The 52375-nt window shown below is 42.2% G+C and overlaps 1 protein-coding gene across 1 annotated transcript; it reads right to left on the bottom strand.

Moving 5' to 3' along the window:
- Positions 1 to 4482: 4482 nt before the first annotated feature.
- On the bottom strand, positions 4483 to 26797 carry LOC108918834 (rab11 family-interacting protein 5-like). The gene is made up of 5 exons (XM_018726419.2): positions 25933 to 26797; positions 12593 to 13101; positions 9862 to 10459; positions 5081 to 5234; positions 4483 to 4769 (listed from the first exon to the last, which is right to left on the bottom strand). The coding sequence occupies exons 1-5, from the start codon at positions 26313 to 26315 to the stop codon at positions 4512 to 4514; spliced, it is 1902 nt and encodes a 633-aa protein (XP_018581935.2). The 5' UTR covers positions 26316 to 26797; the 3' UTR covers positions 4483 to 4511.
- Between the last annotated feature and the right edge of the window lie 25578 nt (positions 26798 to 52375).

The raw sequence follows: 52375 nt of genomic DNA on the forward strand, positions 1-52375 counted from the left end.
TATATATACTGTATATACTGTATATATTCATAGCCAGGGGGCGCAGTGGCGCAGTGGGTTAGACCGGGTCCTGCTCTCCAGTGGGTCTGGGGTTCGAGTCCCGCTTGGGGTGCCTTGCAGCGGACTGGGGTGCCTTGCAGCGGACTGGCGTCCCGTCCAGGGTGTGTCCCCTCCCCCTACGCCCTGTGTTACCGGGTAGGCTCCGGTTCCTCGCGACCCTGTATGGGACAAGCGGTTCTGAAAATGTGTGTGTATATATTCATATATATGCAAAGTGAAATATACACATGAAATCAACTGCAGTGCCGAATGATGTGCTCTTTTCATACTGATACAGTAAGGTATAAATGTTGTTTTCATTTTCCACCTTGACCTAAGTGCAGCCAAAGTGCATATTAGTATTAAATATTGTTGTTTTATTAGGCAGATATGTTTTAACAGCGTAAAAAAAATCCCTTGTTTTTATGACGTTAAATGTGGAACAGCACTCACTGATGTCCCCACACCCTGGACTTCCGTGTGGTATATTTATATGTTGTATTTGCTCTCCAGTTAAATTCAGCAGAATAGCCCTCTTCTGCTTCGTAAAGGTCATTGGGAAGGATCGCGGGCATGGAAGCATGCAAGGATCGACGCTTATAAATTTACAGGTCTTTCCATACACTGATGAGTGCCTCTGACCATTAGGGTTAAAAGAGTTACTCCTACTTAACAGTGACCGGGTCAGAGGTCAAAAACCTTAATTCAATATGGCAAGATTCATATGTAGAAAATTCACCCAAAACAACTTAATTAGTTCAGCTAATGTAGACTGTTGGCTGGTAGAGAGTAATAATACACCTGCCATGGCAGTTGCCTTAATTCAGTGAATGGTGTGGCCTCCTAATCTAGTAGGGCATTCCTTTATGGGGAATATAGCGTATGCTTCATAGCCATCCATGCTGCATTTAGCAATCTTCATCACTCTGTGGTGTAGCTACTGCTCTCAGAGTCCTTCAAGTGAGTGCAGTATGTTCACTCCTGCTCTCCTGCTCTCCATTTCTCACTTCTCCACTAATGGCTTGGGCAACGGAAGGGAAAAAAAATGTTCAACTTCTATGGCAGACTTCTTTCCTGTTGTGGAGAGGTAAAGATGAACCGAGGTAACGTGACCTTAGTTTTCAGTAAACCATGTCCAAAAACAACACTTGTGCAAGTAGCAGGACTACTGTCTATATGGACCAAACCTCCTTTCTCAGTTGCTCCCTTATCATGGTCTTCAACTGCCACGATCACTGCTGATCCTACATTACATATTCAGCATAGTGATTATAATAGGAAAACTATACAATATTTGACCTGATAGATATGATTTTTTTAAATGCCCTGAACAATCCAAAAATACGTTTTACTTTGTACTGTATAGATGTTAAATAATTTCAATTCATTTATTTAGCAGACGCTTTTCTCCAAAGCAACTTTCAACGACCTCTATGACCTCTATGTAGTGTTACCAGCTAATACCTTAATCACCAAGGTGACTTACACTGCTATATACACCACTTTACAATGGGTCACTCATCCATACATCAGGGCCCATGTCTTCTCAGCAAAATCCAAGCACTGTGAGACAGCAGCGCTACTCACTGGCTTGAAATGACGTAGTAAACTTTAAACATATGAGGGAGATGATGAAGGTTTAACAATGGCAGGATGAATAACAGCGTGAAGCTGACTGACTGTGCTAATATCACATTTTCTATCAAAATGTTTTATATAGTGAAAAACTTTATTCTGCACTTAGCTGCAGTGTGAAAAATTAAAGAAGGAATGTTACATAGAAGATTGGCAGTGCTGCTGGAGTTGGGGAAAGTTAGCCGAAAAGATCTGGCTGACCAAAGACAGACGGACAAGGGAGGGAATGCAGTGCGGAGAGGGGAGTGCGAAAAGAAAAGGTTGATTTTATAGTATTTTAACGTCTCACATCTCAGAAACTCGGTCATTTAGTTATACTGTTATATCAGTTACATTACATTCATCATTTGAATGCGTGTAAATATTGATGGCAGCAGCAGTGGCAGGGGGCAACAGGAGGCGGCGGTGGGCAGCGGGGGGCAGCGGGGGGCAGCGGGGGGCGGCCTGCTCTGTGGTGGGTCTGAGGGTTCGAGTCCTGCTTGGGGTGCCTTGTGATGGACTGGCGTCCCATCCTGGGTGTGTCTCCTCCCCCTCTGGCCTTGCGCCCTGTGTTGCCGGGTTAGACTCCAGTTCGCCCTGGGACAAGCAGTCGTTGACATTGTGTGTGTGTGTGTGTGTGTGTGTGTGTGTGTGTGTGTGTGTGTGTGCGAGCCTCTGAACTGCCAGGGAACCCAGTGTTTAATGCGAGCGCTCTAAAAATGTGTTATTGAAATTAGTTTCACAGATTTAATAATGAGAACTCATAGTCTGCAGCAGTCAGACTTTGATGCCTAAAATGGGGAAACATTACAAAGTATCAGCAACTGGCGCATCTATTAGGACCAAACTCCTTTGTCATTGGTTGAACTCTGAGGTTAACAGAGACCCCTAGTGGCCATAATCCATCACATCTACTCAGCATCACTCAATAAATGGTTTGATTCTGGAGAAAAAAAAAAAAAAACAGTCCAGTTACATCCATTGAGTAACAGAAAAACCCTGAAAATAACTAACCACTTTTTCAAAAGTATTTAAACATATTTTTACTCAACTCATTACTCTGCAGTGAAAACTGAGCTCCTCTCATGAACAATTGCGCAAAATTCAACAATGCTTAAACACTAAAGACACGCAGCTTTAAAATATAAAAGCCAGTGACCAAGACTATTTGAAAATCTAGTTAGCCAGATTTTGGAACGAGCCTTTATTTGCAAACTGACATAATGTTACAGTATAGCGTCAACAAAAGACATACAATTACAAAAAAGTGAGTAAACAATGTCACAAAGTAACAGGGTAACATAAATAAACCTTTTGCACCCAGAACTCTGTTCACTGGATGCATTACAAATGTAACAATTATAAAAATAAATAATAACAGTCCAACTGCAAATACAAAACTCCTAAAACTTTTAGCTGAACATCTGACCATTTGAAGACATCAGAAAATTTGATTATGCTGAGTGCTGGAATAATCAAGACTGTTCACGGAATATGCAGTGGCCCTGTTAATTTTGTTCAGCCTGTGTGTTTATCACCCATAAAGCATGTATTAATAAATGCTCCTAATAGAGAAATATGATGCAACAGGCATGACTACATGTTACATAACACTGCCTGCACGGTTTATATATTTTGAATTTCCTGAACACTGAGCGAATCACTGGTCAGAGTTCATAATACGCTAACAATGTGATCTGAAGGCAAGGGTATGGGAGGTTAATAAGTAAAAAAGAGAAAAAAACCAAACCCTAAAATAAGCACTGGCCACTTTTGAAAGGGTGTGCAATGGCTTGCGAGACCAGCAATGCAACAACCTGTCTCTCTTTTGAATTAAAAGCAAAAAAAAAAACGTCTTGGAATTTGGCAATCCGCAAACATACCCAACCTATGGTATAACAAAGAGGTTCAACGTGGCTTTCATAACGAGTGCTCTCGTTCAAAAAGAAAGACAATCGAAGTCGCCTTTTCGTGGTGGGCGGGAGCCGGCGCCGAACATACGTGCTCGAAATATAACAAACGATATCAGCAAAAGGCAGCGAGTGGCATTTCTATATGGCATATATGATGTCGATATGGATTCCTTCTGTCGCACGTATCCGAAAGCACTGTATGCAGTTAGAGAGCTTTTGCAGAAGCACAACTGCTATAACATGTAGTGTAGATGAAGAGCTAGACGAGGAATCGAGTGCAACAAATTCGAGGTGCTCGCACTATAATCTATGCCGATAGTGCACAATTATACCGCGTAAGGCATTAGCTTGTATTTGGAGGACCTTCGGTGACATATCTAATCACGAGACTCTTTCTTATCAACTTGCCACCGGAGAAGGAAGAAAATGCTGACGACGTCAATACCCGAAAGGTCTTAATACTAAAACCGCCCCTGAACACCAGTCGGTGAGAAACACTTTCCAAAAAAGCGCTTCCCAGACCATACTCTCGCCTCTCATACGGAGTTACTTAAATATTGCTCGCTCATTTGGCTTGTAGCTTGAGAGTAGCAGGTGCACGCAGACAGCGGCAGGTACACGAGTCCAGCGCTGTAGGTGAATGGGAGTTGCCCACAGAAAGTGAGTTTGATCTACAATTGCTCCATGTGTGTCCACGCAAACCTGACCGCTGGACCAAGATGTGCTTCAAGCCTGCTACATTAACACCAGCGGCTTCGCGGCCGTCGGTTCTTTAAAATTACGTTTTTTTTTTTTTTTTCAGTGCTGCATCTACATCGTCAGAGAAGTGTAACAGTGAGAAATTCCAGGAGGGGTTACGGACCCGTGTTCGGGAGGAGGGGCGGAGCGCACCTGCGGAGCCCCGCCCCATCCCGCCCCACCCCGCCCCACCCCGGTCAGCAAAAATCACTTGAGCTTGGACCGCACGTGCAGGAGGTTGGGGGTGTGCTCCATGATGCGCACCAGCAGGGTGTCTATGTAGTCCTCCAGGTCACGCACCAGCAGCTTTGTGTTCTTGAGCTCTGCCTCGCGGCTCTCCAGCAGCGCGCCCTGCCTTACGAATTCACAGCCCTGTCTCCGCAGCTCGGCCTCCCGCTGCAGCAGCAGAGAAACGAGCTCATTGTGCGTCAGGTGTTCATAGGTGGCGGCTCCCTCGCACAGGGCCTACCAAAGACAAGTGGGAAGAAGATGCAGTTGGACAGACAGAATGGAGCAGAAACATCTTTCTAAAAGACACTGGCTGGGGTATTACATATTGCGTTTGTCTATATTAAATATATATAATAAATTAGAAATTATACATTATAAATGCAGGTATCCCCTGTTATGTAGACCTAACTCGTTCCTGAAACCAGTACGTATGCCAAAAGCCCGTAAACCGGGAGTCTGTACCTATACGAGAGGGGTATGCCTATATTGTAAAATATTAGAAACGATGAATTTTTGGAGGACTTGATGTTATTTCTGTAGCCCACCTTGTTTCGCTCAGCCTCCGGCTCACTTTGCTGAATCCCCCGCCCAGGGTGGATGGTGGACTTCAGCTTCTCTAGGCCACTGACCAGGACGGAACGGCCCTCCTTCTTCTCCTCTGGAGCAGCTGCAGTAGTCAGCGGCTTAACCGGATGGGGACTGAAAGGAGCAATGTGAGGTGGCATGTTTACACACGCTTGAGCAAGGGGTCATCAGACAACATCTAGTTTTTATTTGTTACTTTTCTGGTTCCTATACACAAACATTTTATTGTATATATTTTATTGTATTGTATTATATTTTTTGTATTGTATTTTGTATTTCATTTTATTGTTTGTTTTATCATATATACAATTGCATTGCAGAGATTAATTAATTAACCATTAATTTCTGTTACTTGTGCGGTGCAAAAGGCATTAATTTCCCAGTGTAAGATTCTGCTTGAAAACAAGACAGACGAGATGAATATGCTGGATCAACATGCTGGGCTCTGACCTCAAACTACTCCTAAGTGAATTCGGTAGAGCACATTGGGACAGTATTTTAATCTTTGGAGTGTATAATCCTCATGCCAATGCTTTCAGTGCCACTGTTGCGATAGGTGACTGCCAAAAAAGCCATTAAATTAAACATGCAAGGAAAACGAGAAACTTTCGCAGCTTCTCCAATTAATACCAACGACATCTAAAACGTGCAGTCAAATGCTTCCTGGTACTGGACCAACCAAACAGACCTTGGCCTCAACAATGGGAGCTGTTGAGTTCATAACACTGCAGTTAATATAGTTCAGTATTAAATGTTTCACATTTATTTATTTAGCAGACAGTTTTCTCCAATGAACTCTATGTAGTGTTATCACTCCACACACCTTATTGGCCAAGGTGACTTACACCGCTAGATACACTACTTACACTGGGTCACTCATCCATACATCAGTGGAACACAAACACACTCTCTCTGTCACTCACACACTGTGGGAGAACCGGAACAGCAGGTCTTTGGACTGTGGGAGGAAACCAGAGCACCCGGAAGAAACCCACACAGATACAGGGAGAACATGTGAACTCCACACAGACTGAGTGGGGATCGAACCCACATCCTCCTGCACCACCCAGGTGCTGGGAGACAGCAGCACTAGTTGCTTTGCCCCCCCTAATTTTTGAATGAATGAACACAAGTCCAGTAAGCCTGCATCATGTCACATTCCCACAATAAATTCATGAAAGTCATGAGTGGTCATACATATTTTTTTACAATAGCTGATAGATATTCGTTGGTACAATAAATTAGAACTGTTTATGCAACACATCATACAAAATACATACACATACAAACACACACACACACACACACACACATTTTCTGAACCGCTTGTCCCATATGGGGTCATGGGGAACCGGAGCCTACCCGGCAACGCAGGGCGTAGGGCCGGAAGGGGAGGGGACACACCCAGGACGGGACGCCAGTCCGTCGCAAGGCACCCCAAGCGGGACTCGAACCCTAGACCTACTGGAGAGCAGGACCTGGTCCAACCCACCGCACCACCGCACCCCCCGCTACAAAATACAGAATTTTAAAAATATCAAATGTAAGCATTTGTTAGATTCACTGAAACAATGAATCTACTGAACATAAAGATGTTTCATTTAGCCTCCAAAAGTTTGCAGGTAATGACTGAACAGGAATTTAGTGCATTTTAGTGATGTATTATGAGAAAAGACTTCAGACGTCTCACTTCAGTGAGATAAAACTAATTAGCTAGCAAAATTTCAACTGACTTTACTTCTACTATGGCACCCAAAAACAAGATTTCCTTGAGAATAAAGTTATGATGTTATTTCGTCAGGTCAAGACACACCCTTCAACCCTACTCACTCCCCAGAATTTTCTCATTGTTGTATTAGACAACTGAATGGACAGGTCAGCATTAACTTCCATGACACTTGACCTTGCAAGGCTCTTGTTGAGGGCAATGTACTCTAAATTTGCTGATGTCTCTGTCTTCCTCAAAGGCAACTCTACACAGCTCTTCTGTATTTCAGGAAGAGTGGCCATATGGCTTTGAGAATTTTAGTGGCATCATCTTTCTGAAGAGTTGAAACATCAGCAGCACCTCAACAAACCTCAGGTATAAAGTGGTCTTCAGAACAGAAACTGAATTACACACAGGAAGATCTTATTCGTCACCTATTCAGGGCAAGACATCCTGCCAGTAGAGTCATTTTCTTTCCTCATTTATTCACTGTAGCCCAAGTTCTAGACTTCCAAACCATCTTTCATTACATTTACATTTATTCATTTAGCTGATGCTTTTCTCTAAAGCAACTTACAGTGTTGAGGTTACAATTATTTACCCATTTATACAGCTGGATAATTTTACTGGGGTAATTTTAGGGTAAGTACCTTGCTCAACAGTACTACAGCTGGAGGGGAGGCTCAAACCTGTGACCTTTTGGTCCAAAGGCAGTAGCTCTAACCACTATGCTAAAAGCTACCCCTTTCATATTCTGCATACTGTCAAAAACATAAGAGCTGAGTATCAGCTGTCAAAGTCTCTTCTTTCTGCTGTCTTTATGTACCTGGACCTTAAGGCTTTTCACTGAGAGAACTGAAAAACATGTCTGGATCCACACATTCTAAATGAGCGATGACAAATTAAAGGGTAGCGTGATCCAGTCACTGTTGTTTTTTCTTTGAGCAACGTAAACGTGGGGAAGGAGCTCTGTTTGACCCATTCCACTAGTTTCCCTTTTATGTTGACCAGTTTTGTATGTCTGCTGTCATATGGTACTGGGTGCTGATTTGGGATAAGAAGACCACAAAATATAGACAAGGAAGCGATGGAGGGCAAAGTGAATTGCCTTGCAAGCCAAGATATTCCATTACTGTGAACTGCATGCTGTAGAGAGTTCCAGAATACAGAATGTCTATGTAACTTGGTTATTTTGCAGAGACCAGGGAGAGAGGCTACAAGGTCTTGACTAGCTTTTGTATCCTTTTTCAAAACTGTGAATATAGCTGATGGACAACAGCTTCTGAAATTCTACAGAACAGTAATAAAACCTTTCCTTAAGCTTCACTGTGACTCAGTGAAAACATGAAGAACCTTGAACTGTCAGAAAAAAAATCTCACTTCTAACAAATAGTACAAGGGTGAGGTGATAAACAAGAAAGAATTCCTGAACGAGTCTGCTGCTATAGAAGACATTTCCAGGCTGTGCAAAACAGGAAAGCACAGAGCTTAGGGAAGAAATGATTGCAACAAATACAAAAAACAATAGTGAGATTATGTTGCAGAAAGTTGTCTTCATTCATTGGACGCAGGTTACCGTAAACAGTTGAAGTGCCTGCGATCAATAAGATGTCAACAGGAAGGTGTGCATTTAGCTATAGAGCACCTAAATGTTGGAAAAGTCTGGCAGTTATTGTCAGGAGTGCCTTGTCTGTCCCAGCCTTTAAATCCAGGCTTAAGACTTACATGTTCACTCTGGTCAATAAATGACTGATGTGATTTCTGTTTGTTGTGTTATTTTTAGCATAAAACTCTCTAATCTCATTATGTCATCACTTACTAACTCTTTCTTTCTTGTTGAGCATTGTTTCCCCGTAATGAGACCTAAGAAGGCCAGCTGTGAAACCAAAATTTCAAGTTCATGGAAGCCAATGACTACATACGATGGTGGATGAGACAATCCCTATGTTAACCAGGACGTCAGCTTATTGGGGCCTAGTGATGACTTTATAAATAGGTGTTTTAAGTCTTCTTTTAATTTAGAATGCCCAGGAAGGGTGGACAGCCACTGGCACTCGGATCCCGACAATGGGTAAATGATGGCAGGTAGATTAATATTCTAAGTCGCTTTGGAGAAAAGTGTCAGCTGAACGAATAGATGTAGTAACTTAAAACAGCCCTCTTCATCCAATACATCATTGGTTTACCTGACACTCCCACTAGAAGGTTCCAATTATTTACCCATTTATACAGCTGGGTAATTTTACTAGAGCAATTTAGGTTAAGTACATTGCTCAAGGGTACTACAGCCAGAAGTGGGGATCAAACCTATGACCTTTGGATCCAAAGGCAGCAGCCCTAACCATTACACTTGCACAAACTGCTGCAGGTTTTCTGAAAAGGATCTTTAAAGTTAACCATTGATGCAGCAAGACTTCTTTATTTTTTATTGGAGCTATTCAGTGTAAGTACCTTGCCCATTGTTACTGCAGTGGGAGGCAGGATTCCAACTCAAGTCTTTTGAATACAAGGTGACAGCTCTAATCACCATCTGATCTGCTCCCCCTAATTTGTTTAGGTACACTGCAGCTGAGTTAGGAGAACTCAAAGTCTTGGCAGAGTCTTCTCGTCTGTCTGATATACTGTACATTCCCAGCATACCACAAACCCTGGTAAAGAACCCTGGTGTGATAAACAGCAGTATTAATGAACACGGATCTATCGACCGTGACACCGAAACACTTGAATTTTTTCAGCTGATAATCAAGCGCATGGGTTTGTGCTGCTCTTAATTCAGCCCCCCTGCTAACCCCATTCCTTTGCTAACTGCTTCAACCAGGTATATGATCTGATCCTGCTATAATCAGGCACCCTTTCTGCCATAACAAAATCTGTACTTTCCATGTCTATCCTCAAACAGGATTCACCAGTACTAAAAACCTAAAGAACTTACTTTGAATCAAATTAAAAACATACTAGTTCTGTGTCCTGTGGAAGCACTGATGTGCCATTACTGATGACTCATGGACTGAAAGCAGAAAGGGCAGCACTCACCTTGGCTTGTTTTGGGAATCCTTGGAGCCAAACCAGCCCCTCTGTTTATCCTCAGGGCGCGCGGCTACTCCCTGCTCCTCCTTTGCGTGGTCCAAGGCACTGCCTCCATGTGAAAACATGTTCTTATGCTTCTTCTGCTCTGCCGCTGTCTTTGCGAGCACAGAGACCACTGGCACGGCCACCTGTACAGGTCTGCTCCCAGTATGCCCTTTGCTGGCCTGCTCCAGGGCAGCAGCGATGGCTGCCTTCTCATCCTTCCCTGCTTTGTCAAAGGACCAGCGGCGACCTTCGCCGGCAGCATCCTTGTGGCCGTCCTCACTGCGGCGAGTGAGGTTCTGCAGGGAGCGGGAAAGCGGCGAGCACTTCTGCAGCAGGCCTAGCGTAGCGGGCAGAGTGACGGAACTGCCACGGACCGGGGCCTCAGCCTCATACACGTGGCTACCGTTGATGCACATTGAGGACTGTGAGAGCGCCCCGCTCGGGCCCTTGAGGCTCTCGACAGCATGCGGCTGAGCCACGACAGAGGTTACCTGGCTAGCCTCATCACTGAAGGCCCGCTTGTGGGTCTTGAGCATCGGTGAAGGGTTGGTGGTGTGCTCTGGTGCGAAATAAGTGGGAGAATCATTAGGCGTTTGAAGGCCCTTTCAACCAAGAGCCCTTCTCTTGGTCTACAAGGACATGCATCACTTTGCTTGGTGTAATGACAGGTTGAGTTTGTGCCCATATTTCTCCATTAGGTGCCTCCACAGACACATGTGGAGAGAGTTTAAGGGGATATAAAGGATTTACAATGCTGGGTCTGAAACTTTAACACGCAAGCATTAAATTGAAAATGCAGAGTCTACAAAAAGTGCCACCAAAGCGTAATCTTGGGAGCAGCTGTATGAAGCTCCTCTTTGAGAATCGGTGCATAGAATACGAACTTGAAGGTAAGCCAACAGTGTGCGGTGGTCCAACTTGAAAGAACCCTGGACTGGTGTCACGTATTTCCATTTTCAGCTCTACGTTTGGTTACGCCCTGCAGCTGCAATGCAGATGAAGCCTTGCTTTCCTGCAGTTTGTAAGGAGCTGCAAGACTACAGCCCACATACCCAGACCTCGACTGAGATTATTTTGTCCGACTGTACGTGTGTGTACATTGTAATCTGTATTATGTCATGGTCCATATTTGAATGTCGGTACTTGGTAACATCCCTGGAACTGATGCCTACGTGGGACAACGACAGAATCAAAATATGAATATTTGTAATTATTTATGAATTCAGACTGTCATCTTGCACATACAGTTTTCTATTTGAGGACAACAATGAATTCTGTACATAAAACTGAATTCAGAAAGGAAGACTTACTTTTCTAAGAAATACATACTTTTAAATTATTTTTCCTAAAAGTCATCCTTTTATACTGACTTTATTGTTCCAATATCTTACTGAAGATGAGGAAAGGTCTGGCATGATTTATCTTAATTTCAGTCTTTACATTTTACCTTTCAGCAAAATCTGAAATTTTGATAACGGTGTGTAGACTTTTGATACCCACTACATGTTATAGGCATTATAACCTGCCTTAGAAAATTCCTGTCTACATTTCTGTGTGTATGTGTGAATGTACACACACACACACACATATATACAACACATAATATATTCACACATTATATACAGGCATCCCTCGATTTAGGCTGTCTTTATCCAAAATTTTTATATAAAGCCTTTTGGTTTTTGATGCCCAATTTTCAATTTTTAAACAAAGGGGGTGGAAACAAAAATGTATCCAGGTTTACTTGTGAGGGTATGTATGTGCATTCTGGCAGCAGCGCGCAGTTTTAGAAAGTTGTTCACAAATGCTACATGCTCAGCGGATCACTCATCTCTTGGAGAACTAATAAATTTAAAAGAAAAGTAGGAATTACCGTCGAATTGCACTTGGTTTTCTGAGCATGGTCTGGAAGCAGTATTTTGCTTTGGAGAAAAGTGTCTGCTAAATGAATAAATGGAAATGTATGTGTTGCATATCATTCTGAAATCACGGGCTGACAGATACAGAAGTGTTTTAGTCATATTTGGGAAAATTGGTTTGGGGTTTCAAATGATGGGGGGCACGGTGGCACAGCGGGCTGCACCAGGTCCTGCCCTCTGGTGGGTCTTGGGTTTGAGTCCCGCTTGGGGTGCCTTGCAATGGACTGGCGTCCTGTCCTGGGTGTGTCCCCTCCAGCCCCATGCCGTGCCTTGCCAGGTAGGCTCCGGCTCCCCGCAACCCCATATGGGACAGTGTGTGTGTGTGTGTGTGTGTGTGTGTGTGTGTGTGTGTGTGTGTGGATTTCAAATGGGCTGGGGATGCGTTATTATTCTCCCCATTTAAAATAATGGGAAACAGGCTTTCAGTATCTGAAATTTCAATATCCACATCTTTTTCAGTTATGGATTTATTTAGTAAATTAAGAGATGCATGTAGGGGCCGCAGCGGGTTTGGCCAGGTCCTGCCCTCTGGTGGGTCTAGGGTTCGAGTCCTGCTTGGGGTGCCTTGTGATGAACCAGTGTCCCGTCCTGGGTGTGTCCCCTCCCCCTCCAGCTGTGCGCCCCGTGTTGCCAGGTTAGGCTTCGGTTCACTGCGATCCGGCTGAGGACAAGTGGTTTCTGACTGTGTGTGTGTGTGTGTGAGAGATACATGTGTGTTCATATATATATATATATTTCTTGACACAAATCTTCAGTACATAACCAGGTCTTACCAGGGCTGTTGTCCGCAGTGAGGTTGCTACTGTTGCTGGGGGAATTGGACAGGTCGGAGACAACCACGCTGATGCCTGCCGTGGGACTCAGGCTGCCTCCTCGTGAGGATGACTCACTGCTCTCTGAGCCAAGCGATGTGCTGGACCGAGTGTCAGAGGACTTGCGAAGCTTGCCCCTGAGGAAGAAGTTCCTCATTTTGTTCCGCCTGCCCTCACCACCCTCATCATCCTCATAGTCTTCCTCCCCACCTCCGTCACTGGGCAGGCGCCCCCGTATTTGTGACAGGGCCCCATACCCCACTGGCAGGATGGCGGAGGTCGATTCACCATCCGCTCGCTTCTTGCCCTTCATGCGGTCCTTGAGCCTGTCCAACGTGGAGCGCGGCTTGTCCTTGATGGAGAGGTCGTACATACTGGCGGTCAGGTTGTTACGGGTGAACTGGATCGCTACCTGGATTTCCCCTCGCTCCTTTTCCTTTTTGCCAGATTTAGAGTGTAGCTTGTACCACCTGGAGCAACAGAAAAGGGGGCATCACAGATTCAATGATCAGTTGCTACAGGTAATTACATGGTTAAATATAAAGTGCACAGAGTGATGAAGGCGCACACACACACACACTAGCTGAAGCCACTTGTTCCATGCAGGGTTATAGCAAGCTGGGGTCTATCCGAGCAACTGAGGGCATAAGGCTGGAGGGGGAGGGGACACACCCTGGATGGGATGCCAGTCCGTCACAAGGCACCCCAAGCGGGACTCGAACCCCCGACCCGCCAGAGAGCAGGACCCGGCCAAACCCGAGAACTACCACACCCCCGCAGCGATGAAGATATTTTTCCAAAACGTATCCGCATCTCAATTTCACATTCATCTCTGCATTTCAACTTGTAATAAATACAGTTACAGCTGCGAGTGCTGTGCTAGATATACTTTATTTCATTTGTTTCAGAGAAGACAGCATCTATTGCAAGTAGTTTTTTGGCACTTGCAGCGAGCATTGCCTTGTATCTTCTAACTAAATACAATGCCATGAAGGCTTAGTTGACCACAATAATCTATTATGGTAAGCACTAATTTGAAAACAAAACTGTAGTGATATTCAACAGTGAACCTTATTTTCAAGTAATCTGTGCTTTTAAGCAAAACCTAAATAGAATAAAATGAGCAATGCCATCCACTGTCCATTCTAATTCAGTTAGCGCACCAAAAGTGTACAGGTAAACTAACTTCCTCTTAGCCCAGTTCCCGTAAAGTTCCCTACATTACGTTACATTTATTCATTTAGCAGATGCTTTTCTCCAAAGCGACGTACATCTCCCTAAACCCTACTACGCTGGATCATGTTGCTGCTGTACATTAGCTCATCTGTACTTGAGAGCAATCAGCCTACCGCTGTTGCTGCTTTACTTGCACTTTTCTAGTTTCTAGAATCTCAGTTCATAGTAAATGACACTCAGTCTATTTCTTAATTATTTAAATTTAAGTTCACTGTTCTAAGCTACGAGGGGGTGCGGTGGCGAAACGGGTTTGGCCGGGTCCTGCTCTCCGGCGGGTCTGGGATTCAAGTCCCGCTTAGGGTGCCTTGAGATGGACTGATGTCCTGTCCAGGGTGTGTCCCCTCCACCTCCAGCCTTGCGCCCTGCGTTGTCGGGTTAGGCTCCGGTTTGCTGTGACCCCGCTTGGGACAAGTGGTTTCAGACAGTGTGTGTGTGTGTGTGTGTGTGTGTGTGTGTGTGTGTGTGTGTGTGTGTGTGTTCCAAGATAGAACACTCCAGAAGACTGGAGACAGACAGGACAGTTGTCCAGAGTATTCTTGTTAAAGTGGTGCAAATAAGCAGGTAAGGATGTGAATCCTAAAAAGTCATCAGAAGTGTTCTTCTCCTGTATCCACACGCAAGGTTCCAAAGCAGAAATGTTTATTAAGTATTGAACTGCTGAACTGCAACAGCACTAAGAAATGATGGAAGGTCCTTAGACCCCAAGGTCAGCTTCTCCCCTTCTCTTCCCTCTCCTCAGTTGCCAGTTGCCTTTCTTGTGCACCGTTTTGCAAACCATTATCTTTGTCTTACAAGTGTACAAGTGTTCAGTGCTCTGCATCACTCTGTCGAAAGAGCGCTTTATAAAAAAATAGATGGAATCGGGTGTTTAGAGGGTTGACAAAGAACGTAGTTAGTCAAGACAGCTGAACCCGATCGGTCTCTACCGCTTCATACTGAACGCAGACACGCATTTCAGGGAAGTTTACCACGCTTCGTGATGCAGGGTACCAAGCCATCAATAGCAAATGTAAATGAGCCAACTTACAAACTTCCTTCACCGAAATCAAACATCTGAAAAGCAGTCAGTGGAATCAGTATTCAACGGTGCTCTTACGTCGGATACGTCGAAACGCAGCAGTCGTAAGAACACGACAACGCCGCAGAATCGGTTTGACTCGGCTTGGCATCTTTTCCATATCCCCAGCAGCAGCTGCGAGTCCGTGGGCTCTGCCATCCCTTCTTCTGCAGTGCGCGCGGCAGCAGAGCAGCTCAGCGTGTGCGCACACAAGGTCGACGGCGCTCGCTTCCTGTGAGCGCTGCCGACAGATGCAGGAAGCCCCAGCGAGGCCGACGTGACGCTGACAGACACGGGTCCGACAGCCCGCTCGCCTCCGACGGTGTCGGGAGGAAACAGCCCGCATTCACACGCATGCCACACCACGGTGCAAAAACTCACTCCCATCCAGCAGGCCGGCTGCTTGTTCAGTAAAAAGGGCGTCAACACTTCTCATAAAAAGTATTTACGACAAGGTACGAGTTCGGTGCTACAGTACACGCTAGAAGGACCTCTTAGTAACAACTCTGAGAAATACGAAAAGATACAGAGAAGTGTATATACCATCAGGACCCAAAACAACCCCATTTGATTTGAAAGGATGCTTTATTCCGATGACAGAAGCTTCCTGCACAATAGAACTAAATCGAACGGCAAATGGATTTCTACGTTTGTTTAAAAGGGACACTTGCCATAACTCAAGCATGGTGCAGCAGCAAGAATCTGCACCACAAAACTCACGGCTTTTAATGGTCTTCTCTATGTAGTTTCCGGATGATCGGGGGAAAAACGTTGCTGGACAAATTATGTGCGAACGCATCTCTCCCCTCGTAACCCGAAGGACAAACTCGGAACTTCACTGCACCAGAATTTAAATCTGAGGCTAAAACGCAGCAATAGTTATAACTGTATCGGTGATTAATAAACCTCTTTATTCAGTGTAAGACTATATAGCTCATTGCTCCATAACACACAAAAAGCAAAGGCCTAAAGAAGAACCCCCCCACCCCCACACAGTCTGAAACCACTTGTCCCAAGGCGGGGGTTGCAGTGAACTGGAGCCTGACCCAGCAACACAGAGCACAAGGCTGGAGGGGGAGGGGACACACCCAGGACGGGACGTCAGTCCATCACAAGGCACCCCAAGCGGGACTCGAGCCCCAGACCCACCAGAGAGCAGGACTCGGCCAAACACGCTGCGCTACCGCGCCCCCCAAGGAAAACAACACAGAATTTGAAATATTTCTAATACTGTACGACCTTAGAAAAATTATTTACAGGCCCTGAACTGGTGTAAGAAGGCAGTTCACATTTTGTTGCCAGTCATACCATTTACACACATTCACTGAGAGAATATGACTAAGATAACCAAGGCAGCAATGATCATTGGCCTTCTAAGTTCTCGTAAGGACTGGTTTGACCCCATTTAATAACACCATACAGCAGGGCAGTTAGCAGTTATGACTCAAACCAAAAAACTTAAGAGCTCCTACCAAAAGTTTTGTCAAATACAGACAGTCCAAAAGATTAAATGACACTAAATGCCCTAAAGAGTCTTGACAATGATTTTATCAGTCAAACTACAACAGTGTCTGGGTAGTACCGAATAATTAATTACATGTGAAGCTCAACACTGTACAGGGTGGGAAGGCACCGTAACTAACTTTACTTAACTGGCCATCCCATAAAGGTCGAAAGAAAGAACAAGTTCCCCGTTACAACAAAGCAAACAAGAAAGGAAGTGATACCATCCCCAGAGTCAAGAAGAGACAGTATGACTGTAATACCGCATTCAGTCAGAGGAAGGCAAATGCATGCACATCATCTTTGGTTGCATTTTCACTTTTTGGAGTGATTTTAAAAAGAAAACTCCCATGTCATGTGGAAACCTGTAACTGACCACACTGAAACGTCTACATTTTCTTGTTTTCAGCTCAGAGCAGTAATCATTCAAGCCCTCTGGTTTTGTGGAGGTGAAAATCCACACAGAGTATCATAGACTGAATGTCACCCGCATTTCTACGCCCAATAACCCAGTCCCGGTGGAAATTAATTCAGCTCCCTGCCACACTGACATTGAAAAGAAGTTTGTGGAGGGGACTGATTTTTATTTGATAATTTAAAATTAATTCAATTTAATTTAATGAAGAAAGTTCATAAAGTGGGGGGCGCAGTGGCGCAGTGTGTTAGATTGGGTCCTTCTCTCTGGTGGGTCTGGGGTTCAAGTCCCATTGGGAGTGCCTTGCGACAGACTGGGGTCCCGTCCTGGGTGTGTCCCCTCCCACTCCAGCCTTACGCCCTGTGCTGCCGGGTTAGGCTCCGGCTCCCCGTGACCCCGTATGGGACAAGCGGTTCAGATGATGTGTGTGAAGTTCATAAAGTTGTGAAGTCTTAAATGATAAAACTGTGAACAGCATATTTTTATTATAGCTATATCCAAGACTTTTACAGAACCTACCCAGCGGTATTTTGATTACATAGGTGACAAAAGGAACTGAATGTGACCAGCTGTCAACAAATTTTACACGTGTTGGTCCAAGTCAATAAAAAAGAATCCAACAATGGACTGGTGTCCTACTGACAATGTTCCCTGACTTGCTCCTTGTGTTTCCAGGACAGCCCTGAAACACAGTGACCCTGCACACGATTAGTGGTTGATTAAAATGAACACATAAATAACAATCTTAGAGCATTTTTTTAAATTCATTATAGCTTTATCTTTAGGTTTTTTGCAGAACCTAACCCATGAATAAACTGAATGACATCTGTACTGAACTTCTCATTGTGACATAGTGGCTAGACTTACAAACAAATTGTGTTACAAACAGATTTCTGGGTCCAAATGTGTTCATAAGCTAATGACACAATGTAATTAAACAAAGTGTTTAAGTGCTTGGGTATGTTTGAAAATCTGCACATAAATTAGCCTTCAAGGACAAGGACTGAAGTCCACCAATCTATCAGCTTTTTATTTTAACTTTCTGGGCGCAACTGAAGTGTTGAAATAAGATTAAATATTACACCAGCAAGAAGATGAGGGAAAAATTATGAGTTAACTGCAATTTTAGAGTGTTCCTCTACACAAAAGTTTTTGCATTTATTAGGTTTATTTTGTTCACCCATTCACTGAATTTAACAAACTGTTATATAGGGGAGGTGATTAAAACAGCTAGGGGAATGATTTGTTGAAAAAAAACATTTTATCCTGCCATACCACTAAGTGCATACTCTTCTCCTTAACTGCCATGTACTTTATGGATGCCTAGAAATAAGCAGATGAAAACTGTTACAGTAATCCACATATTTTGCCATTCATTTCAATTATTTGAGAAAATTCAGCTGATTTTTTCTATTGTAACATTAACAAGTGTTCAGTGTGCTGTTCCAATTAAATAAGCAATATTTTATTGTCTCAAACCTTGGAGACAAGTCAATGACCACCATCATCTCTAGGATCATGGTAACACAAGTAAGACACTCAAGAACAGTTACTAAATAGAAAGTATGTGGTCAGACACATGGAAAAAAAATACTGAGAAGAGCCATGACCAAGGTGTACATACATACATCATTACACAGACCGTTGGCAGCTCAGCCTGATGACCAACAAACAGATGCTACGGTTTAAAAAAACCCTTCATAAATTCCATATTTAACCACCTCCTTGTAGGAGAATATGGAGCTAAGCGCAGTCAGCCAGTCTAGCAGAAAGGGAAGATGGGATGAACCAAAATACTGCACATGAAAGCATAGCATGCTGGGAACCAAAATGTGGATACTGGCAAAATGTCAAGTCGATTGCGTTGGATAGGGACCAACCGCATAAAAAGAATAGTCTCCGTTGGTAATGATGCAGCATTCGGTTCCTCCTTGGAGAAGATGCTTTTAAGGCCAGTATTTACTGTAATGATAGTGTATGTGCTGTTTCATTTAGCACCCGTGTAAACACAGAAGCCCGTATTACACGAAACAATAATCCTTCCGAACCTGCATCTTGCAGAAGAGATTGCACAAGATCATAGTGGTGGCTGGTATGGGCCAGCTGCATCTGGAATTTGAGCAGAACTGATATGCAAACATTGTACATTCCAGACCAGCCTGATCTTGCATCTCCAAAAAAGAAAAGACAGACCTGCTCAAGCAAATTCAACCAATTGGCTCCTGACTTGCCGCTGGCTAACCCGAAGACTGTGGTGTGTTTTACAAAGTCAAAGGCAAAGTTGCGTGTTTGAGTGTTTTTAAATGACCGTTTTGCATCTTCAGAATATGCGCCAAGTCGGCCTAACAAAAAGCAAAAATCGTCACTTATCCCCAGTGCTTTACATGTCCGCAATCATTCCCAGTGGCCAATTCTTCAAAAAAGAAAAATTCACTAATGTCACAAGGTAAGTGAAAAACAAAAGACAACTTTAAAGTAAATTAACCACTTCTAGTATATTGTAGGGAAAAATAAAACCCAAGCTGGAGAGGTAAAAACAGGGTGCGAATAAGATTTTATTGTACCTGCTACAAGGAAAGGGGTAACTGTCATCACTTTAAATCAGCCATTGGCCAACAACTGTCTAAACAGTCTTGATGGACACCAGAAGGGGACACATGCAGTGTAGTGGACTGAATATAATATTTAGTGCAAAATTTAGCGTACGAAAGTAATAGCTAGGAAGATTCAGGTACTTAAAGCACAACAAAGATATAAATAATTACAGCTACAACTACTCAACATTAAAGCTTTATTTAACTCAACACAATACCTTATAGAGAAATATGTTTTTACATTTCTATCACTATTGACAATACGACATATGCATGTATATATTTTTATCCCAGTAGGATAGCTGAAGAGTAAGAAATAAAACAATACATAACAAATCACTTCAATGGGGGAGAACTTTTAATCCAGTCAAAATAAACAAAAATAAATTTAGTATCATTTCTGAGAAGGTTCAGATTCAAAAAGTGCACTGAATGCAAATAGTCTTAGTTCTAAATTCAGATAGACCCATGGGAACTACTTGTCAAATAATTCATCACAAACAAAGTACGTTTGCTTAGCTTAAAGTATCAGAGCAAAATAAGTATAATGTAACGTCAGAAAAAAATGGAAAACAAAAGATACAATCACAGACAAACTATCATTTGTCTATGATCCACTTAGAAAGTTGGGTAATGCTAACGTGCAAAATTAATTGTTTTAACTACTAAACCTGGAAAAAAAATTATTTACAAAACAGAATTACAATAAAGAACATGTACTATACATTCCCCCATAATATAAAAAGACATGTATCGAGAGTATTAAATTGTCTCATCTACTTCATTGTTTTCAAAAGGGGAGATGTGAAAAGAGTCCCTACCAAATTTATGTGACAATCACAAATAGTACATATATAACATTTCACAGTTAAACAAGCGCTCATTATGAAATTTGTAAAATACAAAGCATTGATATAACACAGCAATTCTTTTGCACAATTTGATTTATATGTTAAACATTGAAAACCCTGCATTTCTAAAATTCCATGGCTGGGTAAATCATTTAAGATGCTTCGGAGAAAAGCAGAAACTTTAAGACTTCAACTGTGGCGCATAAATTTTTATCACAGATAAGTAGGAAAATGGTCATAAAGGTCTGAAAGACAAAAAGTGCCTCTAAAAGAACTAAAGAAAAACATTCCATTCATAAATCTTTCATAGCATTGGACCAAGTCCTGCACACTTTAGAAAAGGTTCTGTTGTTCATGACAGTGTAATAGAAAACATTGCATCTAACATTTGCTCCCAACCCACTTCTTCTGTATCAGTCTTTGTAAAAACTCCAAGACTCCAAAGCTTCACCAAGAGCTACAGCATTAGCTATATAACTGCTGCACTAATTGAGCATTTAAACTGGGCGATCAACTTCAAATCCTTTCTGAACACCTATGAAATGACCAATAATTGTGTCACATTACATTTGAGCACACTGCCCATGCAAATTTGTTAATACTATTTACATTAGAGGATTATATACATATTCATTGAAGAAGTTTTTCTCCAGAGCAACACAGAAATCAGTGCACAGGGTTTAGATATCAATTTATATTTATTCATTGATCTGACACTTTTCTCCAAAGTGACTTACACTGGTAAGTTATCTATAATTACTTACCCTATTTGCACAGCTAGGCAGGTTTACTAGAACAATTTAAAGTATGTACCTAGCTCAAGATTGACAGCCAGAGGCAGGATTTGAGCCTGAAGCCCTTGGGCCCAAAGGCAGCAGCTCTAACCTCTACACTACCTGCAGTCCTGCTACCAGCAGCCCAGTACCTGCCAATAGAAATGACAATAAATGCAAAAGTGGCCGTGATAGATGCGATGCAGGTTTGCAAAGCAGTTAGGAGATCCAGAAAGAAGTGGATTCGAAATAAATGGGTCCTGAGACCATTCTTAAAATCTTGAAAGGGACACAGTAGCCCTGAGGGAAAGAGGGAACTCACTCTCCCACATCAGAGTCAAAAGAGAAAATACAGACTTGCAACTTCAGACCTCTCATTCATGGGACTAACAAGCTATCGGAAGCAGTAGAGTGTAGCCGTCTTACTGGGGTATAGGGAGCGATCAGGCCCTACAGCTGTCAGGGTGTTTTTTTGCTAAAGCACTATCATACAATTGCATTAGTTCCTTAAACATGCACTGAGAACCTTCACAGCTTCTGACATCCTAAAACTGAGGCCATTATGTGTAGATTAAACCATGATTTAAAAAAACGTAGAGCTGAGAGCACAAAAGGACTGTGGTACTGGAAGCAGGGCTACTCTGTGTCCGCTACCCGCTACCCATTTCAACAGACCCAGCTGATTTTGGGGCGGGGTGGTTTCTAGAAGTCACCAAAAGCGCTATGATCTGCCAGACTCACTTCCTTCATGAAGCTATACTTAGACACTGGTTAGGCATATGCATGTGGGGCTCCTACTTTCGTAAACTGCATCTGTATTCTTGTAATGGCTTTACCACAAGCACTCTGCTCAACCAAGTCAGTGTTTTTCTGACTTTACTGAGCACAGTAAACTCAGTAAATATGCATGACACCAGGGATCATCTGCTGCCCTTGAGATTTTTTGCAGTCCACAATGAGCAGACATACACAGTCCAAAGCCACTTGTCTCAAGGCAAGCCAGAGCCAGACCTTGCAACACAGGGACAAAGCTGGAGGGGGGAGGGGACACACCCAGGACAGGACACCAGTCCATCACAAGGCACCCCAAGCAGGACTCGAACCCCAGACCCACCAGAGAGCAGGACCCGGTCAAACCCACTGCGTCTCAGCACCACCGTGCCCCCCTCATAGGATCCAATATAAGGGAAATAATACTGTATATTGATACTTCCTGTATTTCAGTTTCAAACAGGTCAGGTGAGTTATCAAAGTAAGCAAAGTGGACTAACATCATACGGATAGTTTATTATATTTACTGATTAAGACTTTTACGTCATTTCTGTGTATTTAAAAGGGGGGGGGGGGGGGGGGGATCACCAGGTGGTACTGTGGGACAAGAGTTTCGGAGCCGTGTCGAGGCTGAAGAATTACTGGGAAAACCCAGAGGAGAAGAACAGGTGAGTTTCCTTCAGAAAGTGCAGAGTAGGAAGTAAGCAGCAGGACAACAGCTGTAACTCCCTTCTTAGGCTAAAAATATGTTTTTTCGGAAGTATCAACCACGATTGCTCCAAAAGCAAAGAAAATGCCCCCACGTCAATTTTCGGCTTCTTTTCCATTTAAGATTGTGATAACCCTAACCCTAACTCAAATTCGAAGTTACCAATTCAACCAAACGTCTTGGGACTGTTAGAAGACGGCAGAATAAAGCCACATAGAAACAGGGAGAAATGGCAAATACCACAACGGCAGTAACTGAGGCCCAACCAGAACGTACTTTCCTTGAGCCATAAGACGAGACCCTCCGCAGAGCTCCGGTGTCAAACGCCCTTGTTAACACGCAGCACAGCCAGCCCTCTTTAGTTCAGCCTCAAAATGAGACTGGACACAAGTTTCCCTTTAAAGCAAGGGTTTGGATCTCTCCAGGGACTGAATACTTGAAAATAAGCATATTTTGTGTGAGTTCATGGGTCTGAAAAATAGACAATTTCTTCATGCTTGAAGGATGACAAGAAAATGCCATTTCCCCTTCCAACACAGCGACAGGATTATGCCAAAAAAAGTAATTTTAACTACAAAGTGGATTGTGTCACCATTGGTGTTACCGAAGGACTGGTATGGAATTAAACAAATTCTGGTTCTTTTCTCTATTAGAGCCAATCAACATGCTGAAGCACATACCAGGTTACAAAGGACGTTATTGAAACCGGTGGAGTAAAGAATTCCTAAAAGAGTGCTATACATTTCTGACAAATTATGTAAATATCAGAGTATAAACCGTTTGATGCCAAAGAAGGAAGAGTTAAAACCGAAGCAGAGAACATTATAGTACAGCTGGTAGGGGAGTGGTTAGAGCTGTTGCCTTTGGACCCCAGGGTTGCAGGTTTGATTCCTAGCTCTAGTACACTTGGGCAAAGAACTTGCTCTAAGTTCTTCTGGTAGAAGTTTCCCTGCTGTGTAAGTGGGTAAATAATTGTAGGTAGTGTAATACTGAGGGGGGTGCAGTGGGTTTAGCTTCTGCCTGCTCTCTGAGGGGCCTGGGGTTTGAGTCCTGCTGGGGGTGCCTTGTGACAGACCAGCATCTTGTGCACTGTGTTGCTGGGCCAGGGTCTGGCTCACTGTGACCCTACTTGGGGTGAGCATTTTGGTCCACGTGTGCATAAGCATACCATTGTATGTCACTTTGGAGCATCAGCTGAATGAGTATATATAGTCAGTATGTGCATGTTGAGTTCCTAATCATCATACCTGCCCCTTGAAAAGAAAATAGTGCAACTCAGGACATACCAGATATGTATAGACTGATTTGCTAATAGACCAAGTGGAAGAGGATCTTGCCCTAAAAACACACCATTCCAGCACAGAAATTGATGGAATCCACAGGAGAAGCCTTTATACCTCATCCAATACCATAAAGTTGCCAGATACACTCCTCTGACCTCTGCTTAGCACAACTGCAAACATCTATGAGGTAAATGCTCATAAACAATAGGTGCCCAAAGATAATATTTGTGGCTCGAACTGCTTGGAACCACACCATAATTCCCACAGACGTTAATGTAAAACGACCCTGAAGCAAACGAATTTTAGATTTGGGCCGAATATTTTGCTGGCATCAGATTATTGCTGTGGAATAGTACAGAACTACCACTTTCAAAACAGAAATGCATGAATCATTTCCCTTTGTAGGCCAAACCAGGTAAAACACACTTCTGAAACAACTATGTAATTTGAAAGATGTGGGGAAATTTGGGTCCAGTTCACCAAACACATCAAGGCTGAAGGCACAATGGAGCCACAATCCACATTAGAAATCTCTCTTTTTTTCCACAGTCTGGAGCTGATTTTATCGCCAGCTGAATGTCAAGGACACCAATTCAAGCCCAATCTGTACACCGCACGAAAAGCAGACAGCGCATTATTCACTGGGACACAGCCTCTCCTAGCAGAAGTACGCCGAACCCAGGCCCTCACACACCTCATAAGAAGGTCTACATTTAACACATGCTGTACATGAGTCACACGTGGTGAGAGGATGAACACTCAACTACCTGTAGATGTTCCATAAATGAAGACAATGCAACTGAGACACGTCATTGCACTGCACAGCGTAACAGTATCTAAACATAGAGAATCATCTCTAAAAGCCCAGGTCTCTAAATGACAAACCTGGGAATTCCATACATACATTTTGCCGAGTGAGACAAGTAACTCGGTGCATTGACATTTATTCATTTAGCTGATGCTTTTCTCCAAAGTGACTTACAATGTTAGGCCACCTACAGTTATTCATTCATTTATAGAGCTGAGTAATTTCTACCAGAGCCATTAAGGGTAAGTACCTTTCTCTAGGGCACAACGGCAGCAAGTGGGATTTGAACCTGCAACATTCATATCAGAAGAGAGCAGCTCTTACCACTACGGCATCAGCACAAATGTTTCACAGCCCTGAGTGTCCCTGACAGGATCGATGGAAGAAGTACGATGGTTGAGTACAGAGATGTGTAGCTCACCAGCTGCCAGCTCAAGTTATGGAAGGAGTGATCTAATGAACCCTTGAGAAAGGCCCTGGTCTCTGTTTCTCGGGTGAAATATTCAGGTACATTAGACCTGAGGTACAAATTCATCTCTTTCTGGCTAAAGAAATGTTCGCAATGAGATGCTGGAAAGGTTTAAAATGAGATGAATTTGGTTTCCACTGCAGTGAGACAAGAGATTCTTATACAGCTGGAGAAATCTTTTGGCCTACAAGTCAGTTCCATGGAACTCAGTGAATGTGACCTGTCAAAACAGAGCACTGTGTGTTTTGGAGGAGGTGTGGGTGGGGCCTGAAATTGGGGGAATTCTCTCTGTCAAACACCACACACACACACACACACACACACACACAGACTTTAGAAATTATCAGTGTATCTATACTACTATACAGTGCATCTATACTACCACTATCACTAATTGCTAATTACTCCAAAATTACAAAAAATCTCCAGTTTGGGAATCTGTGATTATGAAAAATTAAAGAACTTGGGGCAAAGCATATATAATTTATAATAAAAAGAACCATATCGACCAGATGATTCATACCACTGGTGAAATCAATCATTCATTGCAGGGGGGCAACGCGAGTTGTACCCGTGTGGCGTGTTTCATGGCACACCCCCCCCACCCAGCCAGTCACCCTTATGAAGCTCTCTCGCACGCTGAGAAGTGCGGATGGCGCGATCGCGCACAGCCCGCGCCGCCGCCGCCGCCCCTGTCCTCGCGCACGCCACTCACGAGGACGAAGCCGGGACGCCGGCAGCGAGCTGCGCACGCAACGACGCCGGGCATACGCGTAGAAATCACTGAGAGACAGACAGACAGACGGCAAGCGCAGCACACTTAGTGACTTACTCGTTCTTGGCCGATTTCTTCTCCCGGAAGACTCTGTCCAGCGGGATGATGGCTTCGCCGAGGAACACGTCGAGCCCGATGAGCGCCCGGTGCATCACCGTGAGCACGAGATCGCTGCTCCCCGGGGGGTAGGCGCTCCGCCCGTCCGCCTCCAGCAGGCCGGGCAGTAGGTCGAAGGTGCACTCCTCCTTCCACTCGGGAGCCGTGGTCTTCTCCACCACGCAGGTGGAGAACTTCTCCTTGGCCAGCTGGATGATGGTGTACACGTCGCTGGTGCCGTGCTTGCCCTTCGCCCGCAAGCCCCTACCTCGAAGGACTGTCACCTGGACGTGGGTGGGCATCCACCGCTGCTCGTCCTCCACGCTCAGCGATGATGATGACATGATGATGATGATCTCAAAAGCCTAACTAGCGGCGCGAGAGGCGATGAACTGAATTATGATAGACAGACTCACCGAGGAGGAAGAAACGAGGTGCGTCGCGTGCGGAGTGCGGAAAAGAGCGAAGGAAGCGCTAACGGAACAGCAGCGTGTCGTCGGCGGCACCACTAGTGCTGCGAGCCTGCGCCGGACTAGCGTGGCGCATTATTACCTCGCTTTCCTCACCCACTTTTCTTCTTCTTCTTTGTCAAAACGCTCTCGTGCCGCTGTGATGTCCCGGCCCAGCCCGACCCAGCCCGACCCTGCCCCCTGTGCCTGCCGCGCACCTCATCCACGCCCAGACCGACGCGCTGCCCCCCACGCGCCACGCCGCAGGCAGCCGCCCCTCTGCAGAAGCGCTCCGAAGCAGCGCGAACGAACGGGCAGAGGGACGTCGAGGCGCGCGCGCGCGCGCGCGCTCGCGTCACCACGATGCTCGCTGCAGGACAAGGAGGAGGAGGAGGAAGTGACAGCGACGGTAGCCGACTTCTGCTGCCCACGCCGCGGCGGAACGCGAGCGACGTGTACCTGTCCTAGACCTAGATCGTTTGTGAAACACGATTCGGATCATGTAAAGCGGCTGCTCCGCCGCGCTGGAGCGAAACGAAACGTGCGCGACCTTCTCCGCCCGTCCCGGGGAAACGATGTCCGGCTATGACATAATACTGCAGCTGTTTATTTCGGCTGTGCGCTGCTGTGGTCACAGCTCGGATGTAGCCGTGAAGAAGGCGGCGCGCACACGCACGCGCGAGCTGCCCGGCCCGTCGCTAGACGTCTACACGAACCAGGCGCTTCTTATTACATCATTACCACTCTGATACAGTTGTTTCAGCGAGCGAGCGAGCGAGCGCGCGCGTGAGGGGTTGGGGGGGGGGAGTGGGCGTGATGCACAACATACGTACTATGTGGTAACACACATGTGCTGATCGATATTTTTAGTGATCCGCCCTTGTGAGTTCGGCGGGAGAGAATTAGAAAGTTCAGGAAAAAAAAAAAATCTGCAAGGCACATCATGATGATGAGTGGAAAAAATGTGCCGCATGGACTGTGGAGCCTCAAATTGTTAATTCCATCAAACGAACAAGATACGGCAACGTCAACAGACAACAGATTTTTTTTTTTTTTTTGTCTTCCAGAAATGTTCTTGATTTGATAGAAACTGATGCTTTTATTCACCAAGGCAGTATTGATCAGAAATGACGTTGTCAATCTATTGACAATCACACCATTTTTCTTAAATTTTCATATAACAGTTTAATGCATCAAACTTTGCATTCATGAAAGAAGCCCCCACATTGTGCCAGCCAGTCCATCAAAGACAGTACTGCAGCTTGCTGTTTCTTCACCAAATAGGTTTTGTGTAGCTTAGAAGTACTTCAGATCATTGTCCTGGTCTATTCCTCAGACTCATCCATCCATAAAACTCTTTTTCCAGTCATCCACCATTCAATATCTGTCCGTTTGCCCATTTTAACCTTTTCTTTTCATTTGCCAGTTTCTGATGGCTTTTTTCTTTCAAACTCTGCCTCTAAGGCCAGCATACCAGAGTAAGTCTTTTTAGTGTTACAGGTCACACTGAAATTTGGCATCTAGTTTTTAACGAAATTGCTAATTGACGACCTGTGTGGCATTTGTTTCTCAGACTCCAGACTCCGATGTACCTTGTGCCCATGTGCAGTTGTACGTCTGGGCCTTCTGCTTCTTTTTCTATCCTGGCTGGATCCAGTTTGCCCTCATCTGTCAAGACTGTCGTGGACACCTTTGTATGAAATCATCAGTTTCTTGACAATCTGATGTATTAAGAGGTATAAGCCATTTGCAACGTTAGTAATAATGTCTTGGCTATACATACATTGTCTGAAACTGCTTGTCCCAGGTGGGGTCGCAGTGAACCGAAGCCTAACCCAGCAACACAGGGCGCAAGGCTGGAGGGGGAGGGGATACACCCAGGACGGGACGCCAGTCCGTCGCAAGGCACCCCGTCTTTGCTATATTTTAAATCAATGTAATGGTATCATGATAAAAAGTATTTCAAAAACATGAACATTTCTGAGTGATTCTAAACTTTTGAGCACTAGTATTTTTGTTAACATTATTAATGTACAGTGCATCCCACAACATGTAATAAAGCAATTAAATTACTAAAGTAAAATTAAACTTGGAATAGCGGTTTAACAGAATTGTAAAATTGATATTCCTCTCCTATTTACTTTCTGTATGGGCTTACACCTTTGTTATTTTATTACACTATCATTTAAACTTTATTTTATTGAGCTGATCCCTTTTGTATAAGGTGACTTCTAATAGATGGTAAGAGTTCAAAAAATGCAATTATTTGTTGACAAATAAAGCAGATTGTTCAGCATTCAGGGTTATAGCCTTGGCAGAACCTGCTGTCCTTTAAAGTCTAATGCTAATTAAACTATAACTATAGTGTTTTTGCTTCCCTAATTTTTTTCAACTTCTTGAAAACTTGCTTCACCATCAGTTGCAACTTATTTCTTTACTATCAGTTATGGTAGTTGAGAGAAACAAAGAGAAAAACAAAAATGAAATATATGCATACAAAATTATCAATGAAAAATACAAAAAAATGTCGAAGTCATGACTAACGGATTCCCTTAGAGCTTATATAAGAAAGCCATGTGCAATGAAAAACCACTATAAGGGCTTTTACCTGTTAGACAATCATTTTACTTCTACAACAGATATTTTATTCTGTACAACAGCTTGTATCAGACATTTTATTACAGATACACACTTAGGGTATTTCAAACACAAAAGGTTTCTGTCCCTCAGTGGGGTCAGTCTTGCTATTTTCTGGGTACACCGACTTTAACGTTTATTCATTTAGCAGATGCTTTTCTCCAAAGCAGCTTATAACTCAGAGAACACAAAACTGCATTATACCATCAAACCGAGACGTATATGATTCTCAAAAAGTCAGATTGTCTAATGCCAGCATTTAAACAACCATTCATCTAATGTACTAACCTCTAAATTGCCCTTGAAAGAACGACCACTAGTGTAAAAGTAGGGTTAAAATTGTGCTGGTTAGACATATTTTAATATACGCACTCAATGGAGACAGATATTCGTAACATTGATTAAAAGAAATCGCTAAGTCACAAGTGAAGGAGCAGATTCTATATTACAGTATTCTCATTATTACTATTTATTCATTTATCTGACTTTTTTGCAGAGCAGCTAATGATTTACAAATTTATATAACTAATTTTTTCTGGAACACCTCACAGTAAGTATCTTTCTCAAGGGTAAAACACTAGGTATGATTGTAACCTGGGTCCTTCCAGTACAAGACTGTGCCATTTTCCCACAACTTATTTCTTTTATCTTTTCTATCATTAACTTCTCGCTGCCCTCTGGTTGCTTCTCATCTGCCTCCTGAAGTGTCTTCATCTCACTGCTATTACAGAAACTCTCTCTGGTCCAAACTTCAGTCCAGAATTGCAGGCCAGTCTCATCTTTCTGTCAAAAAACATCTGGAACATACAGTCTTCAACCAGTTGTCTGTGCTCCTGGCCCAGAACAATCTCCTTGATGCCTATCGGTCCGTATTCAAAGTTAAACATTCCACTAAGACTGCCTTCTTTGCGTTATCAAATGCTCTCCATTTGGCTAGAGTGGCCTCGCTTTCCTCAATCCTCATTATCCTCACCCTGTCTGTATCATTTGACGTTGTCAACCACTGGATTCTACTTTCCCTGCTTGGACAGCTTTGCCTCAAAGGAATGGCACTGAAATGGTTTCCAAGTGGTCTGGCATGACTCCTGGTCATCCTCTCCCAAATGGTGTTCCACAGGGCTCTGTGCAGGGCCCTCTACTCCTCTCCATCTACAACTCTTCCCTTGGTTCTGTTATCTCTCCTCATGAGTTTTCCTATCGCTATTATGCCGATGATAACCAGCTCTTTTTTCCTTTTTTACCCTGCAGCAACAGATCTGTCCTCATGTATTACTGCCTGCCTCTTGAATATTTCTGTTTGGATCTATATCTGTAACTAAACCTCTCCAAAACTAAAATCCTTCAGCTTTCCGCTGATCCATCCACCTGCTGGGAACTCTCTCAAACTGGAGAGCTCATCAGTTCACCGACTTTATCAGCTAAGTGCGTGGGAGTAATGATCAGCTCCGTCCTTCTCTCAACATCTCAGAACCGCAACCCAGCCCTGCAGATACATACTGCATAACATCTGCAGGAATCTGCAGGATCCACCCTTATGTTGCAACAAACTCAAAGCAACTTCTAGTCAAGGCCATGGTGATATCTCATAAGAGCTACAGCAACTATCTTCTGTCTGGTCTTCCAGTTTATGTCCTCACGCCTCTCCAGCTAATAGAGAATGCTGCTGTAACAGTTGTCTTTGACTTACCAAAGCATTCCCATGTGCCTCTCCTCCTCATCTCTTACCATTACCTTCATGTAACTTCCTACATCAAGTTTACACTCTGGTTATAGCCTACAAGGGCATCAACGGATTTGCTCCCCCATACGTACAAGACATGATCACTTGCTATGCCACAGCCAGACTGCTACTGCTTAGTGGTCCTACGCACAACAGTTCCAAAATCAAAAAGACAAAGGTTTTCCGTTCTGGTTCCAGTGTGGTGGAATGAGCTACCTCTCTTATTCGGGACTGCTGAATCCTTCTCAGACTTCAGAGAGGGTCTCAAAACACCTCTTTCAAATTCACTTTTCTCTGGATCTCCTGTCTTCTCCATAAATTTACTTTAGATCATTTGTCAAAACTACCTTTTTATTTCTTGTCAAGGCTATTTTTTAGTAACTAAATGTTCTTTGAGAACTGCATGCCTGCATCTATGTCTCTCTGTCCCTTGGTGAAATGTTTTGGAGAAAAGCATCTGCTGAATTAATAAATGTAAGTGTAATATAGACATTAATGTTTCTTTTCTTTTTAGTTTTGCACTCAAAAATATTATTTTGTGCAGGGAGAGTGGTTTTCCTGGTTATGTTTAGGTTTTGAGTTTTGTGTGCAGAGTTTTGTGAACATGGAGTTTGAATTACAGAAATGCATGTGAATAATTGTGAAAAACTGTAATATGAATATCAATAAGATTGTGACAGAGCAGGTGTGTCCCAGTTCGGGATCGGCAGAAAAATCACTGATTCCACTCCTAAGTGGGTACACACATTAAGTTGGCTTTATTTTCATGTCCCATACAAACACTCAACTCTCCCATTTCTCCTGTGTTATACATGATTGTTATGTTTGTATTTCCCTGATGTATTACTTACTCAACAGTATTGTTTACTTCTGAACCTGACAAATGACCAAAGGTATGTGCTGAGCTGGGGATCCAAGATGCCATTCAGCAACATTATCATTATTACTTGTTACACTGGCTTACAATTGTTACTTTCTAGAATGCCCAGGAGGGGTGGGCAACCACTGGCCCGTGGACCCTGAGAGATTTTTTCTCCCTCAACCTTCAGTTGGGAGTTTTTGCTCCTTTTCCCGGTGGCCAGAAGGCATACTTATAGCTCTATAAAAGTACTTTATTATGGTAGCCATTAGTCGACTGTCTTCTTTGTATCTGTTTTTCTTGCCTTATGCCTGTGTTAAAGTGCTTTGTGTCACTGTGTGGGAAGAACGCTCTATATAAAAATAAATTGAATTGAATTAATACCAGGACTCCATGTTGATGGACAAGATGTGCCTATGTGAACCGGAGCATCAAGTTAGCAAGCTTAGCCACTGGCACTTGAAGCCCGAGAGGTTTTTTCCCTTGCCAATTTGTTGGGAGTTTTTCTGTCCCTTTCCTTCATGGCCAGTAGGCTTACCTACAGATTTACTAATTACATAGATATTCCAGTCATTTAATGTACAGCCAGCTATTTATTTATATTATGCTTCTAATCCTTTGTTCAGCACTCTGTGTCACCGTGTGACAAGACCTCTATAAAAGTAAATTGAATTGAATTGAATTGAATTGAGTTGGTGGGGGGCATGGTGGCATGGTGGCATGGTGGGTTTGTCCTGTGCCTGCTCTTTGGTGGGTCTGGGGTTCAAGTCCTGCTTGGGGTGCCTTGTGAGAGACTGGTGTCCTGTCTGGGGTGTGTCCCCTCTCCCTCCAGCCTTGTGTCAAGGGGTTGCTGGGTTATGCTCCGGCTTGCCGTGACCCCACTCAGCACAAGTGGTTGTAAACACTGTGTGTGTGAAGCCTTAACTTAAAAATCACGACTCACTAACATCACTTCAAAAACATATATAAAGAGCTAATTTAGAAAGGGTACAGATAAATACATGCCCTCACTTACCTATGCCCAGGTGTCTTGATTTGCTCATGTGGTTTAGTTAACCTAAGGTAACCCCCAACAGTAACTACTTTATTTTCCATTCCACTAATCCATACAGCTCATTTGTTTGAATGAAGTTTTTTTCTTTCACTGACATTATCCTCTTTCATGATCCTTGAAATTTATTTGTACATAACATTACTGGAGCTTTTAGCAAGGGAGTGGGGCAGTCAGTTTTTCAATCTATTGGCAGGGCTGAATCACAGAAATGCAGAATCACTGCATGAATTAATTACTTGTGTGGACTCATTCAAAGCACCCCACTTAAAGTTTTACAGGGCTAACCTTTCAATAAATCCATTGCAATTTAATGAAATCACAGAACTTTTACTTGTTTTACCATGGTATTCCAGTGGAAATCAACTATATGTTTAGATAATAATTTGTAACTTTTTATGGATTATTTTATACTTAGCCTCAAAGTACCTTAGAAATAATGCATGATCATCTTCACGCTATAAAGTGTGTTTTTTGTTCGGACAGTACTTCGCAGTTGGCTATTTGTTCTGATTGATAACAAAAATACAAAGATGGAGCTCGCATTGAGAGTTGAGGAGCCATTAATAATACACACACACACACACATTTTCAGAACCGCTTGACCCATACGGGGTCACGGGGAACCGGAGCCAACCCGGTAACACAGGGCGTAAGGCCAGAGGGGGAGGGGACACACCCAGGACGGGACGCCAGTCCGTCGCAAGGCACCCCAAGCGGGATTCGAACCCCAGACCCACCGGAGAGGAGGACTGTGGTCCAACCCACTGCGCCACCGCACCCCCCCATTAATAATATTCAGATAAAAACTTTTGAGACAAATTATTTTAGTAAAAATTCAATACCACATTTGTACACCTTCCTTCCCCTAAGAGACAGCATTTATTGTACGTGTTCTTCCTGTTCTCATTGCACCACAACATTTCTGCAATGGCCCACATTTGCTTCTACTTAAAAATTGTGGTGTGCAGGTGCAAGATTTAAAAAATAAAAAATTATATGTATATTATAACTACAGGTAAGAGAACACAATGTGTTCAGATGACACTGAAATGTGTGTAAGAAAGTATCCTTTCTTACCAGTGTTTAATGTGCAGACATAGGGACACTGAGAAGTACACAAGTTCAGTCTACATTTATCAGTAACATTAATCTGCAGTTTGCAGACCTTGCACTTGCTCTCAAATGGCTTTTTTTTGACATCAGAGGCTTTCACTTCCTCTTTGGCCATAAGTCAGCATGTCTCCTCTGAATAGGTATAGTGTGGTGGCTTACGCAACATCCTGTTTGTTAGTATACGTACTAGGACCAGTGAGTTTTACTGTTCTCCATGGATCCTCATTAAATGTAGGGTGCGGCATTTTTCCATTGTATCTTATCTCCTCATGTTGGAGAAAAGCAGTGCTGAGCCACATTACACACATACTGTTTGTAACCGCTTGTCCCAAGCGAGGTCGCGGTGAGCCGGAGCCTGACCCGGGAACACAGGGCGTGACGCTGGGAGGGTGGGACACACCCGGGATGGGATGCCAGTCCGTTGCAGGGCACCCCAAGTGGAACTCGAACCCTAGACCCGCCGTAGAGCAGGACCCGGTCAAGCTTGCTGCCCCCCTGTCCCCCTTGCCACATTATGCATTGCCTATAATATTCTGTTTTCATAAGCATGGAAATTTATGAATGTATGTTACGTTTTTCAGCACTTGATACATGTAATGTCTAACACACTTACAATCAAAAATTTCTTGTAAGGTTTATTTCTGTGTAATGTCCCATTGAAAGATAGACTCTGGACAACTAGAATTTTTTGCTAATGTGAATGGACACAGGGAGAGACTTGATGGGAGCCAAATTCGGAGTTCGCCGCTCATTAAGAATGGCCGCACTAATCCAACCTGAGATGTGGCGTGAAGGCAGATCAACACCTTTCATATTGTCACTGCTAGTCTGCTAAACTGGTAAATATCAGTGTAATGCCAGTCATTACGAAAGAATCTAATGGATTCAGTGCTCACTGAGCTACAGGTGTGTGAATGGACTTTTATGCTTACATTTATTTATTTAACAGATATTTTTCTCCAAAGTGACTTCCAGTGAACTCTATGTACTGTTATGAGCCCATACACCTTATTCACCAAGGTGACTTACACTGCTAGATACACTACTTACAGTGGGTTACTCATCCATGGAACACACACACACACTCTCTGTCACTAACATACTACAGGTGAACCTGAACAGCATGTCTTTGGACTGTGGGAGGAAACCAGAGCACCCAGAGGAAACCCACACAGACATGGGAAGAACATGCAAAGTCCACACAGACTGAGCAGAGATTGAACCCATGACCTCTCACACCACCCAGGTACTGTGAGACAGCAATGCTACTCACTGTGCCAACGTGCCGCCCACTTAGCTTGTGTGACGCCCCCTGCGGTCATATGGAGCATTGTCCCAAAAGGTGCTGACAGTACTTTTTGTCCCAAATTTTGTTATAAATTTGTTCCAAATATTATGGAATATGTAACTGTTTTGCTTGATCTTTTTATCCTTGCAATAACCTTCCTACATAAAATAGCTGAAAATATCCCAATAACTCATTACTGAAACTAAAGACCTTCTCTTTAAGTTAGTGAATTCTAGCAAAGTGGCCAAATGCCTAAACCAAGATATCACATTTATCTTTAGTACTGTATGCTTCCCTATTGCATATACAGAGAAACAACACTCTTTATACATTTTATCTTCATACAGATAAATCTTTACAGAGCTATAATAGTTCATTATGCTCTAGTTGCTTCTGGTTGTCTGTTCTCGTGTTACATTGATTTTCTATAATAAGTAAATGATATTTCTAATTCTGTCACTACATAATTATGCCTTTTTACTTTAAAAAAATTCTCTATGACAATCTTCAGTTTTTTTTTCCATTGCATTCCATCACTTGTAGACTTTGAGCCATTGGTTACATATTAACATGGTCATTTCGACAACTGAGCTTATTAATTAAGTCTGTTAATTTGTGTTAAAGCCAGATCAAACACACAACCGAGGACTTCAGTGCCGCAAAACTACTTTCATTAAAATACAATTAACAGGAGGTACTCTGGCTATTCTTGGAGTACAGCTGCCAGTCAAGCCTTCAGTAAATGGACTCTTTAGGTTCACATTAGGGGCTGTTGCCCATGTGCGTCAGCTGTTTGGTGACTCCACTTTATCACATAGGACAGCAGTGCAACTACGGTGTAATGTCCGCAAGAGCAGATCCCCAGTGAGAAGTGGCACTTCTGGACATGATGGATCCAGTGTGGACAACAAGTGTAAATAGACCACCTTGCCTCTAAACCAAGAAACTGGATATTTAACGGAGGCTAGCGTCTTCATTACTGTAATTACATTTCTGGCTCCTGTCCTTGTCCCCAAGCCCCCCTCTGGATGGATTTGCACAGTCCTCCAGTTGCTGCCCAAGCATCGCCACAGCTGTGCCCGACTCTGCCAGTGTCACTCAGCACCCTGACTGCACACGGCAGTAAACTGGCTCCTGCATAAACGCCTCTTAAGTATCCAATTTATCCTAACGTACTTGTTTGTAATTCAAAGTCAGTAATTGGTAAGATTTTCAGTGATTTTTGTCTGCTAAATCAGACCCTTAACAAAAATATATCTGTTCTTAGACTCTTGACCTCCGAGTTTCTACCGAAGACCCACCTCTTCTTAGAAAACTGTCATACTGCGTAGCCTCTGGCTTATTGTGTCACCTCATAGTTTTTAAATCGGATGGCTTTCTCACTGGGCGCTGTTTAAAGTTTTTATTTGGTAATAGTTAATTTTGTCGGTTGTTGCTGCTTATGTCTAATTGGTCATTCTTATGTTACCTTTGCTACTGTACTTCAAGATTGTTATCGTGCGATCGGTACCCTTTCCAACAGCACGATTTTGCTGATAACATCTGAAATGTCTGCTCAAGATGTTAATAGAGAAATGGTAAGACAAGATGTTTCTGTATGGAAATTCTCCAGGTTGACCGTGAAGTCAGAAGCAGTGCTCAGTTAACAATAAATAAATGAACAACTTTGCCGGTAAATGGTTTTCTCTTTAACAGGACATTGGTGTCAGGGAGTGACTGTAAATATTAACATGGCGAAAATCTGTCTCATGAACTATGACAGTCCCTTGTAGAACTTTTTTTTAATTCATTAACAGCCCAGGGGATGGAAGCAGAGTTGACCACTAGGCATTTTGCTGAAAAAGTACGACTGTGGCCTTAAGCCACAGTGAAGGTGCCCTGGACCGTGCCTTATCCACTCCATCAGTTAGAACTGCACCAGCAGTGGGGGGTGGACAGCGGTTGCTCTGTCTCAACAATTGTTCTGCTCCCACGCTCATGATGCAGTGTTTGGAGAGGCCATGGAACCTGGGGGGGTGCTCCATTCATCCGACTCATTTCAGCGGTCAAAGCACTTCCAGCTCGTGGGGGGACAGATTTAGTAGGAATTTATTGTCTTCTGCTAGAACTGTGAAATAAGAGAATTCTGGGCTCCAAGAAGCACAGTGGTTAAAAGAGAGACAGTCATGGCCAATCATGCCAAACACACCAACTTCTAAAACATTTCTCAGCATGTAATGTTCTCAATACAAATATACTGAACTCCTTTAAGAAATAATTAGACTATTTTGGGTGAAAATGAAGAACATGGATTTGTTGTTGCTTCAAGCCCTTGAAGAGGTACCTCCATAGTACCCTAGAGAAGGCTAGGTGACATTCATTGCTCTGGGGAAATACTGTATGTACAGCAGTAAAAATGTGTATCAGATAAACAATGAGGAATTCAGCCTAAGAGCTTCAATGGAGGACAGAAAATGCTGAAAATGTTCTATTCATGTGATCTCGGGGAAGAAACAAACTCAACAGCAAATAACAGCAATGAAAAAATGTGTAAAATTAAATTTCATTGATAAGCTGCTAAATACACAAATCAGCTAAGGCAGTGTTTTACTCTGATAGCTTGCCTGTCTTCACAAGTAAACTTGTCCAGGATTTGATGCAAAGTTTCAGAGGAATGAAGTTCCACTCACCCGTTTTTATCCTCTGCAAGAAAACGTAAGTTCTCCTTTGTAGATAAGGTCATTCTAGTCATTTAGGGTCTCGATTAAACACAAATATTTTGGGAGGCGATAAGGGATCAGGTGTCAGGTTGGGGTCTCCTTTGCAAGAACTTTGTAATGAGTTTTTATCATGGGAAAGGTCACAGAAGTCAAGCGGGAGGACAGGGGTGACAAGGCAGATTCGTCGGAGTTTGCGCTTACATGACAAATGCAATCAGGTTGCCGATCACTGTGTGGCCTCTTCCTTCCCCTACCTACTATTAATTAATGCTGTACATTAAACCCTCAATCTCTGCGCATCTCTGAATGATCGCAAGTCCTCACCAAGCCATTACTACCATAACTGCAACAAAGTCCAACTTAATTTTGTCTTAAAAGCTCCTAAAACTTAAGTTCCAAAATCTGCCTCAATTTTTTAAAATTAATTTTACATTGTATTTAATACATTTTTTTAAAAATGTATTGCCCATAAATTCTTTATATAGCTACTTGTGTAATGTAATGCAAATATGGTGGCGTTGGACAAACTGACTGTAACGTTATATCTCTGTTTGTCTGTCGGTGGAATGCATTTGTTTACTTTGTTTTCATGTTTTGAGTTGTACGCTGCCTTGGAGTAAATTGTCTGCTAAATGAGTTATTGTACATGTGTATGTGACAATGCATATTTATTGTTCACTGGATTTCACAGAAGAATTAAATGTTGCAGTATATTTCATGTACTCTCTCTCAACCACAAACTCTACTGTAATGAAAAACACATTTATAAGCGTAACTGTGGCACTTCATTTAATTCTTTTATACCTTAACAACTGAATAAATTCTTCTAATTGGTGTGCTTATTCATTATCTCTTATTACATATTTACATTAAACATATTTTTTTAAATCTCATTCCTTATGAATTACACTATGTTCTTTTGGGAAACCATGTTCTGTCACATCACGTTCTTTATTCCTCTCGTTCCGTGTGCAGCTCAGTACTGCGCAACATGAGTCCGCAGGGAAGGCTTTGGCCAAAATTGAAATTCCAGCTCAACTTGGTTTAATTGAGATGGAGCTTGCGCCATTGTCTCTCAGTAGGCAGCTGTTATCCTATCTAAACAGCACAGCAGCCCTAGAGCCCAGAGGCGAGCCGCTGTTTGAGACATCGCTTGGACTGGGACCTGTCTCCGTGGCGACCACTTGTCCCAAACAGCTGGTAGAACGTTGTGTGTTTTTCTTTCAAGGCTTATTTTGGTATTGATTTAAGAGCTTAGGGAGACTCACCCCAGTTTAGGGATTTAACTTGCTTTATATTTTAATTATCCGCTAAACTGTGCCTAGAAGCCATTTATGGGAATGCTCCCTTTTGTCCAGTTTTTGAGTGCAAGTCACTCGGAAAGTGCCTGTACACAGCTGTTTCCTGTATCCGATGTACAGCTTAAAAATAATTTCGGTTTCCGCCATTCTGTATTGTCCGTTATGTTCTGTAAATCCTTCTTTTCACACTCAATCTCAGGGTTCTATAGCGCAGCAAAGCAATGATAAGAAGTACTATATTGACTTTAAAATTGCATGACGTATATAATAGAGCGAGCAATGCGTACCCCTTGAGACCTGTGCTCTGAGAAAAGGGGTTTGAGACCAATAACCATGTCCCGTTTGTGTTCACACCTGCCTTGAGGAATCCCAGTAGGGTGCTCTCAACACAGTGTCTTTCTCCCTCTGTCGGTGGTCGTTGGAAAAGACAACGTCCTTCTCTCTCACGTCCCTTGATAATAACAGGCACCACAGCAGGCAAATCTAAAATCTATTAACCGTTTTTTTTCATCACCATATTACTAAATGAATTTCTGTGTAATAACCTCTGCATGCTTGTTCCTGCATAATCAAAGCACAATAGGAAGCATGAGGTCGGTCCAGAAGATACCCCTAGATTGTTATTCACTCGTTTAATCCGATTTGGTAAATTTATTTTTCTGCTGCTGTGCAGTTTAGCTGATGGGGATACTATCCATGTCGGTTCAGTTATTTTATGGCAACATAAGTTTATGCATATGTGCCATTAGATCATGACAATTCAAAAGGACACGGCGAAAACTTCTCCAGTCGAGCACCCCAAGTCCGCATAGCCCTTACGAAAAGATCTAGAACAAACTGTCCAGCTGGGCCAGCGCCAACGGTGTCTACGTTCACCACGATGGTCTTTGTGCCAAACCATTTCATTGTTCGTCTGGTTGTGTCAACAACATGTGCTCGGAGATCAACATGCTCATGACCTCCACAGCTCCCCATGGGACCTATAGAAATTCAGATAAAGCTTTGACACCAGTTGAATTAGAAACAAAAGAATAACAAAAAGGACACTAATTCCAAACTCTTTGGACACTGTTCTGAGCAGGGATAATCTGGAAAAGGTGGACAGATTGGGTGAGATGCCTAATAAATATGAATGGTTTTTTTAATGATTTGGTTCTATCAAGATACACAACCCTAGGGCTAAGGGTTAGGAACACAGCCGACGGGCCGTCTGTCTTACTCAGAGTTAATAAAAGCACGCAGAGTATGCTAGAGAGCATTACATTTGCTGAACAGGAACACCAAGAATTAAACAGAACTCAAAAGTGACAAGTAATTACAGTTAAGTCAAGCAAAATTACTTCCTTGACAAAGACAAAACAGATATTGGCACATGTATTGTTGTGATCAGGTGGGACATCCATGTAGTTTGACAGTGAGAAGGTGTGCAAAGCTTTATATTTATTTCTGTGATGACTTTTAGAGGAGAAATAGGGAGCTAGGATAAATGCCTTACTAGCTGAAAATATTGTTCAAAATATTAATGGACCAACTAAATATGTAGTGGAAGGCACCTCTGAGACAGAAACTGTGCATTCTGGGGGTCGTTCGGGCAACAGATTATGCACAACCTCCAGACACATCAATTGTGCTCATTGCTTTCATACATTTGTAAGAGAAATGCGAGCGAAAATGTGTTTATTTTGCATTACTGAACAAGAACCGAGAGTTTATAAAATCTCCTATGGGAGAAAAGCTCCTGTCGCGGCTGATTTGATCCTATCGCAGCTGATCTTGGGTATCCTTGGACGGAAACATCAGACGTGCCTTTCGGCCATCCGCGGTTCTTAAGAGGCAGGGTACTTATACAGGGGTGTTGGAAAGGTCAGGGGTACTAGACATGTCTGCTTCCCAGACTTCTTCATCTCCCACCTTCTACTTCAAGGACAAAGGCCCTCCATGTTAACTACTGAAGCCTGGCTGGGTTCAAGCTCCAATCAGGGGTGTTTGGTGCAATAAATTTGGAGTGTCTATCTTGGCAAACCCGCACAGAGACCCTGTTTGGTTGTGGCATGTGTGCAGGGACTGGACATTCTTTGGCACAATTCAGTCTCCTGGTGTTTCATAAGAAAAATAAACATCATTCAACATGTGACGTGCATATAGTGAGTAACCTCCAAGAACAACATAAACTTGACAGACACTTCATCGATCTTCCGTTGACTGGCGTTAATTTGTCATAGTGTTGTGACAAGTAATTAGTGCTTGGTGTGCAGGTTTCTTCTTTCACACATTCAGGAAATCCTGGCAGCTCTACCCATCCTCTTTACTGCTGATTTGTTTAGCATGCAGCTGTAGGGTAGTCAGGCACCAAGGTGATACTGCTGCTTTATTCAAACCATCATCCACCTCACTGTGTGCATCTGCCACTCAACATACAAATATTCAGTGTCATTCCACTAGGTTGTCTCTCTGTATGGACCCTATATATGCTGCACCTGTGCATGTGCGTGACCTGCCGATGTAGGTGTTGGCAGACATTCTCTAGCAGAGTAACAAAGGCAAAACACAGAGCAAAAAAATTACCAAGTGATGTCCATGTTCATTTTGGGATCCTTCGTAAAACATGTCAAAAGCAACTTACAGGTTTAAAGGTGAATTTTATTGAAACACATCTTTCACAAAGGTATAACAGTAGGGCTGAGCCTGTGATTTCACCTGACAGCTTTCACACTTTAAAGAGGAACACGCCAATCCACACATCAAAACAAGCCCCCTTGGCCGCTATGCATCATTCAATTCATCCATCCATCCATCCATCCATCCATCCATCCATCCATCCATCCATCGTCAACAACCGCTGGGCCCAGCAGGCGAGAGCCTTACCCAGCAAAACAGGGCGCAAGGCCGAAGGAGGAGAGGACACACCCAGGATGGGATGCCAGTCTGTCGCAAAGCACCCCAAGCAGAACTCTAACCTCAGACCCACCAAAGAGCGGGACCCGGCCAAACCCGCTGTGCCACCACGCCCCCCAAATTCAATTCAATTCAATTCAGCTAATTGCTACAGAGCACTCTTTTGCCCAGGGTAATACAAGTATGTGCTGAGCTGCGTTCATTACGTGTACCCACAGAAAAGGGTACAATAGTAAGCAAAATGTCACAATACAGATATCCATTTTGTACGGTGACAGACATAACTGTTAGGATACGCCAACTGACAACAGCCGGAAGGAAAACAAAGAACTCCCAGCTGTGAAGAAGGGGGAGAAAAATTAAGGTTTTGGGGTGCAAGTACCAGTGGCTGCCCACCTCTCCTTACATTTATTTATTTATTTATTTAGCAGATGCTTTTCTCCAATTTGAGCATACATCTCACAGAAAAACACAATGTAGAATCCTTGAGAGGGGACCTGTGTGGCTGTTCCAAAAAAAAGATGTCAATCAGCGTAGAACTATATAGTTCAAGGACGCCGAATCTGTTGTCCAGGCCCGTTGGCCTGTTGTTGATTCTTTAGTTAGTAGGCAATCATGTTTGTGGTTTGCAATCATTGGGGTCAAAACCCCAGACAAACCCCCATAGGACAAAACCCCCTCTATTGAAACGCAGAGTAGGACAAAACCCACTCCGTTGAAGTGTACATGAAAACAGTAAATAGACAGATAGTAGTAAATGAAATTTAAATAAACCTTAACACTCAATGATGTTTTTAATATTGCTTTTTTCATTTTTCAAAGATACGATATGTTGTTCTTTTAATTATGCTTTTTTAATAATTGTACAAATAATTTTATATTGTAAAACAGTGATCTGTAAATGTATAATGCAAGTATTAATGTATGCTACAATACTTATAATGCCTTCCTTATTGCCATCTCATTATATAATAAATGTAGCATTTTACAAGTCAAAGAAGTATTCACAAACAACAAATAATCAGAAGAATAAAAATTTTGTTAATTATTTGTCCAGAGGGGATTTGTCGTACACTCACAATTATCTGAAACAGGCAGTAGGAGACCTGTCCAGGGGGCAGCAATACACAAGGACTACTTACAATTTGACCTTTATTTATTACTACATTATTATTTGATGGATTTGCCAACTGCTTCACTTAACGTTTACAGTTTTACCTCTTTTAAGAGCCGTTACTTTAAGAACAATTATTCCAAGTGCAGCACAGTTATATGGCTTTCAGGCCCCATTGCACACTGCTACAAAACAGTTCAACAAGAGAAAAAAAATGTATAAAGTGTAGACAGTAAAATGATTCATCCAAACCCAGCTGTCCATATGGTGTTTTTCAACCAGTAGCTTTATGGGAAACAAGTTAGTCTATGGACACTCTGCACTCTCTCTACATGTTTCTCAGTCTTCAAACATTAAGTGTAGTGTTTAAAAACAGGTAAGGCTTTCTTCCAGCACTTCCATGTGTTTCCAGTAAAGTTATTTGGTTCACGAATACTGCACTCAACTTGGATGCCTTCGCTGATAGCGTCACTGAGTTCAAATTCTCCTCTTGAAATGATCACATCTTTAAAATCCAGCAAAAAAAAAAAAGGGTCATCATTTGCTAAAGAAAAGAATTTAAAAAAAACAAAATTTTTTTCCCCCAAAAGTAAACAATTTAAATGTTTAAAACACTGTCATATAACACTATTTTCTAATTTATGCTTTCTTTATATTAACCTGTTATGTAATGAATGGGTGTCTGTGTGTAAATGTACAGTATATACTATACTTACAACCCCTACAAGACATTAGGATCTGTAATCACTAGGGTACAAAGGAGACACACAAAGTTTTAACAATACGGTGTTGAATGTACATATTGTCCAGACAAGGTGCCAGGAAACAAAACTAAGTGATTTTTCTAAGAGAAGGGTTTATTGTGAAAGTTAGTGACAATACAGACCTACTTACAATTATTTACCCATTTAGCTGGGTTGTTTTTTTTTTTTTTTTTTGCCTGAACAAGTACCTTGCTCAAGGGTGTATATATGCACAACTACAGACAAAGTATGTTAGCACTACCCACAGGACCAGATGGGAACAAAACAAAAACAAAGATTCTTCCTCTTCTTAATGGGTGTCACTATTTATTGGAGCAGAAGGCCAGGCCAGCAACTTGGGATCCCTTTTACCAGGTGTATCTAATTTGCTCAAAAATTTTAATAAGGATAAGGCGCAAAAAAACAAACACGGACAAACCAGGGCTGTGGCATTATACACGACTGGATTTTGTGGAGCAAAATAAAATAACAGGGTCTAGTTTATGAACTTTTGAGTTCTGTCCTTAACTAATAAGTAACAAGGTGTCTTAATTGATCTTTGTTATCCACTTTTTTCTTTTTATTCCTTCAATTCACATACATCATTGGTTTTCAGTTCTGTGTAGAGCGCTGTCAGTTTTTTTCACTGAACAGACCTTTTAAATAATTAACCTTTACTGAGCTGATTAAAATCATGCTAAACTAAAACCATTACTTGGTTTGTATTAGTAATTAGTAATTTTAATTTGAATTAAGCACAGCAGGTTCCTCATAATGGTAAAAGATAACTACAAAATTGTAAATTTTTGCCGAACGAAATACCAGAATCAGTGTCTGCAATTAATCAGTGATGAACATATGCAAAGTTATTCTTAGGCTTTGATCAATTTACATTAAAATGGATACATTGTTTATCTTCAATACCACTGTTAATATCAGTGCTTCAGTATGAAAGTGTTCAAGAACTAGAGTTAAAAACCATGTCATTACAATTACCATCAACAACTGACTCTTGTAGAAGATGGTATTTTCATTTTGTATTCAATTCATTGTAGTTGTCAAAATGATGACTTTTCAGTAGGAAACTGAAAAACAGAAAATCACAACTGAATCTGTAGGAATACATTAAAATCATTCCCTGACCTTTAAAGTAAGGAAATCTTGCCAAAGGCAATTAAGGAGTACAAACCATTGTTTCTTCATACAATCCAGGCAGATCACTTTTGCCAAAATTATTTCCCAACATAAGAAGAGCACTAGCTGAAAATTAAACTAGTTAAATAACAGAATCACTACCACAGCGCTGAGAATGTATGGCCATTAAAGATTGCTTTGGTGCGTTTAGCTGTCATACTGATTATTTTGACTGGCCTATAAGGATATGTATGGAATAAGGACAAGCATTCAGTTAAAAATGCTGTTAAAAAAGCATTTGGACTAGTTAAAATGGTTTCCATAAGTAATAATGAACCAAGTCCAAAGATTTGTGGAATATTTTTCAAAGCATTTTTTAACTGACCATTATCTCTTATAGAAAGATTTTCCTATGTGTAATGATTAGACTATAATATGTGCCACATGCTTTATACCAGTGGAACAAAACACACAACTGGGAGTTAGCAATAGTGAAAATCCTTCAATTATACTAAAAGAAAATGGGAAAACAAAAATAAAATTAAAACTTTTTTACTATTCAGTATTGATCTGTTTCTGTATTGTGCTTTTTTTTTTAATACAATTCACTCTTGGGGCTTGTCTGATCTAATCAGGTGACATTTTAATAATTGAAATATGGGAATGCAGACAGATGCCTTTCTCCCTGCTAATCTCTTCAGAGTATTGAAAGAGCGCATAAGTGATTACTGCGCATGGCAAATGGAGAAAATGGTTATTCTTCGCATCTTAAATTACTATTTCCAATGAAAAAGTACTCAGTTCAAAGAGAAAATTCACCTAAAATTATTTAAAATATCAAAACAAAAGGCAGTTTTTTTCCATGATAGAGAACACCAACATATTTTACAATATTTAACAAAAAATATTCTAGCATCTTTCAACATAATATTTTCAATAATCTATTTATTCATTATCAATAAGAACTTTTTCAGTGCAGGGTCACATAGGCCCAGAGGATTCAGGAAAAATAGGAAACAAGGCAAGGTATTCCCTACACAGAAACACTCTGATAATTTAGATGTAATGTAGAAGCATGAGGGTACTATGCTATTCAAAGTGCTGTGTAGCCTTACTAACAAAGTCTTGATGTCACATGATTCTCATTTGCGAGATTAAGATTTTGTTTACAGTAGTACATGGGTATTCGTATTATACAAACTGTTATAAGATTTAAACAACTGAGTTAATAGCTACAGTATATATTTATAGCTTATTTCTGAAAGCTAGCATTCGGAGCTGTATTAATGGACAAATTGCTTTAGTAGCTTAAAATTTTGAATTACTCTGAAGAAACGCATTGGCTAAATGAATTAATAGTAGTAAGATTATTCATACACTCATTGAATCCACTATTTCAGTTGTTATTCATGTTTCGGTTAATGAGCGATTGTGACTAGTTCAGAATGTCAGTGTAACAGGAAATACAAAAGTTTTTATGCTGGTACATTGTGTTACATATGTTCAGGCTGCAAAGATATAAATGTTTCCCTGTTGATTCATTCTTTATAGCATTTTCTTCATTGTTCTATTTTCTAAAATATCTACCTGTTGTGAAGTGAAAATGAGCTGCATTTCTGCTTACCACCATTAGTTGGCAGTAAAATGCACTCAGAATGTATAGGAACAGTTTTTTTATATGTGTGTCCTGTCTATTGCTCATGATTTCGGTAATCAGTAATACGAGAAATGTTACACATGCTCATGCGATGCAGCACTGAACAATTTTCATTGAAAAGGGTTTCCGGAGAGTGTGTAGTTTTATTTGTAGTCATCCGCAAATTAGTTTTAATTTTATTGTATTTGGTATTTCATAAAAATTTAAAAAGTTAAATTCCTAATGAAAGTTAGGTTGTGGCACAGCAGATTTTTGCCCCAAAATGCCTAATGCAAGCCCTTATACAAAATTAAATAATTGTTGTGTACGTAAAATGACTGCGTAATGGCCAAAATTGGCAACTGTCATTACATTTACATTTATTTGTTTAGCATTCATTTAGCTTTTTATGAAAAAGGGTATACATTTTCATAAAACTTTATAACTGTCTTTTTATTGTACATACTTTTCCATAAATATGTAAATATATTCATACTATACACACATATTCATGCATGAATTTTCTCTAATATTTTACCCTGTGCAGTGTTGTGGCCGTCCAAAACCAATCCCAGATGTACAGCTGGTGAATACGGGGATATTTCTTAATGTTTGCTAACTGACCGAAACTTCAAAAGGGCTCATTACGATGGTCTTTTACTTTTTGGTTGACATAAAAACAAAACATGTCATTGACTGAACAAGTCCTGAAATTGGTCCCACACTAAAATGATTACCTAAACAAAATGCCATTTTCTACTTGTGTTGTAATCTGATAATTGTCTTTTACATTCACATTGTTTGGGTATTCATAGTGATAACAATAATAACTAACACATTCACACATCAATTTTCTCTAGAAGCACAGAATGTTAAAACTTAAAAAGTGTGATTGAATTTTCACAGAATTCACTTAGCGTGGACCTCCAGGACATGTTTAATTAGATTAAAAAGAAAATAAATAAATATATAACTCTTTCAACCTGCCAGAGTTAAGTGGTTCATTTGCTTCCTGCATAGTAGTTCTGTCACTCTTGTACCTTGTTTCCTTTACTTTTTTTTCTTTTAAATGAATGTTTACATTTATTTAGTTTCAGGTTACAACAATTTGGCTACAAGCTGTCTGACCTGCATTTTCCCGTTTCTTAATAAATAAATGTATTAACCCCAGTGAATAACAGGGTTACAATTTAACTTGTAGAAGCATAGCAGACAACCGTGATAAAACCATCGCAAGTTTGGCTCAAGTTTGTATGGGAAACTTAATTTACCCAATATTTCATACACATCTTTGAGAATATGGTCATTGGCTTGTGCACCACAGTGTACAAACACAGGCCTTTCTTTCGCTGTGTGTATTGTGTGCGCTTTAACATGTTATGAGGGCTTTTGTGGCGCCGCGGTCATCAATTCTGAACATGTAATACATTCCCGCCCAGAATGTCAAGCGCACAGTGTCAAAGCCAAAGGCGGAGTACTTGGTGAATTCATCGCCGGGATTTGGGGGGGTTATTTGTCAACAACGGCGACCCCTTTTGTTGTGTTAATCTCTGCCTTCCTCGCGTCGCCAGCTTCGCTCGCCTGATTGCCGTTTTCGGACCGATTGATTCTTGTTCAAACAGGGCGCCGCGGGCCTCCTCTCCTCTCCGCGGAATGCCAAGCGAGTCATTTGCACGCACCCCCGGGGCGAGAGCGCTAATCCAATGGGAAGGGGGGAGGGGGCAACGGGAGCGCGAGCCGGAGCGGGGAGCGGCCACGCGGCCTCTTTCCGCTTCTTTTTATCGGCGCTGCTCTCCGGGAAGGCCGCGCCTCGCCACATTAATTCCGCCATTATTTCGTATTGACTGCCTATTAGAGAAGCATCCACGAGTAAATATGAGGGTTTCTCACAGATTAGTTCGAGGTTATTGCTTTCAAAGGAGTTTGTCTGGCTTTGAAAATATTACCCTTTTCATTTTCTTAATTCGGGTGCGATTTATTCGTGACATTTGTGCGTGAATTATACGAAACACATTTGTTAACACAACAGGCGTCCCTTTGCTGCATACAGCTACAGGGTCATTCAAACAGCTGTAATGTACATTTCTGTCTCAATGGGCGTTGTGAGCGCTCATATGTGTCAGGCAACAGGCTTTATGATAGCTACACTTAACAAGATAACAATATTTAATATTACAATATTGATACAACAATATTTATATGGAACAAGCTCTTTAATGACACATTCGATGAAATACTCAAATAAAGAGTTAATGATTCTTTCTCATAGGGGGTGCGGTGGCGCAGTGGGTTGGACCACAGTCCTGCTGTCCGGTGGGTCTGGGGTTTGAGTCCCACTTAGGGCGCCTTGCGACGGACTGGCGTCCCGTCCTGGGTGTGTCCCCTCCCCCTCCGGCCTTACGCCCTGTGCTACCGGGTTGGCTCCGTGACCCCGTATGGGACAAGCGGTTCTGAAAACGTGTGTGTGATTCTTTCTCTTAAAATCTCAGTAGGCCTACATACTGTAAATACTTAAATGTTTGAGAAACAGAATAGGCTGTTTGCATCAATGCTGATGTAAAGTCTGCCTTATACATTACAGTTAGGTCTTTACACTCATCAGCTCGTGCTGAACATCATGTAAGCTACTGGAAATGTGTGCCTGAACACAACAGGCCACTCGGGTCATTATTAAGTTCCAAAATAAATGATGCGATTTATTATATATCAAAGCACACAACTGAAACATTGTTGTCCCGTGCAATGTGTATGAGCCTTGCACCCTTTGCTTCCTGTGATGGATGGATGGACGGATGTTTAACATATTCTTCCTATCCAAAGTGCTAAAGGCTTAGTAATGTTGCAATGAAAGATTAGCATTGGAATTACACCGGGGGGGGGGGGGGGGGGGGGGCGGGGGAACTAAGGTAATTATTAGTGCAGATCTTAAACGGTCTGCAAATGTGTTCTGAGGTTTGAGGGAGCAATTACTTCATTCATGTTCATTATGACTAAACACGAAATGATAAGATCAACACAAAACACGTCTAGATGTAGGCACAGAAATCACAAATACGAGAAAAAGAGCCCGAAGAATGTGCTAGGCATTAATGCAAAATCCTAAGCATAAGTAGGAATAATAATATCATTAATAATAATAATCACTAGGTGGAATATCTTAATCTCAACTTCACCTAATGATTATAGACTGGGATTGATGTGAACGTTTAAGACCCAGGCAGTCAAGGCTCAGATCCCGGTTGTGTCTCTAAGTTGGGTAGTTTCGTGTGGCTGAAATTCAGAACAAAATCGCTACTTATACAGTCAGTCTGAAATTACTGCCTCTGGGTATCTAGTTTTGGCTTGCAGGCAACTTTTAAGAATATGTGAACAGCAGTGATTCTACATATTATAATGTACCCCAATAAGCAGGTAAGTATAGGATAAAAGCGGAGGGGTGCAGTGGTGCAGTGGGTTGGACTGCAGTCCTGCTCTCCGGTGGGTCTGGGGTTCAAGTCCCGCTTGGGGTGCCTTGCGACGGACTGGCGTCCCGTCCTGGGTGTGTCCCCTCCCCCTCCGGCCTTACGCCCTGTGTTACCGGGTTGGCTCCGGTTCCCTGTGACCCTGTAAGGGACAAGCGGTTCTGAAAATGTGTGTGTGTGTGTTTATAGGATAAAAGCAGGTGAATAAACACAATGAACCTAAGTGCAATGAAGTGGGGTTCATATCGGCATTCAGTTTATGTGTAAAGTCAACAAAATGAGAATTCGCATCTGAGAAAATGTATACAGTCAAAAATTGTGGATTTCTCAGTCAAGCCACCACCAGACAACGAACAAGTGAGCGAAACTAAGTTATTATCCGCGTCTTTAAAAAGCCTGAAGTACGGAAATGAGCGACGCTGGTTGAGGCGGCGGCCGCTTTCGTGGTACTGCGCTCTTTTCTAAAAAAAAAATTTTAACGCCCGGAACTTGTCGAGCCGCTTTCGCATCATAACGCACGTGCAGTCGGTACAGTCGGAAGTTACACACTATTAACGTGACTGCCGAAGCACTTCCATATCGGAGACACAGTTCAATATGACAATGTTAGAAACGCGGGAAAAATTAAGCCAACAGCGAAGAGGCAGCTGAACTACTGGCGCGAGCGCTGTCGGGGGCCGCGAAGGGTCGCGAGCGCGAGCGTGCACGCGCCCGCGGTACAGACGGACGGCCAGGCGGACGCTCGGCTACCCGCCCCGGTGCGACCGGCCCGCAGCAACACAAAGCCATTAAGAAGGCAGGATTCGGGGAACGCGGAAAAAAAAGGACATTTAACTTGTTAATATTTCTTAGAGAAGATTAACGATAAATTGTCCATTATTTTTCCCTAAAAGCGACAGATAAGTCACGCAGTAATTTCTGCCCAAAAGCCCTAAACGCAGTCCCTATGCAAAACGACTAGCAATTATCAGCAGCTAGTTTAGGATAATGACTTTTCAATGAATCTTTTGATTGAAATGTAACTGGATTGCCCCAAAGCAAAACGTTAAAAGAAATAAGCAGCTAAGAAGCTACAGAAACAATAAACATTAATATAAAACAAAGCAGCGCCACCCCCCGCTCCTCCAATTCTCCGTCCTTTTTTTTTTTTTTTTCTTTCTCTTTCTCTCTCTCTCTCTCTCTCTCTCTCTAAACACACTCACATAATATATATATATATATATAAACAAAAAGCAAGGAACCGCTTGCAGCAAATTTAAATTAGCATATTCAGGGTAAATATGCAGACTATTTACGATAATAAGGATGGATTATTCAATCCAATGAATGTTAAATAGGTAAGGAAATGGTAGGTGTCTTATCTCGGCTAACTTCCATTTATTTTAATCGCTTCCCAATGGAAGTCTTCATTTTATTCTTTTCGTTTCTTCACGCGACGTATTTTTGCCGAAATGGCGTCTCGCGCGTCGGGGGTTATTTTAACTGGTCACATGGTTTAAGTGGCGTTTTTCTTCCGCCTAGTCAATTCGAACTGGGGAAAAAAATAAATAAAAAAAAAAAAAAAAAAAAAAAGGAGAAGCGCGGGTCACCTTCGGGGATCAGCAGCAGGATAAGCTCTTTTCATTATGAATACCGTCGATGGGGCGAAAGATTATTTCACTGTTTATGCATACTAGGAAAATAATAATTCATCTAGACTGGATAAAATGGTCCTTTCAAAGCAACAGTCATTTTCTGTGCAACGTACAAGCTCCCAGAAAACTTTTTAAAAATGAGTTTAAAGTACTTTACTGCACTCAGCCTTTTGGCCGCACTTTTTCATTTGCAGGCGCTTTGTTCTGGCAAAAGCGCTAATTCTATTATAATATAGTAGGCGAGTATAGGGATAAAGTATTGAAACATGTATTGAGTGACAATTTTTTTAAACACTCATAAACATTGCATTTTTACTCAAAAATTAAATTGGGGTATTTGAGTAAAATAAGTTAGAACGCGTTATGGTAATGTGTTAAAATCACTTATTGTTCACTGAACATTTACATCAATTAAAGAATGTGTAACCCCGCAGTATTCATTCGCTATTTTACAGAGTACTTCGATTACAAGGAGTTAAATCATACACGTTTAAGCACTGCTGCCCTCTAGTGGCAATTTGGTGTATTGACTGCCCGCGTGTCGCTTCTTCTTGTCATGCAGGTCACTGTGGTATGAAGATAACCAGACAGGTTCCAACCAAACCTCCCAGTCTCCAGCTTCTCCTGAGAGATCCCCAGATGTTTCCAGGACAGCCCACAGACATAA

This window comes from Scleropages formosus, chromosome 24 (genome assembly GCF_900964775.1).
Source record: "Scleropages formosus chromosome 24, fSclFor1.1, whole genome shotgun sequence".
Classification (NCBI taxonomy): domain Eukaryota; kingdom Metazoa; phylum Chordata; class Actinopteri; order Osteoglossiformes; family Osteoglossidae; genus Scleropages; species Scleropages formosus.

Coding starts and splice junctions, on each gene's coding strand:
- LOC108918834 (XM_018726419.2), bottom strand. CDS start 26,315: ATGTCATCATCATCGCTGAGCGTGGAGGACGAGCAGCGGTGGATGCCC. Junction 10,460..12,592: donor CACTGCGGACAACAGCCCTG/GTAAGACCTGGT, acceptor ATTTCGCACCAG/AGCACACCACCAACCCTTCA. Junction 5,235..9,861: donor GATTCCCAAAACAAGCCAAG/GTGAGTGCTGCC, acceptor TGCTCCTTTCAG/TCCCCATCCGGTTAAGCCGC.